Raw genomic sequence first — 71,829 nt, 5'->3', positions numbered from 1 at the left:
ACTTGAGGCTGACTCTTCCGGCTTGGGGAGCTGACCCTGCTGCTGGGGACTGGAAGAACAAAGGGACCCCAGTGCCCACGGGTCCTTGGGGATCTCCTGCAGCCACACAGTGAGGCCTGCTGAGGAGCTCAGGCCTGGCCGGGTTCCCACCAGCGTGAGGAGCCGCGAGCCGCCCGAGGGCCACCATCTGGGCTGGAAGGTCAGCCTCTTCTCCTCACAACACAGCAGGAGCGGGAGGAAGGATTTGTTGGGAGAGCAGAAAGAAAGAGCAGGGACGAGAAAGTAGGTCGCCAGGAAATCGAGGAAATAAACAAAGGGCTTCTGGGAAGGGGAGGCTTGCTTTGATCCTGGGGTGGGAATGGGAAGGACAGGCTCTGGGAAGAGCGACAGAATTTCTGTGACATCCTTGGCCCACCACGGGCTGACACAGTCAGAGTCTTAGAACAGCCCAGATGGACGGGGAAGGGGCCCAGGAGCCACCCCACCGACCTCACTCCCAGCCGCAGGCCCGCAGTGGGGCCTGCTCCACTCCCGCCTACAGCTGGCCGCTCGGGCCGTCATGGGGCCCCACCTGACACCCCACTTCTGCACAGGCTGATCCCTCTGCTACATCTCTTCTCCTTCCTTAAAGAGTCAGTACCGGGGCGCCTGGGGTGGTGCAGGTGGTTGGGCATCCGACTTCAGCTCAGGTGATGATCTCACGGTTCATGAGTTCGAGCCCCACGTCGGGCTCTGTGCTGGCAGTTCAGAGCCTGGAGCCTGCTTCGGATTCTGTGTCTCCCTCTCTCTCCCTGCCCCTCCCCTGCTCACACTCTGTCTCTCTCTCTCTCCAAAATAAAGATTAAAAAAAAAAATTAAAGAAAAAAAAAAGAGTCAGTACAGATCTCCATTACCCAGAGCAGAATTATCCCTATTACCTTCCTTGGTTTCTTATTAATTAAAAAAAAAATGTTTATTTATTTATTTTGAGAGAGACAGAGAGTGCCAGTGGGGGAAGGGCGGAGACAGAGAGAAGGGGGAGAGGGAGAGAGAGAATCCCAAGCAGACTCTGAGCTGCCAGCGCAGAGCCCGACGTGGGGCTTGATCTCTCGAACCACGAGATCATGACCTGAGCCGAGATCAAGAGTCAGACGCTCAACGGACTGAGTCACCCAGGCACCCCTGTTTCTTATTCATTTTTAAAAAACTGTGATGAAATACACACATCGTAAAATTTACCATCGTGACTATTTCTCAGTGAGCAGTCCAGTGGCATTAAGTACATTCACGGGGTTGTGCAACTGTCCCCACCGTCCAGCTCCAAAACTCTCCGTCTCTGCCTCCATTCGACACGAGGCGCCCCGTTCCCTTGTCCCCTCACCCCCTGGCACCCACCCTCGTACTTTCTGTCTCTACGAGTTTGACAGCTCTACGTACCTCACAGAAGGGGAATCACACAGTGTCTTGTTTGTGACTGGCTCATGGCACTCCGCGTAAGGTCCTCAAGTTTCATCCGTGATGTGGCAGGTGTCAGACTGTCCTTTTTTTAAAGGCTGAATGCAATGCCTTTGTTATGCGTATACCGGGTGTGCACCAGCGTAACATTTAACTGCGGCCAAGTCTCACCTGGCAGTTCATTGACATCGGGCATCTCCCATTAGCTTTATTACTGGCTTGATTAATACCCCAAAGCCCAATTTGCTTGTAGTTTGCACACTGGCTGTCTTTCCACGAGAGGCCTCCTGCTCTCTGGCCCAGGGGAGATTCAAGAAAGGCTCACTCTTAGACTTGTGCCTTGCATCAGTCTACAATACACACCACACTGCAGATGTGGTTAAGGATATTGAAGTGGGGGTTATCTTGGATCGTCTGGTAGGCCCTAGATGCGATGTCAGCGTCCTCATCAGGGGGAGGAATGAGGGTCAGAATCAGAGAGGGGGACGTGATGAAGGAAGCGGGGGGCGGAGTGACAAGGCAGGGGCCAAGGAATGCAGGTGGCCTCTAGAGGCTGAGGAAGACAAGAAAATGGATTCTTCTTCTTTGTAAAAAAATTTTTAAAGTTTATTTGTTCATTTTGAGAGAGAAAGAGAGGGCAAAGGGGGGCGGAGGGGAAGGGAGAGAAAGCGAGAATCCCAAGCAGGCTCTGCAACGTCAGCACAGGGCCCAACGCGGAGTTCGGACTCACGAAACACGAGACCGTGACCTGAGCCGAAACCGAGTCGGACACTTAACTGTCGGAGCTCCCCGGGCGCCCTGAAAATGGATTCTTCTGTAGAGCCTCCAGAAAGAACACAGGCCCGCTGACACCTTGACTGTCGGACCTTCGACCTCCAGAATTCCCGAGGATAATAGATTTGTGTTGTTTTAAGAAGTTAAGTCTGTGGTAATTGTTACAGCAGCAGTAGGGAACGGATTGGCACTTCCTGTGTGCCAAACTTGTTCTAAGCGGGCCGTATACGTCTTTTCCTTTAATCGTGTCCCCTCTACTGCAGGTAAGGAAACTGAGGCACAGAGAGGCTAGGTCAACTTGCCCAAGGTCACAGAGCTAAGCTCCAAAGCTCCAAAGGATGGAGCCCAGATTTAATCTATCATCCAAGCTATTTTCACGGCCCCCCACCCCCAGGCTGCAACATTACAAAAAGATGAAGAGTTACACTGTTTTTTTATTTATTAGGATTATTATTTTTAATATTTAGTCAGTTTTGAGAGAGAGAGAGAGAGAGAGAGAGGTGGGGGGAGGGGCAGAGAAAGAAAGGGAGCGAATCTCAAGCGGGCTCCACTCTGTCAGCTCGGAGCCTCACGAACTGTGAGATCAGGACCTGAGCCGAAATCAAGAGTCGGACGCTCAACCGACGGGGCCACCCAGGTGCCCCTAGTTACACTGCTTTGTTTTGTTTTGTTTTCAAAGATCTTCAGCTTACCACGCTAGACGAAGGGAATCGTCAGGCAGGTCATTCAGAGTGTCAGAGAAACTCAGTGACTGAGTGAGGCAGGATCTGAATCCTTGCTTTGTCGTGTTCTGCCTGTACGACGAGCAACCTCCCTTAGCATCCCTGGTCCTGCTGCTTGTTTATAAAACAGTAATAATAATAACGCCGAGTTATTAGAGTTGTTATTGTTTATAAAACAGTAATAGTAATAACGCCGAGTTGATAGAATGGGCCTGAAGATTATCCACTCACTAATTTATTCAACAAATACTGTTGAGCACCTGCTCTGTGACAGGTACCAGACTGCATGGGATGCATCAGTGAACAGAACTGAGAAAAACCCTGCCTGCGTGGGGCCCAGAAGCAAAGACACCTCGGTCGCAGCGAGCAGGCCAGCGCCCAGATCTTGGTTCTCACACCATCCGGCAGCACAAGGAGCCGGAACTCCTCGGAGACGTGGCCGTTTCCAGGGATCGGGCAGGGAATGCACGAGACAAACGTGGAACAGCTTGTAATGCCAGAGAGAAAGTGAAGAAGCGCCCAGAAAACCAAATGATGGGGGCACCTCAGAGCTAAGGAGGAGCCAACCTGAAAGGGCTGCCAATGACCGAAGCTGGAAGGATCTAAGTAACAAGGTGTATTGGATTGTAGTTTAAGGTATAAAATAAATATCCATGAGTCCATGAATCCGTATGGATAGGACAAAATGACTGAACAAATAACTAACCGAGAGAGAAGAAGCAACCCCGCCTCCAGAATAGTTCCATGAAATTTATGTAGGTGCTCGGCTATCCGGAGAGCCGGCCGTCGTATTCATTTTCTAAGGCCGCCATGACAAAACGCCACAGACTCGGTGGCTTCAACAACAGAAATTAATTTTCTCACAGCTCTGGAGGCTGGAAGTCCAAGATCAAGGTGTTGACAGGTTTGGTTTCTTCTGAGGCCTCTGTCCTTGGCTTCAGATGGCTGCCGCCTTCTCCCTGCGTCCTCATACGGCCTCCCCCTGTGTGGGTGCGCGTCATGTCCAAATTCCCTCTTTTTACGAGGACGCCGGTCATGTTGGATTAGAGCCCACCCTAAAGGCCTCGGTTTTACTCAACTGCCTCTGTAAAGATCCTATCTCCAAACACGGTTATATTTTGAAATACTGGGGGTTAGTGGTTCAACATATAAATTTTGGGGATGGGGTACATTTGACCCATAACTGCTCTATTTAGTGACTTGCTTCCAAAGAGTAGACTAAAAGAAAGGAGGGGGGAATGTAAATTTACAGTGGGGAAGCCTGGTGAACACGACCTTGGCCAGGGGACCAAGGTCAAGATCATTAGTGATAAGTCATGTTGACACTGGTCCTCGATATGATGGTGAAAATGGCTTTTTCCTTCCATGGTCTTCTGTCCCAAAAAAACCCCTCAGCCTCACCTAAGTACAAGAAAATCCTCAGATAAACCCATACTGAGGAACATTCTACGAAACACACGACCAGGACGTCTCAAAACCATCAAAGTCATCAAAACCCAGGAAAGTCTGAGAAACCATCACAAACCAGGGGATACTAAGGACACATGGTGTCTGAAAGCAACGTGGGATCCTGGATGAGACCTTGGAACAGAAACGGGACATTTGAGAAAAATTAGTGAAACGTGAATAAAGTCTGAAGTCTTATCAATAGCAGGGTACCTTTAATGTTTCCTTAGTTGTAGCAAATGTACATGGTAATATAGGAAGTTACCCACGAGGAAACTGGGGGTGGGGTGCACAGGGACTCTCTGTACTACTTTTGCGCCCTTGCTGTTAATCTAAAACTATAGTTGACCCTTGGGCAACTCAGGGCTCAGGGGCACTGATGCCCTGCATGGTTGAAAAGCCACGTAGAACTTTCCAGTCCCCCAAAACTTAGGTACTAATGTCCTACTGTTGACCAGAAGACTTACTGATAACATAAACAGCCAATTAACACATATTCTGCATGTTATATGTATAATATACTGTATTCTTACAAAAGAGTAAGTGAGTTCGAGTCCCGCGTGGGGCTCTGCATTGACAGCTTGGAGCCTGCTTGGATTCTCTCTCTCTCCCTCTGTCTCTGTCCCTCCCCTGCTTGCTCTCAAAATAAATAAACTAACTTTTAAAAGAACTTTTAAAAATAAACTAAAAAACTGTATTTGAAAACATATCTTGCCCGCATGGACTTACATTCTGGTTGCAAGGGACAGGGACAACCAACGATAGATAATAGAAAGGAACGCTACTAAGTAGGTTATCTGGTATGTTAAAAGGAATAAATACCCTGAAAAAAAAAGGGCAGGGTAAGGGAAGGAGGAGCGGGGAAGGGAATGTTAACTCCTAAAGTCTATGAAGGGCTGGCATAGGGCTGGTGCCTAGTAGGTGCTCAATAAATCATGGCCATCCTTCTCTTCGATGCAATTATGTATGTGGCCGCCCTACCTTGCAAATATTTTTGTTAGGATGATGTTCAAATGAATCGTGTTCTATAAAATACACATAATGGTGGGCGAAGGGAAACAGCCCTAAAGCTCATTGGGTTGCAAGACGAAGCCAGATTAAAGTACTTGCTGGAGCCAGTCCACAAAATGAGAAAGTAGAATTTAGCAGCACACCTAAGACCTACGGCCGCCTGGCCCTTTAACAACCTCCAGGGAAGGAAGCTTATAAGAAGTCAGTCCGTTTGCTCAGGAGTCCAAGATTTGAGAAGATCTATTTTCAACCTTCCCGCTATCAGTGAAAACTAAAAAGAAAACACGAGAGAGAGAAAGCCATAAAAGAGTAGCAACTGCTTATGGAGCCCCTTTGACGTCAGGTGGGGGCCTCACAGTCCTCCGGATAATCCTGCAAAGGAGGTGATCCTATACCCATTTTACAGACAAAGAAACTGAGGCCCAGAGTCCTTAAGAAGCTTGCCCAAAGTCCCAGGACCTAGCATTAGCGCCCCCTAAATCCTTCCTGCTATCCTTTGACATCGAGGACGAGCACACAGGCAGGTCAGTCGTCCGTTCATCCTTAGTCGCCACGGAGGCTCGGTGCCCCACGCTCCCTTGAAATAGGTTGGCCTGGCGCTCCCACCCCACTCCACCCCAGCACATGCCAAGGAACCAAAAAGGCTCCATTTATGTGGTCCCACAGGAAGCCCGTGTTGAAAGCAAACACACACAGAGCTCATGATGGTGACTCACAACTTCTAACCCTCCTCCTAACCAGTTGCATAAACTTTTCCAGTGTATTGAAGTCTTGTAGAAATAGTGCCTTCATGGGAAGATATCAAGGAAAATGTTCCAGGAGCCGACCAGCAGGCCCTACTCCGAGTCGTCAGCCCCCTTTTTGAGGTTTCTCTCTTTTTTTCCCCTCGGCAATTCCTTTCAAAAAAAAAATTTTTTTTTTCCCTCACCATTGACCTTGTTAGATTTGCTAGTACATTTTCCCCTCACACTGTAGCACTTCTGTAAATGTTTTTGTTCTTTGTTCTACTTCCTGTGCTCTTTGAGCTTGGCTGTGATGTCTGTTCAGTGGGGCCTTTCTGATCCAATTGCCCCTTGCCCGTACATCCTCTCCCCAGGTATCAAAAATGAGGGCAGTGGGGCCTGGAGGGCCCCTCATTAGAGGGAGGCGGCCCCGCTCTCCCACCAGTCACAAGCAGAGAGGGCAGAGCCGACTCCACGAATGACCAGTATTGAAAAGAAAGCTCCAGGGGTGAGAGAGAGACACAGCCTGGCAGAGTCAGAAGCAGAAGGTTAAAAAAGACAAGAGAAGCGAGGAAAAAAAAAAAAAAAAAAAAAAAAAAAGAAAGAAAGAAAGAAAGAGAAACCCACAAAAGCCTTCTTTCTGACTGCCGAAGTGGCTCCCTTTCAGGACCTGAGGCTTTCCAGAAAAACGTCCTGTGAAGAGTAGACCATTTCATGCTGTAAAATCTTCCCTCTGAGGGCAACACCTCGGGTATGTTGGCTATTCGTCCCCAGAGTTGTTGGCCACCCTTGACGCTCTGCTCCGGAGATGAGGGATGTCTTTGATCTGGGCAGACCCCGCCATGCTGATCAGAGTCTAAGTGGTGGCCAGCTCCTGTAGGAGCAGCGTCCAGGAACTTTGCTGGGATCCACATGAGTCAGCCTCCTTGGGGGAAGAGGTGGGGGGAGCGGGGCCCTGGAGAGCCGCCAAGGGTGGGTCAGGGGCGGTGCGGAGCTCTGGGCAGAGAGCGGCAGTGGTCGGTGGGGGCACTGGCTCCCCACAAGCTTGTGGGGGCTGGCGCGCTACAAGGGACGCTGCTTATTCTGGGTGGTGCACGCGGCACTGGATGTGGGCAGCGGAGGACCTGGCTTGCAGCCCGGCTGACCCAGTGTGGCCTCGAGCAAGCCGTCCCAACCTTCTGAGCTTTATTTCCTTTTTGGTAAAGTGGCAACAAGGTCCTCGTCTTCATTCGGCATCGAATGTGTATTTTCTTGAGCACCTACTATGTGCTGGCGGCTGGAGACAGAAAGATATCAAGATGACGAGGTGTCTGCCTACAAAGACCGCTCACTCCACTGGAGGAAGGCAGACGCACGAACTGATCCTTAAAATCCGGTGTGAGGAGTGCAGTGAGAGAGGCGTGTGCAGGGTGAGGGGACAACATGGAGGAAACGGATTACTTCTTTCTAGGGAGGTCATTAAAGCTGACTTTAGGTCTTGATAAATAGCTTAGGACTTTCATAGTCAGATGGGGGAGGGAGAAAATGGCGTTAGAGCCCGTAGTTGCATTTTGTGCCAAAGCATGGAGCCATGCTCAGAGAACTGTGATATTTTTTGTAGAGAAAGAACATAGACTACAAGTGTGTGTGTGTGTGTGTGTGTGTGTGCGCCCGTGTTGCAGTGCGGTGAGTGAGGCACTTGGCTAGGGCCCCAATTTAAGGGGGCACTAAAAGACTCAGTCGTCAAGATTCATAAAATTCTGTTCAGGGTTTGAAAACTCAAAGTTAAGGCAAAAAGTCCACGAGTAAAAAAAAAAAAAAATAGCAACACTTAAAATAAAGGCAGGGTTGGATCGCCACCTGCACGACTCACCTCCATGACCTTGCTCTCATCCTGCCCCTGCCGGATCCTCTTCCCTTTGTATCCAGCCCAAATATGAGGGCTCAATAAACGTGGGTAGTTCTGAGTGACCATTCAGGGTAACACAAGCATGTGCTTCTCCTCTTCAAAGAGCATCTTCTTCTAATACATGGGGGTGGGGGCGGACGGGGGGGAGGTCAGGGCTTGTTAGTTTTTCTGCCGGTTGTCACTTGTAACTCTGGGAATGCTGCCCTCCTCTGATACTGTGCCGCTGCTGTTCTGCTGGCCTCGGAGGGGGAACGATGCTGGGGGAAGACCCTTCTTCCCCGGACCATTCCAGTCCTCCAGCATATATACATCACCAACATAGGGCTGGCTGTTGTTTGTGCAACAGACATCACTGACAGTATAGAGAAAAGTAGGGGAAAAAAAATCAATGTAAAGCAAAGCATCTCAAATTGAAAATAAAATATGAACGCTTCCAGAGCCATAAGGGAGATGGGGGAAGAGAAAGTAGGGTAAACTTTCAAGCTCTACTTCCCTGCCTTGAGGTCTTCCCCTTTCTTAAAACATACAGTCACTTCCTTAATCTCCGTCTCCCTTTAGGGAAAAGGTTCCCTCCTACCAAAAATATTTGTCTCTTCTGGGAGCTATGTCACCTCCCATGGGTGCAACCCATGAGACACAACAATCCCTGAAATAGAGCCCCCAACCATCTGAGTTACTCAATCTGGAATGAAACTCTGAGGGTCTCCAGTGGGACAGTCCAGAGCAAGGGAAGATATACCCCCTCATTCTTTCTACAGTCTTCAAGCTTTGTGAGTAAATTTTTGTACAGAATACATATATCTTCCATGGATATAATTCTCAGAGACAGTAGAGCCTAAATTCATATCCAGAATAATATAAGTTCTCTAAAAACAACATAATTGGACAAAAGATTTCTGGTCTCTTAGAAAGAGATATAGACGGAGCAGCTTCTATTTTCCTTTCTTTGCTTATCCTTCTTCTTCTAGAACATGTCCACTCATCTATCCAGGTATAAGAAAGTGGACTGGTAACATTGCCACCACATACAAAGTCAGGTACTCTTCATGTCTATTTTAGTTACATGAACACTGAGCAGTTTTGAAATTCCACTTTTTTTCTACTTTAGCTAGATAAAACTCTTCAACAGGTGTATCGACACTCCACCCTATCTCTGTCAGGAGAAAGGAGTATCAGTAGCAAGATTTCTTTTCCTCATTCCAGAGCAAACCTTCAAGAAGGTGGGGAAAGAGAGAAATTGTTCTACAAATTATATCAGGTACACTATTCCTCTGCCCATAATTTAAGGCTTATTGTGGGTCTATAAACTGAGTTGTTCCTAAGTAAGACCATAGATCTCAATCCAAATACCTTGGTAATTACACCAAATGTAAATGGACTAAATTTTCTAACTAAAAGGCAAATATTTCAAATAAGTTATTTTTTATGAAATAGAACCATATGATTTTCTCAATAGATGAATATAAAATGTAAGGATACAGAAAGGTTCACAGTAAAAGGATAGAACAAGGTATGCCGTGCAAACATGAAACATAAGGAAACTTGTATAACAATATTAAAACAAAATTGATTTTAAGGGAGAAAAAAGCATTACTAGAGACAAAAACATTTAAAATACTAAGAGTCTAAATTCATTAGCAAATCATATAATAATTCTAAATTTTCATGCAATAAATAAGACAACTTCAAAATGCATCAAGCTACAATTTTCATAACCACAAGAAAAAAATAGATCAGTCCACAACCATTGATATTTTAATATAGCTCTGAAGTTACAGTAAAATGAAGAGAATCAATAAGAACATAATAGATTTGAACAACAAGAAAAATTTGACCTACTCCAAGTGTCCATTCTTTTCAAACATTCATTAAAAAAGTGATTTACAAAATGATTATATGCTGAGGGTGCCTGGTTGGCTCAGTCAGTTAAGCATTGAACTCTTGATTTTGGCTCAGGTCAGGATCTCATGGTCGTGAGATGGAACCCTGAGTCATCTACTTGGGATTCTCTCTCTCCATCTCTCCCTTCCCCTCTCTTGCTCTCTGTCTCTCTCAAAATAAATGAACATTTAAAAAAATGATTATATGCTGGGTCATAACACCAGTCTCAATTATTTTCAAGGTACTGAAATCATACATAATAAATTCTCTGACCACAAGGCGATTAAGCTAGAAATCAATAAAAAAAAAAAACACAAAAAACAGCAGAGAGAAAATCCCCATGTTTATAAATTAAACAAAATGAACTTTTAAATAACCCATAGGTAAAAGAATAAATCATAATGGAAACAAGAAAATATTTTTCACTTAGTGATAATGAAATATAATGCAATACAAAATTTGTGTGATACAGCTGAAGTGATGTTCAGAGGTATTACATAGCCTCAATTTCATACATTAGAAAAAAGAAAATCTGAAAATCAGTGATCTAAGTACCAAACTTCACAAGTTAGAAAAAAATAATAGTAAATTAACCACCCCCCGCCAAAGTAGAAGGTAATAAGAAATAAAATTCAGAGCAGAAATTAATGAAATAGAAAATAAACACAAAATAGAGATGGTCAATAAAACCAAAAGTGGATTCTTCAAAATGACTAATAACATTTATTTAAAAATTCAAAAATAAGAGGGATGCCTGGGTGGCTCAGTTGTTTGGGTGTCCCACTTCTGCTCAGGTCATGATCTCGTGGTTCCTGGGTTCAAGCCCCACGTAGGGCTCTGTGCTAACAGCTCAGAGCCTGGAGCCTGCTTCGGATTCTGTGTCTCCCTCTCTCTCTGTCCTCCCCTGCTCATGCTCTGTCTTTCTCTCTCTTGCTCTCAAAAATAAAGATTAAAAAAATTAAAAATTAAAAATTAAGAAAAGAGAAAGCATAGATAACCAGTGTCAGGAATCAAACTTAATAGAGGATATCAGTACAAATCATAAAGACTTAAAATTATAACAAAAGATAATACAAAGAAGTCTATGCCAAGAAATTTAAATGTAATGAACAAATTTTTGGAAAATGCAACTTACTAAAACTGACACTAGAAGAATTGAGAACTGGGAATAGTCGTAAATCTAGTTTAAAAACTGTTTTTAATCTGTGATTTAAAATTTCCCATAATGCAAGATCCAGGTGTAGATAGCTTCACTAGCGATTTTTTCCCAAACATATAGGCTCAGACGTATAGGAGGAAATAACAACAATTTTACACAAGCTCCTACAGTAAACAGGAAAGCTGAAATGCTTTTCCACTTGATTTATGAGGACGGCACAACCTTGACACTAAAGCCTGACAAGGTCTTTATAAGAAAGGAAAATCAGGGGCGCCTGGGTGGCTCAGTCGGTTAAGCATCTAACCGTTGATTTTGGCTCAGGTCACGAGCTCACAATTGTGAGATTAAGCCCTGAGTCAGTCTCTGCGCTGAGCACAGAGCCTGCTGAAGATTCTCTGTCTCCCTCTCTGTCTCTCTCTCTGCCCCTCTCTTCCTCACTCTCTCTTTCAAAAAATATATATTTTTTTAAAGTCTTCATAAATTAGGGAGAGAAAAGAACTTCCCTAGCCTGATAAAAGTGTTTAAAAAAATCAAATCAAAACAAAAGAAAACCCCCACAATTACTGCAAATATTATATTTCATGGTGAGTGTTAAAATCACCCCTTTGAGGTCAGGAAAGAGACATGGGTGTTCACTATAAACAATTCTACTCGCATTATACTGGGAAGACCTTAACCAGTGAAATAAGGCAAGAAAAAGGAATAGCAGCATAAGGGGTTATTACTCACAGACAACATAGTTTGGTTTGTAGAAAATTCTAAAAATATATTGAGAAATTTAAATGATAAAAGAACTTAGAAAATTATTTGCATATATAAAGTCAGCACATAAAATAAAGTGTATTTCTATATGCAAACATCTAATAATTAGAAAACAAAATTTTTAAACATTTCACTTAAAATAACATACAAAGTCACTCAATACCTAGGTTGGCCTCAAACTGGTGAAACTGTTCACGACCTGTATCAGCAGTTACAAAAAATTCTTGAGGGAAGTTAAAGATTCAATATATGGAGAAATATCCTACACTCATCCATCGAAAGATTCTATATTATAAAGATGTCAATTCTCCCCAAATTCTTTAGATTCAGTGGAATCCCAATCAAAACCTCAACAGACAGTGTGTGTGTGTGTGTGTGTGTGTGTGTGTGTGTGTGTTGGCAGGATGATCCTAAAATGTATATAGAAATGCAAAGAGCCATGAATAGATGAGACAATCTTCAAAAAGAATGACGAAGTAAAAGTACTTGGTCTTTCCGATATGAAGATATTAATTGCTATAATTAAGACATTGTGGTAACAGCGAGCTGTTAGATAAATGAGCAAAATAACAAATTAGCGAGTGCAGAAATAGAAACAGATGCCGATGTATGAAAACCTGACTTATTAGAAAGCTGGCACTACAGAAAAGAGACTTTTCTCAATAAACAGCCCTAGGTCCTTTGGACGTACATATGAAACAAACCTAATCTCGACCCTTTTTCACACCACATACAAAAATCAACTCCACGAAGCTGGGCCCTTCCCTTACACCATACATAAAAATTAACTCAAAACATTAAAAATCTAACTGTAAGACCTAAGACTATAAAATCCCTAGAAGGAAACAGAGGAAAAGCTTCATGACGGTGGACTTGGTAATGATTTGTTGGAGAGGATGCCCAAAGCATAAGCAACAAAAGCAGAAACAGACCAACGAGACCACGTCGAGCTCAAAAACTCTTGGGCATCGAGGGAAACAATCACCAGAGTGAAAAGGCAACTTACAGAATGGGAGAAAAAATTAGCAAATCACCTATCTGAGAAGGCGTTAATATCCAGAATAGGCAAATAATTTCTACACCTCTAGGACAAAAGAACAAATAACTCAATTTTCAAATGGCCAATGGCCTTGAAGGGACATTTCTCCAAAGAAGATAAAATAGCCAGTAAGGATATGATACATTTCACAGATCATTAGAGAAATGTAAACGGAAACCACAGTGACCTGTTGCCTCACACCCACTAAGATGCCTGCTATCAAAAAACTTAAAAATAGGGGCCCCTGGGTGGCTCGGTCAGTTAAGCATCTGACTCTTGGTTTCAGCTCAGGTCATGATCTCGAGGTTCGTGGGTTTGAGCCCCACGTCGGGGTCTGTGCTGACAGCATGGAGTCTGCTTGGGATTCTCTCTCTCCCTCTCTCTCTCTGCTCCTCCCTCGCTTGTGCTGTAAACTTAAAAAAATAATAACATAAAAAAAAAAAAATAAAGCTAGCTAACGTTGGCCAGGAGGCGGAGAAATTGGAACCCTGGGGCACTGTTGGTGGGAATATAAAGTGGTGCAGGAGGCATGGAAAAGAGTGCACAGAATCCTCAAAAAATAAAAAATAGAATTACCGAATGATCCGGCAAGCTCACATCTGGGTATGCATATCCCAAAGAATTCAAAGCGTGGTCTCAGGTATTTGCACACCCATGTTTACGGCAGCATTATTCACGACAGCCAAGAGGTGGAAGCAAGTTCTAGAGATATGATCCAGCAGGTGTGAATACAGTTAACACGGCTGAACTGTACAATCAAAAATGGTTCACGGGGCGCCTGGGTGGCTCAGTCGGTTGGGCGTCCGACTTCGGCTCAGGTCATGATCTCACGGTCCGTGAATTCAAGCCCCGCGTCGGGCTCTGTGCTGATGGCTCAGAGCCTGGCGCCTGCTTCGGATTCTGTGTCTCCCTCTCTCTGCCCCTCCCCCCTCATGCTCTGTCTCTCTCTCTCTCTCTCTGTCAAAAAATAAATAAATAACTAAATAAATAAATAAAAAATAAAAACGGTTCAGGTGGTTCATTTATGTTAAGCATTTTTACCACCACTTAAAAAAAAAATCAATTCCGGATAGATTTTAGATTTAAATATGAAAGAGACACCACAGGGGAATATCTCCATGACCTGCGAGTAGAGAAAGACTTCTCCAGAGAAACAGAACATAAGCAGGAGTTGGTATGGCAGCCAATAGAGCAGAATTTCTTCTTCAAAAACCTCAGTTTTGTTCATAACGCCTTCTGACGGATCGGATGCGGATCGTTCAGATGCCAGAGGACAATCTGCTTTACTTAGAGCCAACTGACGGTGGACATTAAGCACATCTACAAAACACAGTCCATGGCGACACGTAGATTAGTATCTGACTGAATAGCTGGGGACGTCGTAATCCTGGTTCATTGAGCTGCTACTATAAAATACCCAGACCAGGTGGTTTATAAACAACGACGTATATGTCTCACAGCTCTGGAGGCTGGGCAGCCCAAGGTCAGGGTGCCAGCACAGCCAGGATCTGGTGAATACCCCTCTTCCAGGTTGCACACTGCTGACCTCTCGCTGTGTCTTCAGAAGACGGGAAGGGTGAGCAGATTCTCTGGGACCTCATTTATAAGGGCACTAATCCCATTCTTGGGGGCTCTACCCTCATGACCTAATCGCCTTCCCCAAAGGACCCACCTTCTAATACCATCACTTTGGGGGTTTAGGATTTCAACATATGAATTTGTGGGTGTGGGGGGGGGACACAAATATTTAGACTGTAGCAATGTGTTTTAAAAGCATGGGTTCTATTATGACTCAGGGATGGCGAGGCTAATAGATCAGGAGATGACCGCCATAGAAAAGATGGCGGTTATACTCACACATCACAAGAGGGGGGCCCCCCACCGAGAGAAGGGTGCATGGAGGGGGCAGGTGGGGAAGCACCAGGGTTGGTCAGGAGGCAGAGAGACCGAGAGACCGAGGGGAGAGCACGGGCGAGAGTCTCTACTGTGGTTTCCACAGGATGGAATGGGTGAGGTGGGGAGACAGACTTGGGATTGGCGGGTCTGAGTAACTGCAGCGGGCCCCGGGGCACGGGGCTGCCTCTGCTGGCCTGACACCTGGCTCCGTGGTGACTAGGGCAAAGGATGGTGAGGGTCCGAAAGGGGCGCTGAGGGCGTGGGCTCTCGATTGGCTGGCTTGCATTCAGAAGGCCTGAGTGCAGGTGAGTCTTGTGCTCTCGCTAGAAATCGGCCACGCTTGGCCCAGGCAGTCACCCCAGGGCCAGCACGGCCCCGAGACGGTCAAGCGTCGGAATAAAGAAAGGAAAAGGCGTGACTGATGCCCACGGCCCAGCTAGGCATAAAACTAACCGCGACGGTGGGGTAGGAAAATTGGCTGCCCAGTGCACACAGCAATGGTAACGATGGTTCTCTCTCAGAAAAGCGGTGAGACTGCGTGAGGTTTACTTCCTTTCCTTTCTCTTTTCTGTACGTTCTAAATTTTCTCTGTGAGCCTGATTACCTTTCTTATCAACATGGTGAGGGGGTGGGGACCGGGTCAAAAACCGTCTGGGGCGTCCGGCGTGACTAGCTGAGTCCCTAGCCCCGCGGACGCATGCTCCCGTCTGGGCTGGTTCGAGGGGACACAGGCAGCTCCCTGCCGTGCGCCCTCCCTGGGCTCTCTGTCCCCCAGAGCACAGAGGCGCCCTCCTGCCTCCCTTCCCAGGACGCTGAGGGGGCCGGAAGCCCGCATAAGACGGTGGGGGCCTCCCCTCAGAGGGCCTGTGTCAAAAACCTGGGCTTTGGGTGTGTGTGTTTAGAGTGTATGTGTCAAGAAGTGAGTGTCTGTAAACGAGTGTGTAAAGGTGTGGGGCGCGTATATGTGTGTGTGGGCAGGTGAACGTGCATGCATACGTTAGTGTGAGTGTGGAGTGTGCAGTGAATGAGTGCATTTAAGTGTGGGTGCCAGAGAGAGTGTGTGTGCGTGTGCGTCTGTGTGCGTCGGGGGTCTGGGAACCAGAGGAGGAGGGGGCAAGACAGGAGGAAGCACAGTGACCCTGCCTTGGTGCCCTGGGGGGACAGGCCGCCACACGGGAGAGCCACAGGAAGGAGACCAGGCTGCGTCCCAGGATCCCATGTGTGTAGCCCCAGAGGGCGGGTCTCCACGGCTGACTGGGCTGGAGAGGCGTCTCCACCACCACGGAGCCCCTTGGAGGCCAGGGGGCGCTCCGAACTGGGGCGGAGGTGCGCACTTGACTGTCACCCGACCGGGGAGGACATTCCGTGGGCCTCTTTGCCCAGGATGCCCAACGGCCCTGCACAGGGCCAGTTGCCCCGCCCAGCACGCCGGGGGTTGGGGGGACGGGTGACCTGCACCCCCTATGCCCCAAGTGTCCTCACGGCACGCCGGGTCCCCGGCCCGCCTGTGGAGAGTGTAAACGATGTTGGCCCCGAGACACTCCTGCGGCACCAGTCTTCAGAGAACGTGGGCGCCTCTGTTGGTGGTCTCAGGGGGCAAAGGCAAGTAGACCCGGGGTGACCACGCACGGGGGAGTCAGGCCTGTGCCCTACCTCTCCCGGCCTCCACCTCACCTGCATCTTCCTGGAGCCAAGATGACACGAGGGGGGCCAGGAGCGGCCCAGGACGGGTGGGGGAGGGCCGCGGAGGGAGGGCAACAAGGCTGTTCCTGCAAAGGGGGCATCCCTCCCCTCTGTGATGAGGAGGCCCTTCCTGAGGGGAGCCACCCCCAAAGTGATAAGGCCTCTCAGAAGGGGGGCCGGCCCCCCCGGTTACACTCTGCCTTTGAAGCCGACCCTTGAGCACTGAGAGGGCTTCTTCGCGGGACGCCCCAGCCCCTTGGTGGGAAAGCCTTTGAAGTGTCTGGTGAGACTGGGCCTCTAAGGGGCCGACTGTCCTGAGTCAGACACGTGGGGGGGGGGGGCAGGGGAGGAGGGAGAGACTGACAGCTCCTTGTCTGATTGAACAGGAGCCCAAACAAGCAAAGGTCCAGAGAACACTCCGCAGGTCCTTGTCGCCGCCCAGCTCTGAACGCCCCGGCCACTGATCCCCAGGAGCTGAGGAGGCCGAGGCCTTGCAGCTTCTGTGGCAGGAGCCGGACCCCGAGAAGGCGGCCAGGCTGGGCCCGGCACCGAGCATCCTTCTCTCGTAGGAAAGAGAAAACCACCAGAAGGATCTCGACCTGCCGCTTGGAGGGTGGCCGGCAGCATGGGCCCCACCCCAGGCCCACGGAGCCGGGAATAACTAAGCGACGACCCCCTTGTCCCTCTCTGGGAAGAATAAAGGACCCGCCTCTGGAGTCCGATGGGCATGGGACACTTTCTATTTTACAAAATGCCTCCAGCCTCGTAACTGCTGGTGAGAATCAGAATATTACCAGTGTTGCCATGTTGGAGACGAAATCCATCTGGGCTGGTGGAGGGAGAGGTTTACAGAAGAGTGGACCAAAGCACGGGTGGGTGTGAGACTTAATAAAGTAGCATAGACGTGGGACTGAGACTCAGGCCTCCTGAAAGTGCCCCACTCCACTCACCACCTCCATGACCTCACCACCTCCTATGACCGTTTAGCAGTCTGGCCCGGCGGAAGGACGCCGGACGTGACAGAAGGTCGGGAGTCCTGAAGTGAATCCTAGTTCTGCCCATGCTTGGCTGTGTGCCCTTGGCCAGGTAGCTGAACCTCTCTGGGGGCCTCCAACCACACGGTCTCAAAGAACACTTTCTGCTCTGAAATGGGGGTACCTCTTCCCTCCCCAGGATTCACCAGAGAACATTCTCTTCATATATTTGAAAAGGCGATGGGCCTTTCCAGATGTTGCTGACATCCATCCATTACATAAAACAGGGAATTATTTGATGAGGAATGGGGGCCTGACTCAGGTCTGCGTGTCACTGACAGGGAGGTAACCTGCACTAAATGCTCAGAGCGAGGTCAGGAGGAGGCTGGTCGTGGAAAGAGAGGAAGTTTCTCCGGTAACCATGGTTTCAGCGGATGCCCTCTGGCAGCTCATTACAAAATAAACATCACAGGTGCCCAGGGAAGCCTCCCCTAGCTCACCTCTCCCTTCTTCCTATTTCTGTGGCTTCTGCCTCCGTGACCCTTTTTTAAATTTAAATTGATGGACTTTCCTCTTTAGATCAGTTTTAGTTAGGTTTAAGACAAAATTCAGTGGAAACTACAAATTCTCACCATATCCCAACCCTGCCCTGGAAATTTCCCCTGTTATTAACCTCTTTTTTTTTTTTAAGTTTATTTATTTATTTTAAGAGAGAGAGAGAGAGAGCACAAATGGGGGAGAGGGGGAGAGAGAGGGAGAGAGAGAATCCCAAACAGGCTCTGTGCTGACAGTGCAGGGGCGCGATCTCACAAACCTTACGCTCATGACCTGAGCTGAAGTCAAGAGTCAGAAACTTAACTGGACTGAGCCACCCAGGCGCCCCTTGCCTGTTATTAAGCTGTAATTAACCTCTCGCCTTAGTGGCACATTTGTTGCAACTGACGAGCCAGTATGGATACACCACTATTAACTAAAGTCGATCTGAATTCACTCTCGGTGTTGTATTCTATGGGTTTGGACAAACGTAGAATGACATGTATCCATCATTACAGCACCACACAGGAGAGTGTCACTGCCCTAAAAGCCCTCTGTGTACCACCTATCCATCCGTCCCTCCCGCCCAAGCCCTGGCAACCCCCGATCTTTTTATTTCCTCTGTAGTTTTGCCTTTTCCAGATGATTCCAACTATAGGAATCATCCAGTGTGCAGGCTTTTCAGACTGTCACTCAGCAATGTGCAGTTCAGTTTCCTCCATATCTTTTCAGAGTTTGCTGAGCTCCTTTCCTTGCAGGGCTGACCTGGCGGGCTTCTGATGGGGAGCAGAAGATCCTGACGGCGGCACCAGGACCTTCGCAGGAGCCCCACACCCCCAGAGCCCGGCAGCACCGTCTCGGAAGGGCTGTGCAGTCAGAGCCTGTCCATTCACTCAGCGTGCCCAGGAGCTAGGGACAGAGATGTAAGAAACAGGGGCCGGGTTCTTACGAAATCCCACCCAAAATGGGTGGAAGGAGCCACGGGAGAGCTGGGCTCCGGCCTCCTGGGATATGTGGCTTCCCTCCCTGCAGGAAACACGAGCCATCACCTGAAAAGGAGATACTGCGTGGTGACATGGTGACCCATCTGCACCTGACTCCTCGCCCTGCCCAATTCCCCCCCAACCAGGCAAGGAAGGAGAATCTGGGAGGAGAACGTCCAACCCCCAGCCCATTTTAAGCCCGGCCAGGAAAGCCCGAAAGCCGCCTGGCTGTCTCCCGCCCCCATCCCTGGCAGAAGGTTTTCCAGAGGAACCAGACAGCCTCCTGAGCACCCCCAATATGCGCGGAGTCGCTGGATCTCATCTGTCTGCCTCCCTCCTGGGCCAAGACAAAAGCGTCACTCTGTGTCTGACACCAGGCCTGAATCGCTCTCACCCCTGCTGTCAGCCTCCTCCCTGGCTTTCTTCTTTGTTTGGTGTTATTTACCACTGCAAAATGAACAGAGTAACAAGCTTCTCACTCAGGGACGCCAGCCCACCTGAAGAATTTGAGCAAACTTTTGCAAAACTTGGCTGCAATCGAGGTCTTGCCTTCTGGATCTTGGTCAGCTCAGGGAAGGCTGGGGTTCCAAGAATTTCCGCATGACCAACCGGTGGCGGGTGGGAGGGGCGGGGAGGGGCTGGAGAAGAAACACAGGACGCGGACCATCCCCACAGAAGAAGAAGCCCTATAAACACCATCAGATATGCCTTCCGTAAAGGGTTTCATGGAGCTGTATTTAACGTCTACATTTAACAATTCGAAGTACCCGGCGCCTGTGTATTTCAGGCATAATGTCTCAGAAGCAAAAACTTACAAAGGTCTCTGATGTTTCTCTTTCAGACTTTTTTTTTTTTTTCCCATGATACGAACTTTTTTTTTTTTTTTTTTAAGGCCTGTGCTTTCCAGTGAGCTCTCCTCCGTCTCTTTTTCTTGCTGAAACTGCAGATGTACATTATGGTAGTGTGAAAAAAGCTAATTACACTGCAGAGGCTTGGCGGGAGGCAGGGAAGGCCCCGCCGAGAGCGCAGGATGATTGATTTGCACTGTCACACAGCTCTGCTGGGTGTCATAACTTAGTGACAAATCAAGGATTACAGTGACCCAGAGTAACTCTCTCCCTTTGTTGTTGGGCAGACATCAAAGCCGCCAAGCATATTAGTGTTTTTAATAAGCAGTTAAGTCAGGAGTAGCTTACAGTTTAGAATTACTTTGTGTACAACCGGAAGGTGTTGGGGCGGGGGAGAGCGTAGGAGAAAAAACAACCAAAAATCATTAGTCGGATAAAAAACCCGAATGAAATAAAACAAAAGAAAAGAAAATGAAATGGAACGGAGCCCATGTGGCAGGAGCGGGTTCTTTGTAGGGGCGGTTGGAGGTTTTGCATTATTTGTTCAAGCCACACAGAGGCCTGCTGGGGCAAGGCACGCCGTCTGGAAATTCGGTTTTCTGGGGGGAAAAGGGACTATACACGCTACAGTTCTGGGAGGGAGGGGTGGCGCGCTTCTTATAAGCAAATGGCTTTGTTTTAATCCGCGCAGAGGGAGGCTGGGAGGGTCACGTTGATGTGTTTGAGGACAAATATCCTGTTCCCTAACAATTAGTATCATAAAATGGTTGGGGCCACTCACCTTATCTCGAGTGTACACGTATCCCTGAGGACAGCTGCGGTCGATGCTGGTTTTTCTCAGGACCTTTACCTTCAGCAACGGAGCAGAGACCTGAAAATCAGAGCAAGGTGGGAAGCTACTATTCGTTCCTGCTATACGGTCATTATCACCCTGGTGATGCGAATGGTTTCCGAGGACGAGGACTGGCTCCTTGGAGGACACAGCTGGGGCCAGGGCCCCGATGGCGTAGGTTGGCCGTCACGCTCTGTGGGGTGACTTTCCCTGGTGACTTTCAGCAAGTGGAGCCCCCCAGACAGAGAGAATCTCTGCCCGAATCACACTTGAACTCCTGAGAAGCATGTATCGGCATCAGAGAGGGGGTGACCCAGCTTATGTGGTATGGGAGAAGAGCAAAGGCAGGTCTTGGCTGTGTGACCCTGGGCAAATCCATCAACGTCTCTGGGCCTCAGTTTCTTCATCCTGCATACCTGGAAATAATCCTTTCTTGCTTGCTCAGTGGGTTGTACAAATCTAATAAAACGAGGTTGATGAAAATATTTCACAGATTCCCAAGCACTCTGCGACTCGATCGGAAAATGGAAGCATGGAAAGAAGCCATCTTGTCACATGTATGCTTGGTTGACACGGGTGAAGGAAAGCTATGGCATCACCCACGTGGGCACCCCATGACAGATCTGCATCTTGAGACGCGCATCCACGGGGATGCACTTTGGCCTATGTTGTGTATAAAATCCACTGGGGTAAACAATGGCCTTGATTTTCATTTATGTGTATGTACAAGTCTATGTATTCCCATTTGCATCCCAATGAACAGAAACAAGAAAAATCAAACCCACAGGAGTAGCTTTAATTGCTATTATTATGAATAAAATGATGGAATAGGCAGGCTGCAGGTAGGAGGGTGAGAGTAAGAGAGGGAGGCCTCCCCACACAGGGAGGCCCCAGCAGGTGGCTGGCAGAGCAATACCCCTCAATATAGTCCCTATGGCTACGTATTAGCCAGGTGGGTTCCAAAGGGGGATTTTTGTCAGTTTGCTCAGGAGGCGAGATAAAGCCTTGAGAGACTGATGGTCCCTCAAGCAAGTTCATGCGGACTGAGCAGCGAGAGTGTCTCATCCCCTACTCAGAGACTGTTCCATTGGATAACTGGGCCCTCGCCCCTGGCTTTCACTCAGCACTTTGAAAAGTCCCATTGACAGGCTAGGATTCCCTGACTCTGTTTTTACATGTGTTTTTTATTTTTTAATATTTTTTAAAATTTATATCCAACTTAGCATATAGTGCAATAATGATCTCAGGAGTAGAATTCAGTGATTCATCCCCTGCATATAACACCCAGTGCTCAAGCCGGTCCTCTTTAGATTGCAGACCACCTCCCTCTCTTTTTTGCAATTAAGTGGGTCACGGTTTACTCTACTTAGGGCGTTCTATTCCATGGCAGCAGAAGTGCTGTGTATTAACAAATGCATCCTGCAGGGTAAGCTCCTTCTGTAGTTGCCCAACTGCATCACGTTATGTTGCTTCTTACTTATCAGAATTGCAGAATTACTCTTCAAAAACTCACAGCTGCCTTCATAATAACTACAGAAGATACTTCTGAGCCCACCCAGCCCTGTGTTCCTTTTCTCCAACCTTACAGAGAACTTTCTTCAAATGAAATCTCCCATGGGAAAGAGTTCTGTCTTGTCTAACAGGTCAGATCTGCTCATAGCACTGCAAGCCAGCAATTCCGCTCCTTGGTATCTCCCACACGTGCACCAGGAGACAGGGAGAGGAATGTTCTGTACAGCGCTGTTCCCAATAGTAAGAAAAGGAAAACCGCCTCAAAGTGCGGCAGCAGCGGAAGAGACAAACTGTGGTCATTTAATGTAAATAAACACTATTGATTGCCAAACACGAACTACGGCTGTGAGCGTGAACTTGAAAAGAAATCTTGAAACCAAAATGTGATGAAGAAAGGCAAATTCTACGGGGCGCAGCCGGGTAAGCATCCGACTCAATTTTGGCCCAGGTCATGATCTCACGGTTTGTGAGTTCAAGCCCCACTGATGGTGCAAAGCCTGCTTGTGATTCTCTCTCCCTCTCTCTCTGCCCCTTCAGTGCACGGACGCTCTCTCTCTCTCTCTCTCTCTCTCAAAATAAATCAGTAAACTTAAAAAAAGAAAAGAAATGCAAATTCTAGAAGACAACATGCATATGACTTTGTTAATATAAAGTACAAAAAACAGGCAACAGTAAACAGTACGTTGACTGAGCACACATACGTGAGTATTGAAACCGTGAAGGGGAGGAAGGAGACAAGGGAGAAGGAAGGAGAGAGGGCAGGGAAGAAACGGGAATGCTCTCGTTCCTGGAGAGGTGGTTTCTCCCCAGCTCAACGGGGCTCAGGCTTGGTGTGTTGGACACGGGGGTAAAAGGCTGTGAGGGTGATCTAGGATCTTACGAGCTCCTTTATTGTTCAGATATGTGGTTAGTAGGTGCCAAGAGTTTGCTAACCACAGTGCTCCCTGAACTGGCATATTTTCTTTTACGGTCCTCTGGAGAAACCAAGGAAGACGAAGGTGGTTCACGCCAGGGATCTGTTAAAACAAAACAGCATCTAGAAGATGGTCTAGGGCTGGCAGAAGTTAGGGTGGCCTCTTCCACCTTCCAGATGGCCCACACGCTACTCACAGATGCCCCGAGTGGGATGAGGGACTCGGGGCGAAGTGGGGCCGGGGGTGAGGGGTCTCAGTTCTGGTATAAGGAAGCAGGTGGGCGGGAATAATAGGCAACCGACGGTGGACAGTCCAGCCCGGACGGTGGACACTCGAACACTCGAACATCAGTGTGTGAGCGTCCAGCGAGAGGAGAACACGCCAGGCGGCAGGGCGGCCCTCAGCACTGAATACTGTAGACGCCACAAAGTGGACCAAGAGAGAGGAGATGTATTCATTCCTATTATTCACCTTGAAAGTGACCTCCTCAGAGGGAGATAGGGAGTGACCAGTCACTCCCTGGTGCGTCCCTCTATTTTAATTCTCTGCACAGCACCTCTAGGATCTGATGTTTTCCAGTTCTGTTTGTGCATCTGTTGACCGCTGGTCTCCCCCAGCCCGGTGCCTCATGGCCGTCCCTGCCGCCGGGACATAAATTTAGCTGCCTTCGCGTTGGAGGTAATCAGAGAAGCATCCTTCCCTCCTTGGAGATAACGTTCACATAGATATCAGACACTATAGCCTCATATGGATCTGTAAGAAATAACTTCTAAAAACCATCCAGTAAGGAACCCTAGGATGTCAGCAAGAGTGGTTGCCTCTTGGAAGGAGCGCTAAGAAACCGAGGGACAGGGAGAAAAAGGTAAACGTCTCACTGCGTATTTTTTGTCCTATTGGACCATTTAATCAAGCCCATGTACGTCTTGTGTTAAAAGTTTGCTTTAGGGGCGCCCGGGTGGCTCAGTCAGTTAAGCGTCCAACTCTTGGTTTCGGCTCAGGTCGTGATCTCATGGGCTGTGAGTTTGAGCCCTGAGTCAGGCTCTGCACTGGCAGCCTGGAGCTTCCTTGGGATTCCTTCTCTCTCTCCCTCTCCTGCCCTTCCCCTGCTTGTGCACTGCCCCCCCCCCCAACCCAAATAAATAAATAAACTTAAAAAAATTAAATTTTTTTTCTCTCCCTGCACTTCCCTCTAAAATAAATAAATAAATAAATAAATGTTTATTTTATTTTTGTTTATTTTTATTAAAAAAAAATTTTTTTTTGACATTTATTTATTTTTGAGACAGAGAGAGACAGAGCATGAACGAGGGAGGGTCAGAGAGAGGGAGACACAGAATCTGAAACAGGCTCCAGGCTCTGAGCTGTCAGCACAGAGCCCGACGCGGGGCTCGAACTCACGGACCGCGAGATCGTGACCTGAGCCGAAGTCGGCCGCTTAACCGACTGAGCCACCCAGGCGCCCCTATAAATGCTTATTTTAATTAAAATCTCAACACCTCTCCCTCTGGCTCTCCCCATCTTAATTTCCCAGATTAGGCATTTCCGACTGCCTCATTTAAAACCCCTTGAGCCTGACTAATGACGTTTCAAGGTTCACCTCCAAATCTCTCCTGTACATTTGGAATTTAGACCCATTATGTGGCTGTTTTCTTGGCTTTCCTTTTAGCTTCCTTCACCTTCCTTTTCCCTGGGGAAGTCAGGAGACATTTCCAGAAGAACTTTGAGAAATGATCTACTAGTCCATACAGCACCAAAAGTGTTGGCCAGATTTCTTTTTCTGAGCATGCGTTTGCTGGAATGTGGGGCTGGGCACAGAAGGGCGAGCAAAGCTTTCTTCTCTTACCTGCTACTGTCCTCCTGGGTTGGACCTCTGTCCCCAGGCAACCCAGCACAAGCCTCCCCTGAGGGTGCCAGCACCCTCCCATCTGAACCGGGAAGAGTGTCCCTCTCACAGAAGGCACCAGGTAGAGGGGATTGTCCATCGACCATGCCAGTTGGCCAAGTTCCTCTCTCAGCTAAATCAGGAAGCTCATAAAAAGACTTTATCTCTGGGTCGCCCGTGCCTCCCCAGTTTCCACCCGCCTGGCGCCTGGGAAAGGACAACAAAGGGGTGTGGAGAACAATGACCTTCTGTGAGGCCGAGCCTGCACCAACAGAGTCATGGGAACCCTGGAGTCTCGGTCCCTCTCCTCCCTTGGCCTGGAGCCCAGGTGGCCAGGTGTCCTTCCTGGTAGACCAGGAGGCCCTGGTGGCCACGTGTGCTCCCCGGGTGGTGGCCTTGCCCATGTCCCTTCTTGAGTGTTACAGCTCTTCAAAAAGAGCCTGACAGGTGGCCTAGTTTTCTGCTGTGATTTCTTAGAATACTCCTGGTGTCACCAACTCTAGGATACACCATTTTGTTTCTTACCACCCTTCTCTAGACTGGGCCGAAGACCAATGTCACATCCTGCCCCTCACGTTTGCCATTCTTCCCAGAGCCCCCCACCGGGGTTGCACACTGACCGCAGAGGCCGCTTCCCTACGGTTAGGAGGTGGCTCTGTCCCCCCCACCCTGCCTGGGCCTCACAGCTGCCTGTAAAACACCAGGACATCCGGGCATCTGGTTCATAACAGCCTGTGCTCCCGGGCCCTTGGGGCAGGTACAGTGACCTGAAGGCACTCCCTGCCCCCTGCCCCCACCCCAACCTGCAGACTCAGCGCCGCTGAATACCTTCACATTCTTTGCTTTTAAATTTTACATTTTCCCATCTGCCGTCTCATGACGTTTGCCACTAACCCGAGAAGAACGTAGATGCGTATTTTTATTTCTCCTTTAGGGACAAATGAAGTGAGGTGCAGGCTTGTCCAAGGTCATTACCAGTCACTGGCTGACAGAGCACGTGGAACTCCTGACTCCTCTCTCCAGGGTTTCTCCATCCTGTTGCTTGTTCAGAAACACTTCCGGTGCTTGGGCCTATTGTACTTCCCACTTCCGGTCACGGACTGTGAGAGCCGAAAGGGGCTTCCGGTGTGGTCGTGTCCCACCCCCCACAAGGAAAGTAAGCCCAGGAGGGGGGCGGGGGGGAGGTCATACGGGGAGGGAGCAGCAAAGCTGTCTGGTCCCAGGCCCGCTGGTGCTGGGGATCCAAAACCCTTTCTCCCCATTTCTCTCCTTCCCTCCGCCCTGCCAGGGTGACCAGGCGATCCTTGGTGTCTGTGTGGCCTTTGCAGCCGCAGCCGTGTTCTGAGGAGGGATAGGGGGGTCCTCATGGACCGGAGGGGCGGGTCTGGGAAAGAGGGTGAGCTGGGACAGGAGGTAAAGGAGAAGGGCGAACATACCAGGCTCCGATGACTGACGTGGGACCTCGGGAACACCCCTGGTCATTTGTGCGGGTTGTGGGGCCGGCTCGGGAGACCTAATCCAATGAGAGAAGTCAAAAGGTGTTGGTGCTGCAGCACCACCACGATTAAGAGAAGCAGAACGCTGTCACCTGGGCCTGATGGCCACACGGTTCCGCGACAGCTCCTCCCGTCATCAGGAGTGACTGGTGGACCTTGTGGTACATCGTGCTTGATCTGTGTCCTCTCTGCTCAGTCTAGGCAGAGTGGCCAGAGCTTCGGGGTTAGAAGGGGCTTGAAAAAACCCCTATTCAGAAAGAAACCAGTATGTTGTGTCCTGGAGCTCTACCTGTGGCTCCTTCCTTTTCCGGCTTCTGATGTTAGGTCACACCAAGTAGCCACAAGGGCCGTATGCTCATCGGCCCTGGCGCAGGTAAGCTCTGCAGAGGCTGCAGCGAAGAATGAACTGCTCACTGATCTTCTCTGGTTCTAGAGCAAGATCTGGGAGGCACCCCACACCGGGGGCAGCGAGCCAGGAGCACCGCTCGGCCGGGACGGCTGGGCTGCGGGGCTGAGAGAACCGGGGGCAGAGCGAGCTGCCAGCCGCTGGTCGGCAGATTGTGGCAGTGTGGGCCTGGCATTTCCGGAGCCCCTTTGATGGTGAGTGTGAAGTTGACATCCCCCCAATTTCCAGTGGCTGTTCCCCAAAGCCACCCCAGTTAGCACAGTGCCGAGTTGACACAAATATTGTTTTGCCAAGAGGCTTCTTTCCTACCCTGCAGCCTTTCCTTCCACCAGAGTGATGCCCTCAAGTTCCTTCCATATGGACAATTGGGAAGGGGATAATAAGCAGTGAAGTCTTTTTCCCTGCAGAGGGGGGAAAGCCAACAACCGATGCGTTAAGCAGACAAAAAAAAAACCCCGAAGAATGGAATGGAATGCCTATCTACTAACAATGCCCATCTTTGGTCGGTGGGACCAAGTCTGATTTTTTTCTCATCTGGTCTTCATTTCCAAATGTACTATAATATATATATATATATATATATATATATATATATATATAGTCACTGTATGCTAAAAATAAATACGTACTAAAAATTTTAGAGCCACTACGCTCTCAGAAGCAGCGGGCTTCGTGCAGGGAGTCCCTGGAGGGGATCCTTCCCCGACAGAGGGCGGGTTCCTACACTGTCCCCAGGGCAAGCCACCCCCGCTCTGGGGCTCCTCCATGGCTTCCTTAAAGAGCTTCCCATTCGCTCCCGTCCCTGTAGAGTCAGGCTCTTATGGGAAAAGCCAAATCCCATTATCTCCCAACTCAGCTAAATGGTGAGAAAACAGACTGGTCCAGGCACCCTGCTCTCGTTTGAAGCCTGAGCAAGCGCGTCAGCATGTCTCTGGCTCCCGGTCTCCCCCTCCCCTTGCTGCTCGCCGGGTGTAAAATACCCGCAGCCTAAAAATAAATCTCTCTTGAGACGGCTCAGGTGCAGCTCGGGGCTTTCACCTCCAGTGCCTTGCTCCAGCTCTGATCTGGGTGTCTTTAACGCATTAAAAAGCTTCAGCTACTTTAAACACAGAGCCACCGTATGACCCAGCAATTCCACTCCTAGGGATAGACCTAAGAGAATTGAAAACATACGTTCGCATAAAACCTCGTACATAAATGTTTACAGCATCTTTATTCATAAGAGCCAAAAGGTGGAAACAACCTCAGCATCCACCGACTGGTGAGTGAATGGACAAGGCCTGACTCATCGACCACGGTGGAATATTATTCGGCAATAAAAAGGAGCAGAGCGCTAGCAGGAGCCACTGGCCTGCGTGAACTTGGAAACCGTGATGCTAAGTGAAAAGACCGTATCCTATGCGAGTCCATTCACACGAAATGTTGAGAACAGGGAAATCTGTGGAGACGGAAAATAGATTCGTGGTTGCCAGGGGCTGAGCGCCGGAGCGGGGCTCAGGGGGCCGATAGCTCAAGGGCACGAGGTTGCTTTTGGGGGTGATGAAAATGCTCTCAGGTTGTGGTGACGGTCATGCAACTCGGTGGGGCACACAGAAAATACCGAATCGCACCCTTTACACGAGCGCATTGTATGGTGTGGGAACTTTGTCTCAGTAAAGCGGCTCTTGAAAGGCTTTGGCTGGGTTACCATCCGTCAGTCACACGCACGCACGCACCCGCTCATGTTCACACTCACGTGCAGATCGTGTAGCAGCTCCGAGCTGGGGGCAAGGCAGGAATTTCAAGGGTGAACAAGGCGCGAGGCAGCCAGGCCCGCAGCCCACACGGAGGGCAAACATCCGGCTCGGGAGGCCAGGAGGCCAGAGAGGTGTGCCAGGAAGGGGGGAGTGGCGCCCGAGCGCTCCGTCCACCTCTAGTAATGACCTCTAAGTCAGGTGCAGGGGGAATGGGGTGGGGGAGGAGCACACACTCAAAGGAAACCAGACTTTGCCATACGGAGCTGGATTCTCTCTTCTTTTAAGAAAACCACTCTGTTCCCTCAAGCTGCCTGGCCCTGCTCTTGCCCACCTTCCCTCGACCGGCTCCACCCCTTGGCGGCCGGCTCTGAGGGCACGCGCCATGCCCTGGTTCTCTTGGGTGCCTTTCTGCCCGGATTGCTGGCCACAGAAAGGGGGTGAAACCCTCTGACCACCTGAAGAGAGTTCTGTCAGCGAGGGTTTGCTTCATGGATTTTGAGCCCCGTGCTTTGAGACACTTGAATCTTTGAACGAACCTGTAAACCAGGGACGGGAAGTCCTTAGCAGCAGCCAGAGGCTGGTCTTGAGACTCCCAATTTTCCATCAGAGAAAAAGCGGGGCAAGGAGGGCTGAATGTGTCACTCCCGCACACGAAGCCACCTTTGCATGAAGGTAGCTGCAACGGGGCAGAAAAGGCCAAGGGTTAGAATGAAGGCGAAACCGCTCGCCATGTTCATTTTTTTTTTTTTTAATTTGTTGAATGTTTATTTAAATTTGAGGAGAGAGACAGAGCAGGGGTGGGGGAGGGGCAGAGAAAGAGAGGGAGACACAGAATCCGAAGCAGGCTCCAGGCTCCGGGCTGTCAGCACAGAGCCTGATGCGGGGCTCGAACTCACGAGCCATGAGATCATGACCTGAGCTGAAGTCGGATGCTTAACCGACTGAGCCATCCAGGCGCCCCTGCTTACCATATTCTTTATTGATATTAACTCATTTGAGCCTCCTGATATCCCACGAGCCTCAGTTTGTTCATCTGTATAATAGAAGCTGGACCCCAACTTAAAAGCTCTCTGAACAAGTGTAAGTTTCCAGAAACTTACTACATCATAAATATTGGTTCCTATCATCCCTCCATTCTTTCGTATGATATTTTAGACACTGTGAGCACCCTCTTATTTGACCCTGGCTGAAAAGTATTGTTATTCCCGTTTTATTTTTTTTGTTTGTTTGTTTATTTTTTTTTTAACTGGAGATTTAATCTCTGCAGTCTTTTTTTTTTTTTTTTTTTTTTTACGTTTATTTATTTTTGAGACAGAGAGAGACAGAGCATGAATGGGGGAGGGTCAGAGAGAGAGAGGGAGACACAGAATTCGAAACAGGCTCCAGGCTCTGAGAGATCGGGACAGACCCCGATGCGGGGCTCGAACTCACGGACTGCGAGATCATGACCTGAGCTGAAGTCAGACGCTGAACCGACTGAGCCACCCAGGCGCCCCAGTTATTCCCCTTTTAAAGGGATACTGAAAGGCACCTGGGTGACTCAGTCGATTAAGCGTCCAACTCAGGTCATGATCTCACAGTTTTTGAGTTTGAGCCCCGTGTCGGGCTCTGTGCTGACAGCTCAGAGCCTGGAGCCTGCTTCGGATTCTGTGTCTTTCTCTCTGTCTGCCCCTCTCCCACTCATGCTCTGTCTCTTTCTCTCTCTCGAAAATAAATACACATTAAAAAAAAATAAAGGGATACTGAAGAAACTGAGGTCAGGTCACCTGCCCACAACTGTTTGGTAAATCGAAGAATCATGGGACGAGAACCTCTTCACCTGCATCTCTCCCAGGACCAGGGGTCTCAACGTCTAGTTACATCGGAACAATGTGGGCACTTGTCAAAATCAAAGAGGTGTAGGATCTGGGGTACCAGACCCATGGAATCAAATTTTCCAGGGTGGGGCCCAGCCATATGCACTTGTAAGTTTCCTCCGGGTGATTCCGGTCCACACCAGAGTCTTTGAGTCTCTCTACTAAATCAAGCAGATCTTGGAAAGAGAAAACCTAGAAGAAAAGAAAAACGTAGCCAGAAAAAAATCTAGAGAATAAAGGAACTTTAAAAATGGGATCTGCCTGTATCTTACAATGATAGCTAACTTCATGGAGTGTTTACTTGGTGCGGGGAGATTGCTGTACATGTACACGATCATACTCTACATGAATGTATTTGAACCCTTGAGCCACCCTCTGAGGTAGCTACTTTTACTATCCCCATTTGACAGAGGAGAGAGTTTAAATTATTGACCCAAAGTCACCCAGCTAAGAAAGAGAGCCAGGAGAGGATCTTCACTGCCTTATAGACCTGTAGAGAGGCAGGTGTTTTCCTGTAGAGAGGAAGATAGGCCGGGAGAGTGAGAGCAGAGGTGCCACAGAAAGCTAATATGGAACAAGGCTAGGTTGAGGTCCCCAATCTACGTCCTCCCAGGGCGTGCTGGCATCATCCCGGAAACCTGACTGGGGGCTTGGCAAGTTTAGGCTGAGCTTTGGACACCTGTCGGAAATGGTGTGTGGGTGGCGAAGCGGCCATCCCTGCCACCTTGAGAGGGCACCTCCCACTGGGCGTAATGGGTTGAAAGGCCACCCCCCTACCCCCAAAAGACATGTCCATGTCTCAATCCCTGGAACCTGTGAGTGTGACCTTATTTGGAAAAAGGGTCTTTGTAGATGCAGTTAAGTTAAGGATCTTGATCTGGATTATCCAGGCGGGCCCTAAATCCAGCCACAAGTGTCCTCGTAGGAAGAGGAGACCCAGACACGAGGGCAGGTCACGTAAAGACGTAGGCAGAGTTGGGAGCAAGCAGCCACAAGTCAAGAGACGCTGATAGTTACCAGAAGCTGGAAGGCACAAGATAAGGAATCTCCCCCTAGAGCTTTGGAAGGGAGCTGGGCCCTGCCAACACCTTGATTTTGGATTTTCAGCCTCCAGAACTATGAGAGAATGAATTTCTCTGGGTTTAAGCCTCTTGGTTTGTGGTAACTTGCTATGGCCACACTAGGAAATTATACGTTAGGGAAAGGACAATCAATTTAATGGACATTGCCCTCATGTCTCCTCAGCATTCCTTTTTCTTTGATCCCGGTTCCAAATCGTCCCTTCCTTGAGAGACGTGCTCACCAACCTCCTGCCGCGTGCTTCTGGTGGCCCATCCTGGCCCCAGACAGAGGGAGGGGCCTGTCATCTAGGACTGGCCAATCAGAGAGCCCCAACTCCTGGGTGGCAGTGATTGGTCCGGGGGTGACTCATGACTCAAGCCTGCCCAATCAGAGCCCTTCCCTGATTTTTGTATTACTAAGCAGGCAAAGGTCATACCTCCTTTTCTGTTGGGGTTGTGAAATTGGTGCGCGAACAAGCCAAGCCACCGGGGGTACCTGTACCTGCCGTGTGGAGAAAGCCCAGGCACGGTAGGTAGGTAGGAATGAGGCTAAAATGTAAAAGGAAATAGAAGCAAGAAGCCAAGTTCAAGAGTGAGAGAACACCGGTAGTGTGCAAATTTCTGGATGCTGTCGAACCTAGAGCCAGTTCCACCATTCCTATGGTTTGTGACACGAAACTTAATGATTCTGCCCAGGCTGGCTGGAGCTGGGTTCTGGCCTTGCTACCGACAGAGCTCACACTAATACAACAAGTTGAGAGCGACTGCCATTTCCCCCAGGCAGAGCAGAGGCATCTGGGAACAAACTTGACTGCACTGCCTACATCTCGTCCTTTTTGAGGGAGGTTTGAGGAAAAGATCAAGGGCTGGCAGTGTTACGTGTTGAAGAAAAGAGAAAGAAACATGCTTGAGAAAATAGGTCTCCTCGATTTCCATGGCATCGGTCAGAATGTCCAAGAGACTCAGTGGAAACCATTTCCCAAGCAGAAGAATGTTCGTTCCTGTTTGGCAGATCCCGGAGAAGAAAAGAAAAACAAAAGATGCAGACAGGGAGCCAAGCTGGGGTGGGCACGGAGGCCCCGACCCCCTTTCATAGCCACACGAAGCCACCTATCCATCCAAACACTGGCCCCGGGGATCACAATGACATCTGAAACTTCTTTCAGGCATTTCCTTCCCTTTCAGGTCTCTTTGGGTTCCTCAGCCCAGATGTTGCTAATTTTCCATCTTTTCAAAGCTCTCCGTCGCATTTAAAGTCAGAATGCTTCCTATTCATCGCTTCTGAATTTGAGGGGGAGGAAATCACAGAGGTCAGCAGGCCTTTTAATATAGAAAGTAAATGAGCAAAGCTGTGCGCGAACGTGTGAGTGCGTGCGGGCACACACATAGCTTGTTATTTCCTGCCTTAATCCACTTTTCAGCTCCACTGTGCAAGATCACAGGACAGACTCGGGCAGTACCTCTAAGAAAGGTTCCTCACATCTCCTCCAGGAAAGAAGCTTCTTCCCAAAAGTTGCCTTTTGAAGTTCACTGGGTCTGCGCTGCAGCCCTCAACCAAGCTAATTACTGGTCAGCGAGTGGCCACTTTGAACTGGTCACACACCAGAGGCCCTCTGAGGATCTTGTTTGCTGGGTGACTGTTTTCACATGATGCCTCTTCTGTTTACATGTGGCAAACGGCTCCTTCTCTCTCACTTGAGGCAGAGTAGAAAGGAGGCCGTTCCAATGAAAGCGGCCTCACGAAGAAGTGGAGGAAAGCTGGGGCCTACGCTCTTCTGACAAACTTGAACTTCTGACAAACTTGAGAGGGCTCGTGGAGAAACTAAATTTGGTTGCTGCTATCCATTTAAAGGAAACACTGATTTAGAGAAGGGAGAGCACGAGGAATGAGGGTGAGCCATTGATTTCCTTTCAGCTTAACCACTGAATTTCCAGTGTATTCTTGGTCACCTGCAGAGTTCCCAGTAGAGTCTACATACGGACCCCGCTCCAAACAGGTAGCTTCGAGCGGGTGCTAGAACACAAAGGTAGGAGGGGTCCTCCATTTTCCTTTTTTTTTTTTAAGTAATAGAGAAAAAGAGGAAACAATAAAGACCAAAACAGGTGATGGGCTCATCCCCGAGGTAACAAATTCCCCATACACGTGACTTGAATTTCTGAACCAAAAATGGAGGTAAGTGGTCTTATGACAAGGAGTATAGATGGACACAATGGGGGAGAATGGCTTCAATTTGTCCCAGAAATTATAGGGTGGTGGTTCTCAGTGGAGGGAAATTTTTAAAATTTTTTTAATGTTTATTTATTTTTGAGAGAGAGAGAGAGAGAACGCGTGCATGAGAGGGTAAGGGGCAGAGAGAGTGAGGAACAGAGGATCGGAAGCGGGCTCTGCAATGACAGCACAGAGCCCTGTGTGGGCCTCAAATTCACGAATCATGAGATCATGACCTGAGCCGAAGTCGGACCCTCAACCGATTGAGCCACCCTGGCGCCCTGGCAATTTTGAATTTTATCTATTGGCTAAAGGCCAGGTATACTGCTAAATATCCTACGATACACAGACCAGGCCCCCCCCCCCCCACAAAGAATTATTCAGTAGGGGCATCAGCAGTATCCCTGTTGAGAAACCTTGGCAATGACCAGTCGCCCGGCCCTACCTGACTGCCATGGCGTAGGGATTTGCAGTCGTCCCAAGAGCCCAGAAGAGGAGAACCAAAGGCGTGCGTGCACTAGAAGTCCCACAGCAAGTTAGCTGTGAGAAGCTGGGCTGCACGGCCATGAGGCATCAGGGCTCGAGTGGGCACTAGAAGGAGCCAGAACTGAAATTTTGGAAGAGCAGATCTCAGGAGATAATGAAGGAGGCCGGTCCAACAAGACAAAGTGTGGCGGGCGTGCAGAAGGAGGCAGAGATCGGGGGGCCTCGAGAGCCACAGAAAGAAGGTGTCTCGGTCCTGGGCAGCTTCCTGCTCCCCAAGGGGCCCCGCTGTGCTGGGTTTTCATGAGAAGCCCGGGTCAGCGCGCCAAAGCCCTGCTCTGAGCCGGCGTGAATGGATTCCTGTTTCTCAATACCAGAAGAACTTTGACTCATGCCTGCCAGTTGTATTTCTTGAATACGTAATTCCCCGTCAAGGTTGTGGAAGGAAGCTGTGCTCTCAAACGTGGAGCCGCCCCAAAGATGACAGGTCTGGAGCAAGCTTTGCAGAAGAGCCCAACTTTCCACCAGCCCTGGCCTAACACAGCCCGTGACGCAGGGGCCATTCACGTATCTTAAAGGCTCAGAAAGACCCACTGCGCGTGCGCACGTCACCCAGGGATGCTGCCACGAGGGTGCTGAGCTGCTTTGGTGTCACGGGCCCTTCTCAGAATACGGCCTTCAAGTGATTTAAATGCTTCTAAACGAAGAAGGCAAAAATACAAAGGATTACAACAACAAGCAATCGCAATGGAACACGGTTCTCAGAATATTTTACCATTGAGACATAGCGCTCTGTGTCCTTGTTAATTAGCACATCAAGAAACTCCAGGGGCGCCTGGGTGGCTCAGGCGGTTAAGCGTCTGACTTGGCCTCAGGTCATGACCTCGCGGTTCGTGAGTTCGAGCCCCACATGGGGCTCTGTGCTGACAGCTCCGAGCCTGGAGCCTGCTTCGGATGCTGTGTCTCCCTCTCTGTCTCTGCCCCTCCCCTGCTCGTGCTCTCTCTCTCTCTCTCTTAAATATAAACGTTAAAAAAAAAAAAACAAAAACAAAACTCCCGTGCCTGGTTGATTACTTACCTGCCATGCTCATTGGACCCTTTGCGTTTTACGCCTTCTTGGTGGTCCACGGGCCACAGATTGAGAATCTCTGACCACAAGGTCCCAAACAGAAGCCAAACGGGTTTTCGGAGCAGGAAAACAGCTCGTGAAGAGGAAGCAGAAATATTTTCTTATTCTAAGGCTAAGCCATGAACAATGATATATCCCCAAGGCAAATTAGCTCATCAGTTTAGTTCTTCTCACCCTGTGGCACTCGGAAAAAAAGGTAAGACGAGGTAAGCTTTGAGGGAGAACTCGAAGTCTAGAGGAAACTGAAGCAGGAAAACAAGCCTTGGCCCATTGGAGGGCAACAGCATTGCCAGACGGAGGAGGGAGCTGTCCTTGGGAGCAGGGATGCATCAGAAATGCTGCGGGACCAATGCCGGGAGAGGTGTCCACTTGAGGGAAAGGCCTGAAATGGTCACCAGGGATCAAGCTGAGGACTCGAGAAGAGAAGAAATGGGGGTCAAGGTGGATGGAATTCAATTCATGGAACAAAACTTGTGGGGGGGGGGCAGAAGTCCATAGGCAAATAACTCTGTTACTGAAATCCAAGTCCTGTTCTTTCGGTAGCTGAAGGTGGCTGAGAAAGGTTGTATGTGTTTGGAGAAGAAACAAAATTGTCTGAACACGCCGCAGCAGACAAAGCAACAGATGAGGAATTAGAAAGCCTGAGCTCTAGTTTCTAATTTGCCTCCCTAATCAGAGAGGGCCACCCAAGCCAAGTTATTCTATTCTTCGGGGTCTCAGTGCTCCGATCTACAAAATGAGAGTGTTGAGCAAAATCTCATCGGCAAACGTTTCACAGTATCGAGACCAGCCAGAGATACTCACGTCATCGCGGTGATGCTCAATTTTGGCTGCCCACTGAAATCTCCTGCGTCCTATCCCCAGCGTTCTGATTTAATTGGTCTGATATGGTCCGAGCATTCAGATTTTGTAAAAAGCTCCCCAAATGATTCTAACAGCCAGCCAGGGTGGAGAACCACTGTTCTAGCATAGTTTCTCAGATGGAGAGGTGGGGTAGAGGACCAAGATCAGACACCTGGATAGGGAAAGGACGATCAAGTTCAGTAGGACCCAGGAACTGGGCACATCAAGGCATGAGAGGGCTCAGGGAAGGCAGTGGACATGGGGTAAGGTGGGGGGGCAGAGAATGAGGTAGTCTGGCCTGGAGTGTGAGGACAATTGTGTCTTACTAGCGGGGTAAACCTGGGCCAGTCACTTCCCCTTTCTGAACCTCGGTTTTCTCATCTGTAAAATGGGTGTATGCATAAAGGAAAGCAAACCCAAACCAACATGTATTGAACAATACTCTTTATGTGTCAGGCCCTATACCAGATTCTATACATTTCGTATCCAATTTCCTTCTCACATCTTACTTGAGAGATGAGGAAACCTGTTTGAAAAGCTACCTGACCCCCTCTTCCATACCTCACTGATTTACTGCAGGGCCACAGTGAACTCATGTGTCTGAAACAAGGTTGCCTGCTTTAGCAAAAAAACACAGGATGCCCAATGAACTTTGCATTTCAGAAAAACAACAGACGCTTTTGTTAGTGTAAGCATGTCCCAAATATCGTTTTGACCGACACTCTGAATTTGAAACGATTTTATCAACCGTGAAGCCTGATACACAGGTAGTGTTGTCTTGGGTCGTTTGGTTCGCTATTGATAATAGGTTTTTCTGGATTAGGGATATTAACCCTCTGACATGTGTCCTAAATATTTTTCCTATTTGTGCTTTATTTTTTACTTTGTTTATGGGGTTTGTTGTGCAGAAGTTTTTAATTTTTATGTTGTCACATGTTCCAATCTTTTTCTTTATTGTTTATAGCATTTTTGCCATGCCTAGAAGTTTCCGTCCAAAAATTATACACATTTTCACCCTTGCTTTCTCCTAGTACTTTTATGGTTTTAGTTTTTACATTTAAAGCATCTGGAATTTGTTTGGCAGAATGATGGCATTTTTTTTTTTCCAAATGGCTAGCCAGTTGTCCCCATAGCATTCAATAAATTATCTTTTCCCCATTTTCTTGAAAATGCCCTTTATCATATACTGAATTCTGAGATTTACATGTGTATATTTCTGGGACCTCCAATTTGTTCTTTTCATTGTACGACAGCATTTAAATCACTATAATTTCAGAACATGATTTATTACTTGAAAGACTATTTACCTTCTTGTTTTCCCTTTTACAGAATTTCCTGGTTATTTTTACCTTTCTGTTTTCCTGATGAATTTTAGAATTATTCTACCCAAAACTCTAGTTGAGCTTTTAATTAGGGTTGGGTTAAGTTTTTAAAATAATTTAGGGAGCAAAGTTCGCTTATCACTATTGTATCTGTTTATCCAAGACCAAAGGATGCCTCTCCATTTGTCATTCTCTAAATTTATGATTATCAGTAAAGCTAAGTACTTTCTTCATGTAAGTGCTGAACAGTTCTTATTAAATTTGTTCCTGGCGTTTAAAAAAATGTTTTTATTCATTTATTTTTAACGTTTATTTTTGAGAGGGGAGAGAGAGAGAGCATGAGCAGGGGAGGGGCAGAGAGAGAGGGAGACACAGAATTCAAAGCGGGCTCCAGGCTCTGAGCTGTTAGCACAGAGCCCGATATGGGGCTCAAACTCAGGAGCTGTGAGATCATGACCTGAGCGAAAGTTGGCTGCTTAACTGACTCAGCCACCCAAGCGCACCCCACCCCCAAATGTTTTTAAATGTTTATTTATTTTTGAGTAAAAGAGACAGAGTGTGCACAGGGGAAGGGCAGAGAGAGAGAGAGAGAGAGAGAGAGAGACAGAATCTGAAGCAGGCTCCAGGCTCTGAGCTGTCAGCACAGAGCCTGACGTGGGGCTCTAACTGAAGAACCAACCATGAGATCATGACCTGAGCTGAAGTTGGACGCTTAACCTACTGAGCCACCCAGGCGCCCCCTCTCCCCCAACCCCATTCCATTCATTTTCACTGTATTTTCTATTTGGTTATTGTTTGGACATGTATGAGGTATTTTATTAAAAGGGGCCCCTGGCTGGCTCAGTTCCTAAAGCATGGGACTCATGATCTCAGGGTTGTGAGTTCAAGCCCCATGTTGGGTGTGAAGATCACTTAAAAAGTAAAATCTTAAAAAAAAGAAAAGAAAAGAAAAGAAAGAAAAAGAAAAAAAAAGGAAGAAGGCAGGAGTAGAAGAGACAAAGACAAATTGGTCAGTGTCATAGTTTTCCCTGAGTCTCTTCCAGAGAAGGTTCAGTTCATCGTGGTGATGTCCCTAAAGGAAAACTCATAGGTTCAGCGACTAGAGTTCCCAGACTGCGAGGACAGAAGACCCAGATGCAATTCTCCCCCACCCTTCTAATCAACCGTTTGTCAGGTAATGTGAGACGGGGAGCAAAAGGACCTCATCCCTCTCTTCGGGAACATCCTTCATCTTGGCCCGGGAGAACCCAGGCATCCCATTGGCTCTCGGGGCAAGCCCCGCCCCTTCCGGCAAGGCCTTCTCTTCCGGTGAAGGGCCTCCACTGCCTGCCCGGCAAGACGCTCCTTGCCTTCTCCTCCCTGGGAGTCCCTCACGAGACTCTGCTCCTCTGAAGGGAGTCTGGCGTCTCCCTGACGCACGCGTTTGCTTCAAGATTTACATTTTCGATTTCCTTGCCCGTTTTTCGACCGCATACATGAAAGAGAATCGCAAATGCCCAGAAAACTCAAAGGCCTCCTTAGACACCTGCAGCTCCACCGAGCGAACGGGCTCCAATGCGCGCCCAGAAGAGGATGAAGACACGAGGTGGGATAACCTGCAACTTTTCTGGCCGAAGTATTCCGGACTTTATTTCCTCTCCGTGCTGGAGTAGCGTCCAGCTCACAGGGCCATCAGGAAGGCTGTCAGGCACAGCCTCCTGCCTTCCTCGCGCTGAGCGGCGCGGGGAGCCCACTCGGGTCTCACCCACGCGGAGAGAAGGTTGGGGAAGGAGGGGCAGGGGCAGGAGCCGGTGCCCAGAGTCTGGCCGGTGTCGGGCACTAGATGGTCCATGCCCCACCCACCACCCACCCCTCCCACCCCCACCCCCACCCCCCACCCCCACCCCCGGGCCCGGGCCCTCTTGTCTGACCCTTCCTCTGTTCCACCGGCCTTCGCCGCCTGTTCCCTTTCGCTAGAACCTATGGGGTGTCCCACCCGACCCCTTCTCTGCATTCGGACTAGCTGCCAGCTTTCGAAAAATAACGCACATTTAAGTGTTAATTTCCAAAGAAAAGCAAACCCTGTGCTGTCATTTCCTTTTTTTTCTTTTTTCTTTTTTCCCCAGATTTGAGAACGCATGTGCAAGGAATCTCCAGGGCCAGCCCTAAAATAAGATGTGGAAGGTGAGGGCACTTAATGATCACAAGTAGGCCAGGGCTTCAGGGCCCACTAGAAGGCAACTTGCGGGGGGGATAGGTGAAGTCCGGGGCTTCCGGGCTGGATGATGTTTGTCTGTGGACCACTGGGGACTAAAAGGCATAGGCTCATGTCAGCTGACTGCACACTGCTCTACGGTTTCTTCTTTAGCCACTGATTTTTTTTTTTTTTAACGTTTATTTATTTTTGAGACAGAGACAGAGCATGAACGGGGGAGGGTCAGAGAGAGGGAGACACGGAATCCGAAACAGGCTCCAGGCTCTGAGCAGTCAGCACAGAGCCCGACGCGGGGCTCGAACTCACGGACCGCGGGATCGTGACCTGAGCCGAAGTCGGCCGCTTAACCGACTGAGCCACCCAGGCGCCCCAAGCCCCTCATTTTCAAACCACCCCAACCCAGAATAATAGGAGAGTGGCACTGTGAGCTTTCAAGTTCACATCGCTTTGCCTAACAAGACCCACAGCTGTTCCCACCGCCACTCCTACCCCTTGTAGCTGGAGGTGGAAAACCCCATCCCTTAGAACAGTTTCCTCCCGGGGCACCTGGGTGGCTCGGTCGGTTAGGTGTTCACCTTCGGTCAGGTCATGATCCCATAGTTCACGAGTTTGAGGCCCCAGGGTCAGGTTCTCTGCTGACAGTTCAGAGCCTGGAGCCTGCCTTGGATTCTGTCTCTCTCCCTCTCCCCTACTCACGATCTTTCTCTCTTTTTCTCTCCAAAATAAATAAACGTTTAAAAAAAATAACAACTTTCTCCTCTCAGATGCCCCACCTTCTTTTATTCAGAGAAGTCTGAACTACAGTAAATCAAATTTTTTCCGTGTCTTCCAACTTTCGAGTACGAGAGAGTGGGCCACGTTATGATTCCCCCAGAGCTTAAATGACACACTTCTATTTTTTGCTTTTTATTTCAAGGGAGGACCCTATTTGGCCATCTTCATCCTCTGGGCAAGGACAGAAGAAAAGATCCTCCTCTCCAATTCTTTTCCCTGTTGGATACAGTCTTCCTGAACGTGCCGCAGGATGTATATGACAGAAATATCTTCCCAAGAATGGAATTCAAGCTCTGACTCCCATACTCTTAGAGGCTACTGGCTTGGCTGTAATCCTCCTTGAACAGGGCTTCAGGAGACAGTTAGCAAGGGCCTGGGTCTGTCTGATTGTGTGAGAGTTGGGGTGCGTGGTTTGCGCTATAACAAGATCTCACCAGTACAGTAAGTTTGGAAACAGGAAGGTTAAAGAGAAGGGAATTCTGGACAAGGACTCCGCTCTCCTCCCTAAGACAATTCACAGTGATCTTTCATTTTGGCCCACTTACACACCGTTCATGGATCCCAATTTAGCTCAAACTTCTTACCCTTCAACCCAGCCTCTAAAAATAAGAACATCTGGGAATACCAAGGCAGGGTGGTAGGGAGAACAATTTCATGGGCTCTCTCCCTCTCCCGACCTCGTAACTTTTATTGCTTTACAGTTCATTGTCTCACTCTTTCCCCCACCGCCCACCACCATCCTTTTGTTCACACAGGAACTGTTGGAAACTCCACCGGGGGCGGGGGGGGGGGGTGATTCACGATCTTTTGGAACGACTGCTGAGCAATGAGAGTCTCAATGAAATACCCGGCTGGGAATATCAGCTCCCCCTTTAATATTCTCTTCTTCTGGTTCAATATGGAGTAATTTCAAGGCTCACCACAGCTAGGGCTTGAAGTCTTTCTTTGATTGCTGCTGCCTGTCTATTGTGCATTCCCTGGAACAATCTGGAGATGAGAGCCAGGTAGCAACAATGCAGCATGTCTCTGGGACCAAATGATAATTGGAAAATCCCAGTAAGTCCATTCCCTCTGGCCCTTAGTTCACATATGGCCAGCACATTAGAGACCTTGTCCAAAAGACCAGTTTGGGACATAGAGTGGGGGTGATTTCTGTCATTAACTCAGACTATCTTCCCTCAAATAATCGAGCAATCAGGGCTCGGTGTGCCTTGGCTCCATTGCAGGTTTGGCCATGTCACTGGTTTTAACCCAACCTGATGTCCCTTCTAGAATGGTCCATACTCAAGGAGATAAAGTAGCTGTCTTTATGAGTGATTGCTTCCAGACTCAACGAAGAGAAACTCGTGTGTTTGAAATGCCCGCCATCCTTCTCCATTTCACCATAAAGTAGCCAATTTAATTTTGCACAATACTGTTTGATAACAACCATGTGTGTGTCTTCTGTATTTATATGCTCAGGAAAGGACCTACTTGGTCAGTGTGAGATAATTTCACAAGAAAAATGGAACCAGATGTGACTCCTTTTTATTTGGCTCTTCAAACCCGAGCAACCTAATTCCCAGGGTCAGTCGTTACTCGGGTTTTCAGTTACCTTGCAGAAGGGGATCCTTTTTCCCTACGGTGTTTTCTTTTCCAAGGCACCTGACACGCAGGAGTGGGCAAAAGATTTCAGAGAGCTGGTCCTCAGCCTAGAACTTTGCAACATTTGCAGGTTAGTGATTCAGTGGGAGAGAAGTTTCCTCTTTTGGAATAGAACATGTCTGTCCGGTAGTAGGCTTATCCATTTCAATTAAACTATTCTTCTAACGACTCAGTATATACAAGCAGTGTGGGCCTGAAATCCAAGGTCACATAGTGCTAGGATGACTCATTCAAAACTCCAAAGCACAGGAGTTGGGCAGAACTGACATCAGAGAAGGGCAGACTTTTCTCTTTTTTCATCTTCTTTCCTTTTCCTTTTATTCCCATCTCGGTACTGGTCAGCCTATCACGTACACTGGTACAATTTGTACACGAGGCAAAGGTGCTCAGCCAGAGGAGTGCATGGGGGCTGAAATCCAGCCCATGCTATGCTTGCTAAGCTATGTATCCCAGCATGGGGCATAGCTACCTGGAAGAAGAGACGCCTCTCTCCCCCATCCCCCAAGAGGGCTTATTGGTCACCAAGTTGGCACCCTTGGGGCTGCGTCTGTCCGGAAGGAGTGCATTTTTCTAAGAGACTGTATGCGCTATGGTGCCCTTGTGTGCTAGCGATAGCCTGAAAGATGAATACGCAAACACCAGAATGTGTCATCTACTCCTACCTGCCTCACACGAGTGCTTTTCAATAGGCCACATTCCTGCATCCTGCCCCGTCCGTGGGAAACAGTGTAAGTCACCAGGAGAGGCTTTAGACCCGAGACGGTAGACATGTGACACGTGAGCCACTGCTACTCCTATGGCAGACATCACTAATCAATTCCAGAATTCTTTCACTCTGAGCCCAAACTGGTCTCACAACCCTCCACTCAGCGGAGCCTCCTTCTCAGTCTCTACCAACTGAACAGAGTTGACAGGCAAGAGTAAACCTATCTGCCGTCCGTCTCAGCTAGCAATCACTACAATAATGCTGCATAACAAACCACCCCCCCCCCCAAAGCCAGCAGCTTAAAGCTAGAATCATTTATTCTTGCTCGTTCACCTTGGAGGCACCTAGGATTTGGCAGGTCTATGGAATATCGGGCAGGCTGGGCGTGCTCTGCTTCAACCTGCAGTCTAGCTTGGTTCTTGCTATGGTTTGGGCTCAGGGCTGCTCAGTGTGTTTCTTTTCTGGGGACCCTGCTAAAGCGTCAGCAGTGCAGCCAGAGAATACTCTTCTCATGTTGAGATTAGGGGCGTACAAGGGAAAGACCAGCCCCACGAGCAAGTCTTCAGTCTCTGCTTATGTCAGATCCACTAACATTTCACTGGTGAAAACGAGCGACGCGACTGAGCCCAAAATTAAGGAGCAGGGATTATGCCCCTCCTACTATAGGACCAAGGCAAGGGTGAAGGGTTATGACCAAGCGTTTGGGGGCCACCACACCATCTCTGTCCTAGGCGAGGGGGCAGGCGTCGTGCCGAACCACCTTTAATGTGATGTCCCTACTTGGCTGGTGCTCCCTTCATATCATTGTTAAACTCATTTTCCCTAGCCAGACAATCAACTTCTTGGCTCAGGTGGGTGGATAACAGGGAAGGCTGAACCTCAGAGCCCGAGATGCAGAGATAGAGTGGTTCTTTATGTAGCCTGGCCAGCGAACCCAGTGATTAGCGGTAATTAAGTTGGATCCGAGACAGGTCCTTGCTCTAGGAAATGGTACATAAAACCAAGTGAGAGGGCCAGGTGGATTCAGGGAGTCTGGGCTTCTGGGTATGTGATTTGGAAGAAATAAGAGTAGAGGAGAAAGGGCAGAAGTGAGGGTGGCCTAGAGGTGCCCCGGTTAGAAGTAAGCACGGGCATGGAAACCACTGCTGATTGGACAGGGCTTTTCATTTTCCCTCATCAAAAGTAAAACATCCCTCTAGGCCACACCATCTTATCCCCATCAGCAAAGGTTAACCCAGGGAATTACAGAGCCCAGGCCGTTCCCTCCAGGAGTTCGTGATCCGAGACACACAGGCAACAGCTCTAGGGAGGAGACTAGACGGAGAACCAAGACGGTGTGAAGCAGACAAGTGGGAAAGGGAGTTACAACTGTGGATAAGAGAAAGCAGGGGTCAATCCAGGCAGGCTCCCTGGAGGAATGGGCGCTCGGGAGCTCCTCGTGGAAGGGAGTACTGTCATCCCAGAAGGATGGCATGATTCGACAGAGGCGATGGGAGTAGAAACGGGGTGTGGGGAGAGTATCTACTGCTGAGCAAGCTGAGGGGAGGGGACAGGCAAGGAGGGTGGACTGCACAGGAAGGTGTGTGAGCGGTCGTTCACCTAGCTCAGTTGGAGGTCAAGAGCTTTGCACCAGCTGCTTTTTTTTTTTTAATACAATAGTCGATGTACAAAGGAAAAGGGTGGTGACAAGAGGTGTGGCCTCCCAATCGGCATCTTCATAAAAGGAATTAGGAAGAGGAGTGATCACCAAGTCTGTGAGGTATCACTTGCTTTCGAGACAACGCAGACACTGCGTTGCTTTGTCGGCCCAGCAGCAACTCCTGGGTGCGATGGCCAATCGGGCTGTGAAGGTTTGGGCCATCCAGAAAGCCGATGTGACCTCATTTTCCACATTGTGCCAGAGAGTGTGTTTCCTAAAGCAGCCAAGGCCCTGGGGGATGTGCTTTTAGCAGACGGGTCCCGGGTTTTTCCCTGTGCGCTGCAAAGTCCTGGCATGTTTTCCTTTGGAGAGAAGTAAAGTGTTAGTGGCAGCCAAGGGGAGGCTGAGAGAAATTGGCTCTTCCCTTTCAAGCCAGGTTAACCGAGTGTGGTGTGTAGGCAGGTCGCTCATTGATTTTTTCCCTCTCTTCTCCAGAGAGCACTGCCATAGTTACATGGATAAAAGCCGGGGAATAAAGACAGAATTGAATGGTCCAGGTTGAAAGAAAACGTTTGAAACAGGCTAGAAGCCCCCAGTCGGGGGTTGGTGTGTGAGGTGGAATGCGTGCTACCTGAGGAAGATGCCCAGCGCTGTGTAGACGCCGTTGAGAGGGAGGGGGAGGTGGTGTAATTCCCATTCCTTCCAAAAGCCGAAAGGAAACCACTTGCTTTTGTCTTCCTTTTGTGTTTCTTGCAGCCCGTACCCGCTGTCGCGCAAGCTCGAGCTTAGAATTTCTTAAGAGCGTTGAGGGTTTCGCCCCTATCAGGTCAAGCTCAACACCACCCACGCTCAAATCTCATCGTTTTGCAGACAGCTGGCTCAAAATCACCACGGAGGGCCTATCAACGCCAGGACGGGTTGGTGGAAAGAAAGCCATGTTACCTGAACGTGTGGCACGGCCTGCTCTGGGCCCCTGGGGACCATTTGGGAAGACTCACCTCCCAGTCCAGAGGTTCAGGGAAGCCAATTCATCTTTGGCAAAAAAAAAAAAAAAAAAAAAAAAAAGAAAAAAAAAAAAAGAAAAGAAAAGAAAAGAAAAGAAAAAGAAAGCAGAGGAGGGTTGCAAAATAAGAAACATCCATTCACAGCCACAAATACTCTCGGGAATGCCTATCCCGTGCCAAAGAGTATGGTCCATAATGCAAAGAACCAAATCCATTTTAGCCACTTTTCAGGAGAACCTCAAGAGAGAAGATTAACAAAAGGAGACAAAATGAATGGGTGAACTAAGTTTTCTTTCCAGGTCAAAGGACTAAGGGCTTTGAGTGGGATCCATGAGGAGAAAGAGAATTCTGTATATAAGATTTTGTGACCCCTGTAGCCCTGTGTCACTTCTGGAACAGACCCTCTGGTTAGCCGGAGTAGTGGAGACAGAGATAGTTCTCCGGACCCACTGTCAACAGAGCACAGACTAGGTGATTTTCCAACGTGCAGATGGTTTGAGTTGAGCCGCCCGTGCTTCTCCATCCGGATTGTCTTGTGATCAACAGCAGTTATTTGAGAGGCTAAAAACTCAGTCTGAGCAAAACAATTCATCTGGACCAAGGGAACCCCTCGGTCTTGGCCTCACTGATGCTGTTCTCGCTTGTTAACCACCTCAGGATCTGGTTGATCCGCCGCTTTTTCTTTTTCTTCCAGGCGTCTTATGACGCAAAAGGATTTTCACCTCCAGCTCTTTCTTGCTATGCTCTCTTTTGATTCCCTTTCAGAAACAACAGCTCCTTTTCAGCCCTTCCTTCGCTGGAGAGACTCGGACATCTGTAATAAGCCACAAAGGTCTCTTGAGCTCAGCTGTCGTGACCATCTCACGGCTCAAGCCAAGTTTTGGGAAAGAGTGGAAACTGAAGCAGCACGTGTGGCCAGATGTGTGGGCGTTAGGGCCTTAGGACACACAGCGTCCTCACACCCATCCGTGCTCTGCAGACGGCAGGCCAGCATCTCGAGAGCAAGAATACTGTTGTGGCACTTTTCGCTTGTAACGCACGCTGCCGATAGACTTTCTCACCCACTTTCTCAGGAGTAGGATCTTCTCCCCACCCTGTCTTTTCACCTGGACACGTGGGGGCGCCTGGGTGGCTCAGTAGTTAAGCATCTGATTCTTGATTTCGGCTCAGGTCATGAGCTCACGGTTCAGGAGTTTAAGCTGCGCATCAGGGTCTGGGCTGACGGCACACAGCCTGCTTGGGATTCTTCTGTCTCTCTCTGCCCCTGCCCTGCTCGCGCTCCGTCTCTATCTCAAAATGAATGTTAAAAAAGAAAAGGAGGGGCGCCTGGGTGGCGCAGTCGGTTAAGTGTCCGACTTCAGCCAGGTCACGATCTCGCGGTCCGTGAGTTCGAGCCCCGCGTCAGGCTCTGGGCTGATGGCTCGGAGCCTGGAGCCTGCTTCCGATTCTGTGTCTCCCTCTCTCTCTGCCCCTCCCCCGTTCATGCTATGTCTCTCTCTGTCCCAAAAATAAATAAAAAACGTTGAAAAAAAATTTAAAAAAGAAAAGGAAAAAGAGAGAAAGAAACTGGGGATGTGGCCTAATGATTACTTTGACCTTCCTCCTTTTCTTTTTTTTTTTAACTTTTTTTTAATGTTTATTGATTTTTTGAGAGAGAGAGAGAGACAGAGCACGAGTGGGGGAGGAACAGAGAAAGAGGGAGACACAGGATCGGAAGCAGGCTCCAGGTTCTGAGCTGTCAGCACAGAGCCTGACGTGAGGCTCGAACTCACGCACTGCGAGATCATGACCTGAGCCGAAGCCGGACGCTCAACCGACTGAGCCACTCAGGGGCCCCAACCTTCCTCCTTTTCAAGTTGGCCAAGCACTAGTCAAGGAGGTACAGGAAGTGGTCTGTGCTAACGCTGGGAGCATTTTTAAAGGAAAGGAGTGTGCGCTTATTTTCTCCCCTTTTCTCCTTCCTGCTGCTGGAATGCAGACGTGATGACCAGAACCAAGGCGACACTTTTGGTCCCTGAGGACAAAGGTCACCCCATAGGACAGTGGTCCTTAAACTTTTTGGTCTCAGAACCCCTTTTACACTCTTAAACATTTTTAAAGATTAACCAAAAGCTTTTACTTGTGTAGCTTATACTTATTAATATTTATAGTATTAGAAACGAAAGCAGAAACATTAAAAACTCAAGTGTGCATGAGCACATACTCCGTTTCCTTTCAGAGCAACATCAGCACACATCATGGGGCCTCTAGAACATGCCACAGTTGAGGCAATGAGAGTGAAGAGGCAAAAGACATCTTAGTGTCACATAAAAAACAGTTGTGATCTCACAGGACTCTTGGAGACCTCAAGTTCCCTGAGGAGGTCAACGCAGGGAAGTAGAAGGTGTCTAAGCATCGGAGGAATTTGCGGACCTAGTAAACACTGTTTCGGACATAGACAATCAACCTCCAGACTCTTCATGGGAGAAAAATTAAATTAATCTTCGTTGTTGAAAATGCCGCTCTTTGAGGCCTTTTGTCCCTTGTGAGCAACCAAGTCCTACATAGCACACTCTCTTTGGAGGTTTAGTGGGACGCACCCTGTGAATGCGGCCCTATTCCTCCGACTTTCCTCCCCAGGGGCTAAAAATAACAACGTACATTCGCATGCAATTTGAACAATTGCATTTGGAGAAAGACAAAAATTTTCCGGGAAGGCCTTCCTTTTTCTCCTTCGTCAGTGTTTAGGCAAGAATGTCCTAACTTTAACCTCCACAATGAGGGGAGACATAAATGAAAAGTCTCAGCCACGGGATTCACCTTGCGGTGGAATTGCACTGCCTGGTAAAAAATGCTCCTGAATATGAAAGCACGAAGAAGGTCAGGGCTCGCGTTAATTTCCCCGACACCGCGGTGAGATATGTGCTATTATCCCCATTCTGCAGATGCAGAGGCTGAAACAGGAAGGAGCTTGCCAATCGTTACCGTATAGTGTTTTCCTTTCTGCGAGCGTCCACTCAGTCGGCCTCTGAGGGCTCCGGTCTAAGCATCCCTAAGCCTTCCATGGACCCTAAACACGTCAATATCCTTCCAGCTTCCCCTGAAGCTGGCTGTGCATGTGCAAGAGAGGGGCAGGTCTGTGGAGGAGAGAAACAACTTCTCCAAATCAGAATGTCCAGCTGGGACCCTCTTGCCCTACTCCCACCATGAACCTCCTGTCGCAGAGTCTGACACCAGTTATACTCGGGGCAGAACCTACTGCAGCTCTCTCCTCCGCGATGCGAGGTATGTAAAGATTCATGAAACACCTGCCAGGTCTAGGTCTGGCCGGCTTCCAGCTGGTCCTGTACCCCTGTGGAAGAAGTATTAAGACCCATTCAATGGTCCCTCCAGCCTCTCTGAAGGTATTTTCAGGAGGTCTAAAATAGACGAAGAGAAGGAAGGACCACCAAGCTATTTATACTCCTCTAAAGGCTCTAGGTGGTTGGGAAAATGAGTGCCCCCCAAATCCAGTGTGACATATTCTGCTGCAAAACATAACGTGACGTTTATAGCTTGCAACAAACTGCCATGGGAAACGCTCGAGTGTTATCATCCACCCCTGATTGCAATTGAGTTTCTTTTTTTTTTTTTTTTTAATTTTTTTTTTCAACGTTTTTTATTTATTTTTGGGACAGAGAGAGACAGAGCATGAACGGGGGAGGGGCAGAGAGAGAGGGAGACACAGAATCGGAAACAGGCTCCAGGCTCCGAGCCATCAGCCCAGAGCCTGACGCGGGGCTCGAACTCACGGACCGCGAGATCGTGACCTGGCTGAAGTCGGACGCTTAACCGACTGCGCCACCCAGGCGCCCCATCAATTGAGTTTCTTTTTAATTTTTTAAGTTTCTTTCTTTATTCTGAGAGAGGGAGAAGAGAGAGGGAATCCCAAGCAGGTTCCTCACGGTCAGCACAGAGCCCCATGTGGGGCTTGAACTCACAAACTGTGAGATCATGACTTGAGCCAAAACCAAGAGTCAGACGCTCACCCATCTGAGCCACCCAGGTGCCCCCACAATGGAGTCATTTAAGTGCTGGAGTTGGGGGGAAAGAAATAGAAATAGGGCAGTCTTTTGGGGGGGTGGGTGTGGTACTCACAAAAACATTTTATAAGTAACAAAATAGTCAAGTTAAAGATAGAAATATTGGTCATATTACAAGGGAAAACTTATAAAGTAGGTTTGCATAATTTTTCAGAATAATTAACTTTTCAAAAAATGAGTGTTGAGTTTTTCTTCATATCACTGCCCCACAGATACTTTCAGCAAGGTAAGAATGTGTTTTATTGAAGAATGGGCAAGGATAAATCTGGAGTTTCAGCTTAAAATAATACATAGAACTTACAAATGTCCAATGTGATATTAATACAAACAACACCAAAATCTATAAAGAACTTATCAAACTCAATACCCAAAATACAAACAACCCAGTGAAGAAATGGGCAAAAGACATGAACAGACACTTCTCCAAAGAAGACATCCAGATGGCTAATAGACACATGAAAAGATGCCCAGCATCACTCATCATCAGGGAAATACAAATCAAAACCACAAGATACCACCTCATGCCTGTCAGAATGGCTAACATCAACAGCTCAGGCAACAACAGATGTTGGTGAGGATGCGGAGAAAGGGGAACACTTTTGCACTGTTGGTGGAGAAGTAAACTGGTGTAGCCACTCTGGAAAACAGTATGGAGGTTCCACAAAAAATTAGAAATAGAATTACCCTATGACCCAGCAATTGCACTTCTAGGTATTTATCCAAAGGGTACAAAAATGCTGAATCTAAGGGGTACATACACCCCAATGTTTATCAACATTACCAACAATAGCCAAATTATGGAGAGAGCCCAAATGTCTGTCAACTGACGAATGGATAAAGAAGGTGTAGTGTGTACACACACACACACACACACACACAGTTGACTATTCCTCAGGCATCAAAAAGTGAAATCCTGCCATTTTCAATGAGTGGATGAGCTAGAAGCTATTATATGTGAAGCGAGATAAATCAGAGAAAGATAAATACCATTTGACTTCTCTCATGTGTGGAATTTAAGACAACAAAACACATGAACCTATGGGAAGAGTGGGGGTAAGAGAGAGCGGGAAACAAACCACAAGAGACTGCTAAGGTTAGAGAACAAATTGAGGGTTGATAGAGGGAGGTGGGTGGGGGATGGGCATTAAGGAGGGCACTTGTGATGAGCACTGGGTGTTGTATGTAAGTGATGAATCGCTGAGTTCTACTGAAACCAATATTGCGCCGGATGTTTACTCGCTAGAATTTAAATTAAAAAATAATAATTTATAAGTAAAAAGTACAAATAACATTACTCTTGCTTGCACTTTTTTTTGTCTTTCCTTTTCTTCTCCCTAATTAAAAGAATCATTTATAGACAAAAAAACGAAAACAACAACAAAAAAACCCAACAAAAACCCAGCTATGTCTTTCACAATTACAAACCCCAAGTAGCATAATGATTCACCATTGCCGCAACTCTCCATGATGTATCTGTATTTGGAGTTCATGGCCAACTTGACACCTTTACAGAGATGACTGGAATCCTCACCAATCTGTTGATTGCAATGGAGACCAAGATGGATGCCTGGTTAAATGTCTGACTCTTGACTTCGGCTCAGGTCATGACCTCACAGTTCGGGGGATGGAGCCCCACGTTGGGCTCTGCACTTGATGGTGCGGAGCCTGCTTGGGATTCTTTCTCTCTCCCTCTCTCTCTGCCCCTCTCCCGGTTGCTCGCTTTCTCATAAATAAATAAATAAACACTTTTTAAAAATGGAGACCAAGATCATAAGCTCTTGCGTTCTCTACCGTGACAACTGCATCTACCATCAACGACATTGAGCATCCATTTTATTATAAGTAACAGTGTAACTGGTGACCCTTAAAGTAATAATTACACCTTCTATTGAGAATGCTTGTTCTAAACCAAGGCCAAGCATGGTCCTTGAACTGATATCGGCCCACGAACTGTTGTTACTCTTCCTGATTGCATAAGTACAGAAACTGAGAATGAACATTTAGAAGCTTTTATAGCAATTTGACTTTGTCATGGTATTCAAGTATTCAAGCACACGATCAATGGACTTGTCTCACCGAACAGCATATAGAATTTCTGACCTGTCCTACTCCCATGGTGGGTCGCACTGGGGATAGTTGCCTACTATTCTTATGCAGTAGGACCATGTATTGGTCTGTGATGGACTTAAGATGAAAACAAAACGAAATTTGAAAAAGCTATTTTTTTGAAAAATAGCTAAATTTGAAAAAAAGCTAAATTTGAAAAGGCTATTTTAAAAATAGCCACAGAAAGTTTGAGAAGCACTGCAGTAGCCCATTTTAATTGTGGGACCAGTGGGAGCCATTTATCCTCTGTAGAGGTATCTTGCTGATGAAAAGAGCTGAGTGTAGAGGTTTGAATTCTTAATAAGAGAGGCCCCTCAGGCAAACCTGTCCTTCCAACCTGGGGAGCAGGCATTTGGGAGAGAACTGAAGTTGGTTTGGAAGAGAGGAATCTGAGCCTTGCCCTGGGGATTGCCAGGCCAGTAAATAGAACATGAATGGAATCCATCATCTAGACTCAATCCTAAGGCCAACCAGTTTAGTTCCCTGACTGCTTCCAGATCCCCAATTTCCCACTGCTGGAAGTCTTCACCCAAGGCAAAAGCTCTTCCCTTACAGAACTCTTTTTAGGAACAACACTCCATCAGAGAGAAGATTGAGTCCGGCTTTTTTTTTTTTTGTCATTGAGTGGCTAAAGAATGCCCATAACCAGCTTGCTCATCTAGAACAAGTTTCACATTGCCTGATACTGATGTGATGGTGGTGGTGAGCACAGAAAGAGCTCTTCCTGATCCCTCAGTCAGCGGATTTTTTTTCGATTATTTCCTAGGTTTATATTTTTAAGAGTGAGTTTGTGTTGATATACTCATTTAGAGGACATGCTGCTGAAGGGTGTCCAGAAACCTTTGATGGCTGGAGGTATGGTACCCAGTGCCATTCTCCACACCCTCCTCTTAGCCCCCTATTTTGCCCCTGGATCTTCCAAAAGCCAAGTTGGAACCAAATTTCCCAGAGAAAAATGTTCTAAACCACAGTTTAAGAATAGTAAGTCCGTAATTAAGAAAATATTTTTGATCTGTAAATGGAAAGCCCAACACATATTAAATGCATGGAGAAACAGACAAAGGAATGTGAACATTTAACACATTTCATTTTTAAAAGTACACGGACTTCTAAGAAAATGTTCCTGCTATAGGTATCTTAAATATTTGCTTTTAAGATTAATCAGCAGTCACATCCAAGAGAGGAGAATGGTCTGAGGAACATTTCTTCAGCTGGATAGCTACCCGCTGCTTTGTCCTTCAGTACTTTCAGTGATTGTGAGAGAAGAGTTAAGTATCTCTCAGTGTTGGATCATCATGGAAAGAATAAAAATTCAAGAATTCTCTTGCAGGCATAGTTTTGGATATAGTGCTGCCTAGAAATGGGAGGACTCAGAAGGTGGTAGGTAGCTAGGCTTCCTTCAAATTTTAAAGCTCCAGAATAACTAACTTTAAATTAAGGTTAAATTTGTTGACTGATTGAGATAAGCTTAATTAAAAATGCTTCTCTTAAATGTCCTTTGAACCCAAGTGAAGTTTGCCATGACCCTTCCCTTGAATAATTTATCAACATGCAGACCACAGAACTTTCCTTTCCCCTCTCATTCCCTCTTGTCTGTCCTCCTCCTTTCTGTCTCTTTTCTTCCCTTGTAACTTTTCTTTCTTCCACTCTTTTCTTTTTCTTTCTTTGCCTCCTCCCTTCTTTCCTTTCCTCCTCCCTTCCTTCCTTCCTTCCTTCCTTCCTTCCTTCCTTCCTTCCCCCTTTCTTATTTTCCTTCCTTCCTTCCTTCCTTCTTTCCTCTCTTTCCTCCTTCCTTCCCTCCTTCTCTCTCTTTTTCTTCTCTTTGCTTTCCTTCTTCCTTTTTTTCTTCTTTTATTTCTCTCCATCTTGTCTTCACTTTCTTAAAAATCTTTTTTTGTCTTGGCTTCTTTCTATTCTTTCTCTTTCTTCTTTCCTAATTGTCTTTCTTTCATCCTCTCTTTCCTTATTTCAGCAAAATAAATAAGTAAATAAATAAATCTGGCTATGTGTGCAAAAGTCTTTTCCCAGATTGGCTCCGTGCAGTACTTATTCATTAACTCTAAGCTCTGAAACTAAAGGAAAACAAAAAGCTTACAATCGTTTCTTATTTCCAAGGCAATAAAATGTCTTGATAGAACATAACTTAGTAAAATTAGTAAAAATGTTAAACTTGCCCCCTACTAGCGCTTTCCTTTGCTAAGTTGCTCTGTGCAAGTTTCTTTAAAATCTCAGTAGCATTAAATCTTCATTAATATAAGCCCAGTGTATTTATGGTGTCAAAATATGTTTCAGAAAAGCCAAAAGCAACCGTTACACAAGTTGCCTCATTATCAATAATCTAACATCATGCCTTTTATGTGTCATTTCTTTACACAATATACTATCATTGATGACTTTTAGCAAATACATCATGGCAAAGCATTACTCTCATCAGAGGCAGCCTTTGAAAAGGATATGCTAATTTCTAGGGAGCAAGAAAACATCAAAACAGTGCCAGCAAATAGCCAAGGGACTTTTATATCTTAATATCCTTCAGAAGTGCTTTATCTCCTAGTGCAACGTGTATCATAGTATAAACAGGAAATGAAACAGCCCCAGCATCAAAGAAGCATGGGCCATGGTTGTAATTTCAGATCAGGTTTAATAAAGGTTATCTACAGTAGGCTAATCAAACAAAAGGGTGCATGTTTTAAAGAGCCATTTGATAATTTCCATTTAAGTTGCCCTATCAAAGAGATCCCTGACAATGTCTTAGGACTCCTGCTGAATCCCTGCACCTTCTTTCCAACGTGACTTCCTCCATTGGTTGCAAGGCTGTTTTGATGTCCTAATTTTTAGGTGATTCTCATTTCGAAGTGATCAGCTTATCCGAAGTTGGCCTACTTTCATGCAGGCCTTGTTTACGAGCACAAGAATCAAAAATGGAAAAGAGTCTGGCAAGGCACCCAGCCATTATGTACAGGTCCACAGCCAAGCAAAGGCGAGTTTACCTGTCCGTGAAAATACTTGGTGCCTCCAATAGCTTAAGCCCAATCAAAGCCCAGGAAGGCGTGGATCCATGGCTTCTCACCAGAGCGTGACCTTGGGGGCAACCGCAAGAAACAGTCCTTCCTGTACGAACTGTTAAGTAGTACAGCCCTTGAGATTCTGCTTTAGGTGCCAAAAACAGCTCTTGGTATTCCCACGTCGGCAAATGACCAAGAAAAGGAATCCAATCTTCTCCCTGCTCCGAGCTGGACTCAACTGTTTTTGACAGTCATGAGCCTGGAGATCCACAGACAGAGACCAGAGGCAAATTTTTCAATGGCAGACGCAGGCTGGTGCTGAAAGTCTTTCTGTTGACTTGGGTGACACAGCACTGCACCCCACCCCACTCCCGCGCCTGACCACCCCCATCCCCACCCTGGACCCAACCCCCCCCCCCTATCCTGCCCTGACTCCTCCCCACTCCCCTCACCTCCCAGCTGGGAGGGACCACTCCCCACATTTGCAAATCAAATATACCCATTGCTTCCTCCCAGAGGATAACCTTGGAGCTTGCCGGAGGAGATGGGCCACCTAATGAGCTGTCTATGCCCCTCCTTCTCACCAGGGAGGATGAGTCAGGGAGGAGCTTGGGCCTGGCTTAGCTGGAGCCCCAGTGGGTCGGTTTAATAATTACTCCCTTCAAAGCATTTCCAACAGATTTCAGTATCCCATGGTCAGTCTCTCAGTTCAGCCTGCTCCCTGAAGGATGGGGGTGAGGTGAGTAGAGGACTTCCTGGCTGAGGAGGCCCACAGTTTTGACTGGCTTCCCCACCACTCCTGTATCTCAGCTCTCAGCACCACCCCCCACCCACCCAGTGAGGAATTCTTGCTTTTCCCCAGGCCTTGACCCCAGCTCCTCTGCAAACCTTAGAAAGAGGTGGGGAGGGGGTCTTCTGGCACATTGCCGGCAACCCATCTATCTCAGCGCATCAGCAAGGGCCAGGCAGTGTCTTTCCCCAACCCCCAGCGGTTGCCATGACAGGCCTCTGTGCCGGGGACTGGGGGGGGGGGGGGGATCCAGGCAAACCAGACACTGGTGGCCAGGGCACAGGGGATCAGCGCCATGGCTGGGGCGGTGCCATATGTGAAGGCTGAATCAGCCAACGGTCGCCCATCAAGACCCCTCCAGCTCATTGTGGAAGCAGCTGGGGGGCGGAGGGCATTTCGTGCTTTGTTGAGAGATATTCTGTCTTTTTCATCTCTTCCCTAGTCCTCTGGCCCCCAACAGAGGCCTAACTATGCCCGGCCCAAGTGCACCACATGGCTACGAGCCGGGACTACGTGAGAGCAATGTTGATGGTCTGGAGTCAGAGTTGAGTCTCCCGTCCCCAGGATGGTCCACACAGCCCTCCTCCCCCCTCCCAGGCCCAGAGTCTAGCCCCCACCAGCAAAACTCAAACTTGACAAATTCCCACAATGCGAGCAACCCAGCCCATCCGAATTCCAAACCTGCCCTGTAATCTCTCCGCCCTTATATTCTGTGTGTAGGAATCTGATAAAACAAAAACTCAATCACTCCCACAAACAATGCAGCCTGCACCATCCATTCAGGATAACAGATCAAAGGCACCACGGACAGACCGAGTCATAAACATCAATCTCAAACCCCCAAGACCTTTATCCCTCGATCTTAACCCCACCCATTACAAGCAAGTATGTACAAATGGAGTGTGGGGACCCGGGGACGACTCGCAGGACAAGTGTAATTCCCATCTGTGGAAGCCAGCCATGGGAAAAGTTCAAGGGAAAACAGGCTTGTCAAAGTCAATTTTTAAAGGCTTGCGTGTAACTGTAGCTCTGTAGTTTAGCTTTTAGTTTTTTCCTTCCTTGTAACTTAACTTTTAGCAAGAGGGAGGTGGCAATGGGCAAATTTGTGAGGGTTGAAGCCAGAAGCGGCTGTCTGGTACCGTTATTTTTAATTTCCTTTACTCAACGAGTATTTTGAAGAAGTTTCACAAGAGCACAGAGGGGCATCGAATAGAGTTCAGAACACACCCTGTTTTGCATGAGTGTAATATTCTACCCCTCAAAGAATCGTAAATGCAAAGGATCATTCTCTACGCTACGCTGCCGTGTCAGTTACTTTGGGGAATCAACGTGACCCATGAAAACGTGGACAGGCCAAGATTTCAGTCTAAGTCTGTCGTTCATCAGCAGAGAGGACCTTAATTTCCTCTTTTATAAACCTCGTAGGATTGCTGCAGGGGTGAAGTTCCCAGTCATTATAATGGCAAATTTACTGAGTACTTACTATGGAACAGGCATAGGACTGTCAGTTTTCTCATTTAGTCCCGTCGACTACACTATAGGGTAGGTACTGTTATTATTTATATTTAAAAATGAAGGAACTAAGGCACAGAGAGGTTAAGTCAGGTGCTCAAGGTCACACAGCTACCCAAACCTCAGTTGAGATTTGAACCCAGACAAACACGCATACGTTTCAAATTATAAGGTGGAAGGACAAGTAAAAAAAAAAGATCTAAACCTGTGCTGTCCAATACAGTAGTCACGAACCAATGCATTGCCATTGTCGCAGAAAATTCTATTGGTGCTAAGTGCTGATTAAACAGTAGCTATCAAACATTCTTAGCAGTGGAATTATTTTTTTCTAATAAAAATTTACATGAAACCTCAAAGTATCAAATAAACAAAAGTGTCATTTAAATTAAATTATTATTGGGGCGCCTGGGTGGCTCGGTTGGTTGAGGTTCCGACTCTTGATTTCAGCTCAGGTCATGATCCCGGGGTTGTGGGATCGAGCCCTGTGTTGGGCTCCGCACTGAGCGTGGAGTCCGCTTAAGATTCTCTTGTTCCTTCTGCCCCTCTCCCCTGCTCACGCTCTCTCTCTCTCTCTCTCTTTCAAACTAAAAAAATAAAAATAAATAGAATAAATTAAATTATTAATGCATTTTATAAAGTCAAGTTAACATTTGCTAATTACACAGTCAGTGAGAATCATGTTTTATACATGTTTATTTATGTAATTTACTTGCAAACGTTTTCATTGTGAAATATTACCTTTGCGTGCACGCACAAAGCATAGGACATAAATGTTCGGTTTAATGAATAATTATAAGGTAAACATCTATGTAAATGATGCAGGCTGGCTGGGTCCTGTGGGTCCGGCAGGTAGAAATCATACGTGAGCCAAGAAGAAGTGACGACAGAGTTTATTGAAGGTATAGGGAGTGCAGATACAGAGTGTCTGGGAGACGAGGAAGGAAAGGACGCTGAGTCTCGTCTTTGCTTGGAGTCTGGGGCTTTTACTGAGGATTGTGTTCCAGGATACGTGTCTTCTCAGGCATCCGGGAACCAAGACGAGTGTTTAGGTGTTCCGCATAAGCCACTTATGCCCCGGAGCCAGGGGGCTTGGTGAGTCAATGGTCTTGGAATAGGTTCGTGATGAACTCACTTGGTCCCTCCTTAGATGTTATCTCCTTTGCTGGAAGAGTCCAGAGAAATCATTAACTCCTTGACCTTTACAAGGAGGACACCTTACCTGTTCTATAAAGCATGTGTAAGGCGGGGGTGCAGGTCCCAGCAAGAATAGAAACAGGAAAAGTTTCAAAAAGAGTAGTTGTTTATGGGGTTCCTTTAGTTCTCCTATCTCAATGCCAGCACCCGGGTGTTAAGAAATTGAACTCGTCAGGATTTGAGACACTCCCTCCTCTGATCCCCTCCCCTTCCCTGCTGTCCTTTTCCAATCACATTTGCGACCATCTCCCAGAGGTTACCACCACCACGGGGCTGTTTCAATGGATGAAAACAATGTGAAATTGAGAGGTATGGATACTCTCTTGAGTGAAGAATAGTTTCTATATTTTTTAAGTGGTTGGGAAAAAAATCAGAAAAATAATATTTCGTGACATGTGAGAATATATGAAATTCTAATTTCAGGGTCCACAAAAAATTATTAGAATAAAGCTGTATTTTGCTTTACATATTATCTGTGGCTGCTTTTGTGCTACCATGCAGAGTTGAGTAATTGTGACAGAGATCATACGTCCCACAAGACTGCTGAGATTTACTATCTGGCCCTTTACAGAAAATGTTTGCCTGCCTCTATTCGAAAAAAATTTTTATTGTTTTTATTTATTTTTGACAGAGAAAGAGACAGAGCATGAATGGGGTAAGGGTAGAACAAGAGAGGGAGACACAGAATCTGAAACAGGCTCCGGGCTCCAAGCTGTCAGCACAGAGCCCGACATGGGACTTGAACCTGGGAACCAGGAACGGTGAGATCATGACCTGAGGTGAAGTCAGACACTTAACCAACTGAACCACCCAGGACCCCCTGCCTGCCCCTATTTTAGATGACAATTCACTCTTTCTTTCTTTCTTTTTTTTAGAGAGAGAGAGAGAGAGAGAGAGAGAGAGAGCAGGGTGGGGCAGAGAGAGAGAGGGAGAGAATCTCAAGCAGGCTCCATGCTGTCAGCACAAGCCTGACTTGGGGCTCGATCCCACAACCCTGGGATCACGACCTGAGCCGAAATCAAGAGTTCATCACTCAACCGACTGAGCCACCCAGGAGCCCCAGATGACAACCCATCCTTAAACCAGCCTCAGCATCCAATGCTGAGTTCTCAGCATCAGTTATTCCTATATTTTCACTTTGGTTAAACAGTAACGTGAAACTTCTGACACACACAGGTAAGAGGTTGACAGAGGTTTGGTTTTTATACAACGCGCCTTGCAATTTCGGAATACTCTTTAATTAAACGGACCTAAAGGCTCAAAAAAGAAGTCGCCTGACGTTTTATTCCCAAGTTGAGACACACACACTTTCTAGCCTTGGCTTGAATTCTTGACCATCGATAAAGAAGCGGGAGAAGAAGCACACCTCACTTAGAGCAAAACCCCCAAAACATCAATAATAAAATATTAGCAGGACGACATGTTGTAAGTTTACTTGTTGTTGTGTAACCGAAGATAAGGCTCTGCCAAGAACATGCGCTGAGCAGATGTGCTTGAATTCTGCCGACTTTTGCTGCGGCAGTGCATAATTTTATGTGAGCAACAAGCCAAGCCTGAATTAAAAAAAGACCAGCTCATCCTTTCTAATCAATGACACATTGCCAGAAAGTTCGAATCCATGCCCAGAGACAGTAATAAGTGAAGACATGAATGGTTTCTGATACGTTACAATTTGGTACCCAGCGCCCACCAGTAGACCTGTCGGTTTTAACTAGAGTTTTTAAAGCAGTCTTAATTAATTAATTAATTAATTTATTTTTTATTGAAATGGAGTTAAACGGTTGGAGCACTCCCAACCACTCACACAGACTCCACGAGAGTGTTCCTATGATGAGGGAAAGAGTTGGAATTTGTTGTCAAGGATTCTTGGGCGGTCATGCTCAAAAAGCGCGGTCCACATTCTTGTGTACCGGAATTCAGGAGGGAGACGTGATTTCCATAACACAGACCGCACGAAGTCAAGCCCAACGGGGCCTCGGCTGCGGAGTTGCGCATTGACGAAGGTTGAGAAACACCGCGCTGGGGTTGAGCCGCTTGTCATTAGCGAGCTTGGGGAAGGGAGGGAGAAATTCACACTAGCAGGCGATGGTTTCCCCCTCATAGCGCCTCTGCCGTCCTGAGCCTCTCCTAACGCCCCCTGGGATTTCCTTTTCTCCAGTCAGCGTCCACCAATTCCCTCCCTTATGGACCACATCTTTCCTCCGGCCGCTCTGCCCCCAGCCCCTCCCGGGGCCCGGCCCAGCCACGCCGCCTCCCCAGACCGATTCTGGAGGGCCCTACTTGTAGCAGGTAAACACTAACGACCCAAGCTGGCCTGGGATCATGAGCTCTCGGATTGCCCCGTTCCAGAACTGCTATTGGCATGGGCTCTTCAGTGGGCAACGAAGGCTGATTCTATATGCATCGTGGTGCTGCCTCCATGATTTCTGCTATGTGCAAGACTCAAGAAATTTCACCCAAAGATGTACTGTCAGTATTCTATTATCACTGCTAAAATTATGGAAGTATGTAATTTTACAAGGAAACTGTGTATCGTCGCCTTAAGTGGAAAACAAGCCGGACTGCCAGGCAGTGAAGGCAACTTGTAAAAATAAAAGCGATGTGGGGGTGGAGGGGCACCTGGGTGGTTCAGTCGGTTAAGCATTTGACTTCGGCTCAGGTCATGATCATGCGGTCCGTGGGTTCGAGCCCCGCATCGGACTCTGTGCTGACGGCTCGGAGCCTGGAGCCTGCTTCCGATTCTGCGTCTCCCTCTCTCTCTGCCCCTTCCCTGCGTACGCTCTGCCTCTCTCTTTCAAAAATAAATAAACGTTAAAAAATTAAAAATAAATTTTAAAAATGGGAACAAAGCGCTGTGAAAGTAGATCCTCTCTGGGTGCTGAGGGTGCTGAGCCCGAGTTCTGTTCTCCCTGCTGTTTGAGGAGGGAGAGTGGCAGCTTAGAGAGGTGTACAAGTCACTGCCACCAGAGGCGGAGCCTTTCTCCTTGCCTGGGACCGCTGGGGTTGAAACCAAGTTGCAAAGACATAGGTCTGCCCTGTGTGATTCCTCACTACTGGGGCTGTATTTACAATCTGAACTCACCTCCCTTCCTGGGACCACGCAGCTCCCATCCATCAGGACACGATGTAGATACACACACAGAGTCCAAGGATCAGGTATGCTGTGGCCACCGATCAGCTCCTCGACCCTGGAGAGTTCTTAGCTCTCTGCTCTACCTTCCTGGCCCCTTCCTGTACAGTAACGGCCCTGACCTGGGAGGAAATGTTGCCAGGATTAAATGAGATACGACATACGAAGTTCCCAACACAGTTTGCGTCACACGGGGAGAGCCCAACAAATACATTCGTTTATTCACACCTAAAATGGGCCGGGCCCTGCTCTGGGCATTGAGGATCCCACTGTTAACAAATACAGAACGAATTCCCTGTCCTTGGGGAGTTACATGCTGGTGTTGGCCGTGACCCCTGCAAACGTTCCAGTGGGGAGCCCTCAGATTACTCCTGGTCCTCGGAAGACGTCATTTGGGTCGGAGAGAAATGCGAGGCGTGCCCGGGGTCTTACAGCAGCTTTCCGTGCATCGTGCCCTCTCCCTGACACGCTTGTCACCGAGCTGACGTGTTCTGTGGCGAGCCCAGGCTCAGGTGGTATGAGGAGGCAGAGCCTTTTTGGGGGGCAATTAGGTCATGAGGGTGGAGCTCTTGTGAATGGGATTAGTGCCCTTACGAAGAGACCCCAGAGAACTCTCTAGCCCTCCTTTCCACCATGTGAGGGCGAGACAAGAAGTCAGCAGCCTTCGACCCCAAAGAAGACTCTCGCCAGAACTTGACCGTGCTGGCACCCTCAGGGGAGGCCTCCAGCCTCCAAAAGCACGAAAAAATGAATGTCCGTTGTCCGTAAGCCACCCAAGCTGTGGCCATTTGTTATGGCCGCCCCAAACGGGCTAAGAAGGGAATCCCTGGTGGGGGGGTAGTTCCAACAGTAACAAAAGCTGCAAATCGAGTCAGAGACCTCTCCCACACCATCCTCCCGACCCAGAGAAGTGTCCCAGTGTTCCTCGCCATGCCCGAGAGTCCCCCTGATGCCCTGGTGGAGGCACACGCCCAGCCCTGAACCAGCTGTGAGGCCAGGGGACAGAATGCGCCCATTTGGCTAGCCCAAGGGACGGCTGTCTCCCCAACACCACATGGGTTCCAAACAGACCATGGGCTTTGGGGGAGGGGAAGGGCAAACTGGAGAATGCAAGCATCTGCTGCACGGTGGTGACATCATGATTTGGACTAATCAGCAAATGCTTGACTGTTAAACTCAAAAGCACCAAAGGTCTCCTGCCGGGGCCACGAAACCAAGATGCTCGGTGTCCGGTAATCACATCGATGGCCGGAGCAGGCCAGTGGGAGGCTGCTGTGTTCCGAGGGTACGTGCGGCCCCCAGAGCCACCAAACCCTGCTCTCAGCCTTGGGCAAGGCCTGCCACGAGAGAATGTGGGCCCGGGAGTGCCAGATTCTCTGCTATTTCAAGGGTAGCCAGAAATCTGGATTTCTGTATGAAATCTCCCCATCTGAAACGCTGGAAACGAATTCAAAATGTTTTGGATGCTACATGGGCCAAATCGCACACATCTGGGGGCCAGATGCAAACGTGGAGCACCGGTTTGCCACCTCCGATACAGATCCACCCCAAAATTCTACTCAAGGGGGGACAGAACTTGTCCAGATATATGGCGGGGGACTCCCCTGAAGCCCCGCGGCTGCTCAACAGCGGAGCTGGGGCTGGGACTAAAACCACATCTCGATACCCCAGTCCATTATATTTTCTCATCCACTTCATTCAGGAAAGGTCCCCTGGGCGCCCAAACCAAGGAGGGCAAACTCTACAGGCAACGGGTCCAAACTGGCAGGTCAGGTTTTTTTGTAAATAAAGTTTTATTGGAACTCAGCCACGTGAGTTTGTTTACACACGGTCTGTGGCTGCTTTCGCCATATGACGGCAGAACTGAGTGGTGGGGACAGAGACCATATGGCCCACAAAGCTGAAAAGATTTACTATCTGATCCTGTGCAGCAAAAGCTATTCAATTCCTGCTCTAGACCCTTGACATTTGCAGATGGCATATTTCTTGTTTCAACTATTCATGAGACGCCCCAATGGTCCAGATACTATTATTTAGGAACACATCCGAATCCCACTTTGCAAGGCCAGGGGGGTATAGGTCGCAGGGTGGAGTAGTGAGTGAGCCCAGCAGCTGAAGCTCATCTCGTCTTATGTGAGTTACTCCTATGAGAAAATGAAAAGGAAGCTCATCACGGCCTCACCACCACCAATTTCTCGGTGGGACATAGCCCTGAAAGAAAAAAAGAACTAAGTGGAAATGTGAAAGTTCTTACAGGTAAATAGAAACTTTATTTTATTTTATTTTATTTTTAATTTTTTTCTCAACGTTTTTTATTTATTTTTGGGACAGAGAGAGACAGAGCATGAACGGGGGAGGGTCAGAGAGAGGGAGACACAGAATCGGAAACAGGCTCCAGGCTCCGAGCCATCAGCCCAGAGCCTGACGCGGGGCTCGAACTCACGGACCGCGAGACTGTGACCTGGCTGAAGTCGGATGCTTAACCGACTGCGCCACCCAGGCGCTCCGAAACTTTATTTTTTAAAGTTTATTTATTTTGAGAGAGAGAGAGAGAGAGAGAGCACGAATTGGGGAGGGAGAGAGAGAGGAAGAGACAGAATCCCAAGATTTGTCCGGCAATTTCAGAGAAGGCCCAAGAGGCATAAAAATTGCACATGCGACAAATGAGACCGTGTTGATGTGGGTGGAAAGGTGGCTGGCCTGTGAGACACTCGGCCAAGACTTGACTTTTGCAGGAAACATGATGTCAGGAATACCTAAGGGCCTCCGTCAGAGGAACCTGCCTTCCCCTGGCTTTGTGCTCCTACCAGAGTGATGCCTGGCCTCTCCTCCCACCGCCTCTCCTCCCTGCTCCCCCAGAGCAGACTGACTGCTCTAATCAGTGAGCTTGGCAGGACGAACTAGGCCTGCTCCACTCAGCCTCCTGCGCTCACCTCGGCCACAGAGTGGCAGTACATTCGCATCCCTTCCCTGCCACATGGATGGCTCTCTGCCGTGGCAGGAGGGGTCCACGGCTCCACCAGAGTGGGAGCGGGTAGGGGTGTCCAACTCAGGGTGAGCTATTGGAAAAGCCCGTTGTGGCCACTCCTTTTAATCCAGATTGTATCACTGATTATCTCCAGCTATCTCCTCTTTCTCCTTCCCTCCACCCCCTTTGGAACTTGGAAAAGAGAAAGAGGCATTGTGTATTTGAAGCAAGTGGTGGTGAGGCAGCTGTTTTTACAATGCACGGTACGGGGGGAATTGCCAGTTATGGCTGAAGCCACGTATTTGGGGATTTTGCCATTCCCCCCTCAGAAGTCAGGCAATTCCCCTTTTCACGTGGGCACTAGCACCCGTCAGGAACCATCAGCTATCAAAGCAAGAGGAGCCCAGCCCACGAGATGTTTATCACCTGCCCAAGAGTCAGTAGACGGATAATATGTGTTCATTGAATGTATGCATTAAATAAGTTATTGGACAAAACACCACAAGATTGCTTCATGCTCTGTAGAGCTCAGGCCAATATACAGAAGCTCTTAAATTAAGCGGATTGTATATCAGGCACTTGTATGCGGGTTGAACCCCGACGTGGCTACTACTCCGCGTCTTTTTGTTAAATATGTATGCAAATAAGAGTTCCTTGGGAGCAAAGTCTCCCAGGGCCCACCAGCCAAAAAGTAAGATCATACTGCCTTAAAAGATAGGCGTGAAAGTGAACCGCTAGAAAAGACAAGATACCTTGAAAAACCTATGCGTCCCTGGCACATCGCAGTCTTTCCTGTTACCGAAGGGCCATTCTTCACGAATCGCTAAAGCTCCAAGAATCCACCAGAATGCACCGGAACTCTGGTAAAGACCATGCACAGAGGGATTTCTTCTGGTCTTTCATTCCGAGATCGACTCCAACCAGTCAGACGGCCAGTGTGTATGGTACGTATCTATGGGTGTGTACGTGCACACGTGTGCTTTTGTGTTTCTGTTTGTATAATGAATATACATATAAAACACACCTAAACACACAAATAGATGGATTGGTAGATAGCGTTTCACTTTTAATTTTCCTGAACACAAATCAACTGATGGAGAAAAGATGACGACCAAGACTTTTCTGGAAGGCCTAAAAGAAGTGGGAACTGTTCATGGAGAAATGTAAATGAGGGACTAATTATTGCAGGTGTATGAGCTGGTTGGATCGATCAGGAGAACAAATTAGTAACACCCATCAAGAACTGTTAACGCCTTGGAAGGCTTGGATCTAGTGGTGTGCATTCTAGGATCTTCTTCCCCAAGTTAAAAATCAGGATACTAGAAAAAATGTATATGCACCAGTGTTCACTGTTGCTTTATTTATCATCGAAAATATAAATTGGGGGGGCGGGGAAGGTCACCAGCCTGAATGCCCAATAACAGAAAGACAGAGAAGTAAAGCCAATCAATCACAATTTGTTCATGGGAACAGTGATGATAGCTGACTAGAAAGGCAATATGGCGGAGCGGTTCAGCATGCGACCTTTTGATTAGATTGTGGGGGTTCGAATCCTGGCTTTACCACTTACTCATGGTGTAAGCTGAAGAAGTTTCCTTTTCTGTAAAATGGGGATAATGTCAGTAACTTACCCTATAGGCTTTTGTGAGGATTAATTCAGTTAGTACAGGAGGTCTTGGGGGCAGTCCCTGGTATATGCAAATGTTAAATGTTTTTAAGAAGATGGAGCATTTGCAGCCATTACAGGGTGTGTTTGGGGAAAATACCTAGTGATAAATGGGAATGTATTTGAGTTCATTTTTATTTTAAATTGAGGCATAACTTATAGAAGGTAACATTATATAAATCTTAAATGTACAGCTCATGAGTTTTTGCATATATATAGTACCATGTAATTCCCCCACCGATAAAGATATTGAACATTTCCAGAAGCTTCCTTTCCCACTCAACACACACCCAGGAGGTAACTACTATTCTATCACCATGCATTTATTTTTCTTCTTCTTTAACTTCATATAAATGGTACCAAACAGTATGGAGTCTTGGGTTTGGCTTCGTCCTCTCTATTAGATTCATTCATATTGTTGCGTGTAGCTGTAGCTTTTAAAAAAAAAATTTTTTTAATGTCTATTTATTTTTGAGAGAGAGAGAGGGAGAGACAGACTCCAAAGCAGGCTCCAGGCTCTGAGCTGTCAGCACAGAGCCCGACACGGGGCTTGGACCCATGAGATGTGAGATCATGACCTGAGCCGAAGTCAGCAGCTCAACCGACTGAGCCACCCAGGTGCCCTGAGCTGTAGTTTTTGTTTGTTTGTTTGTTTGTTTGTTTTTGAGTTTTATTTATTTAAGTAATTTCTGCACCCAATGTGGGGCTCAAGCTCACAATCCCAAGATCACGAGTCACATGTTTTTCTAAGCCAGCCAGGTACCCTTAGCTGTAGTTTTTAAAAATATTATTATTATGGCAGTTAGTATCCCATGGCACAAACAGAGCACTTTTTTTTTTTAATCCTTACTACTATTATTGGACATCTGGTTTATTTTCAATTTGTGGTTATTATGAGTAAAGGTGCCATGAACATTCTTACACATATATTCACATAAGCACTTGGATATTGTTATGGGCTGAATTGTGGCCCCCACTAAATTCATGTGTTAAAGTCCTAACTCCTCGTATCTCAGAATGTGACTGTATTTGGAGACAGGCTCTCTGTAGAGGTAATTAATTTAAAAAGATGTCATTAGGGTCAACCTTAATCCAATATGCCTGGTGCCCTTACAAGAAGAGGAAGTCTGGGGGCACCTGGGTGGCTCAGTCGGTTGAACGTCCGACCTCGGCTCAGGTTATGATCTCACGGGTTGTGAATTCGAGCTTTGCGTCGGGCTCTGTGCTAACAGCTCCGAGCCTGGAACCTGCTTCAGACTGTGTGTCTCCCTCTCTCTCAGCTCCTCCCCTGCTCACACTCTCACTCTCAAAATAAATAAACATAAAAAATAAAAATAAAAGAAGAGGAAATCTGGACACAGACATTAACAGAAGGAAGGTGATTCGAAGATATGGGGGGAGACAGCCATCTCTAAACCCAGGAAGAAACACCTGGAGCAGAGCCTTCCCTCCCAGCCTCAGAAGGAATAAAGCCGGTAGACTTTGACCTTGGACTTCTAGCTTCCAGAACCGTGAGAAAATAAATTTCTGTTGTTTAACCCACCTAACCTGTGGTACTTTGTTACAGCGGCCCTAGCAAACGAATACAGGCATAGATACACCTAAGAATGGAATTGTCAGGTCACAGATCTTCCTCCGCTTACGATGAAATTAAGGTCTCACTAAGCCCACCCTACGTTGAAAATATTACAAGTCGAAAATGCATTGGATACGCCTAACCTACGGAACATCGTAGCTGATAGCCTCTCCTACCTTAAATGTGCTCAGAGCACTTATATCAGCCTCCACTTGAGCAAAATCGTGTGATATAAAGTCTATTGTGCAATTAAGTGTTGAATGTCTCACGTGATTTATTGAATAGTGCGCTGAAAGTGAAAGACAGAACGGTCGTGTGGGTAGAGAATGATTGTCGGTGTGTTTGTTGACCTTCATGGCTGTGTGGCTGCTGGGGGCCGTGGCTCACCGCCCCCGGCCAACATCACAAGAGAGGATCGGATCGCACATCGGTAGCCTGGGAAAAGATCCAAATTCGAAACTGGAAATATAGATTCTACCGTATACCTACCGCTTTTGCACCAAGGTAAAGTTGAAAAACCATCGTAAGTTGGGGACTGTCGGTATGTATTCATTCTGGTAAATACTAGTTCTGAACGGCATGTGAGTTCAATTGAAAACTCGAGAAAAACTATACACACGTCACGTCTATAAACACACGTTTTGTGTGTTTATAGATATAAACATAGATACCAATATTTCCAGATAGAAATAAAGGCAAATATAAATCATTGGTAGAAGGAAACTCCTCAGAAAGCTTGATGCAGATTTTTCTTCTTTTTGTCTGTTTTCTGTAATTAACACGACTTATGCAATATAGAAATAGAATACTTACTACAAATTTAATAGTGGCCACTCTGAGCAATAGGATTAATGGCGACCTGTATTTTATATTACGCTGGGCTTTATATTTTCTGATTTTCTACAATAGACATAACTTACTTTTTATAACCAGAGGAGAGAAATGTTCCCAATAATAAAAAGAGAAAACAGGAAGGAAATACAGTAATATGCTGCTGCCATTGATCTCTGGGTATTCGCATCAAGGAAATCGGCAAACATTCCAGACCACGGCTTGATTTATTGTTCTCTTGACTCTCTCGATTGAAGGAAGTGACCGAAAAAAGGTTAATAATTTATTCAGGTCAAGGTTAAAAGTGTGTCATTTCTGTCACCATGACATTACAACAGCAGAAATTTGAGATTTAGGATTTTTGCTGCCTTTTCTTTACCTGAATTATCTCGTTTTCCACCTCATATAGTGACCATATGTTACTTATGATAAGGGTCTGGGGAAAAGAGTTTCTTCTAAAAATGAGCGGGAAATAAACCACAAAGCTGTGAGTTCTAGAACGTGTAACAGTATCGTATGTCGACAATTGCTGATGACAGCTGTTATGACCACACCCCTGTCTATTATTTTCTGTGTTTATTGCATGTACTTCCGACCAAACTGTGATCCTTCGTCAACTGGAAGGTGCCTACAGATTTCAGGGATGTTCAAACGTGAGAGAGGAAAAATGCATCCTAGAATGGACAACGTTTGATGAGTAGCATCACACGCATCACGGAAGAAGCAAAGGGCTGTCCAGATCTCGGGGCTTGGACAGGCCTCACCACCACACCGCTGTAGAGAGGATGGGGGCTGGGTGGGAGGAAGCAGAGCCCAAGGGGCAGACCGCAGCTGGAAGACCTGAGATCCTCACCCTGACCCCCAGTCCCTGGTGGCCAAGGGTGAAAGAGTCACCCACTCACCACGTGGTTCCCTCTCTAGAGGACACCCACTCACGGGGGCAGGGAACGGTGACGTTTAATTGGCTATAACGTCTGGAGAACACTTTGAAGATGAAAAGTGCCAGGTGGCTATCATCACCCTACACTTCTTAAGATGATACATGGAATAATAATAAAGTTCTCCCCCACTGGGCCTTTCATCCGTGGATTTCAAAGCACTTAGCGAACCTTAATTAACTCCCAACACCTCTATGAAGTAGGCATTAATAGCCTCTTGGCTGAGATGGAGAGACAAAGGAGGGTGAGTGACTGGCCCAGGCCCTCAGAGAGTCAGAGACAAGTCATTGTGAAAGCATTCATTCCCGAGACCCGCATCTGTCCATGCCTCTCGCGAAGCGCTAGAGACACCCCGGCTGGGGCTGGCGAGGCTCACAAGTGCCTGTGGTGAAACTGTAGGGAATTTTGTAAACCAGCTGTGAAACAAAGCCGTTATTTAAAATTCAATGGTATTGGTGTAACATTAAATAAACTACGCTGAAAACAGAAGCGGTGAAAATTCAAAACGTCGCTATGTTTTACTGTTATCCGTGCTCGTTGGGTTAATTACACCTGTAGTGTCCGTAAGGTGGAAATGGCATCGTGTGGTGTGCTCTTGGGTGTCACTCCCCGATTTCCTGTTCAGTGATGTTCACGTTGGTCACCTGAAATCAGTCCCGGTCAGAGCAGGTACACCGCGGAAACTGACAAGCACTACGGACCAAGGCTTGATTTGTTGCCCTCTGGACCATCCGCACTTAAGGAAGAGAGAGGGAAAGCGTTGATGATGCAGGTTCAGGCTAATAGTGTGTCATTTACGTCACTTTTTCCATGGTGAATACCGTACGCCTGGGTGGCTCAGTTGGTTCAGCGTTGGCCTTTGGCTCAGGTCATGATCTCACCGTTCATGAGTTCGAGCCCCAAACTGGGCTCACTGCTGTCAGCGTGGAGCCCACTTTGAAAACCATTATCCAATTCAGGAAAGGCGTCCCTCCCATCGCTGACTAACGAGGAAATTCTACATGCATCTACGTCACTTCCCTCTCACCTTCCTTGTCACATCAGTAAGTGAAAATATCAGTCAACGTGCGCGTCAGGACTATCTTTCTTCACCCGCAGTCATGGGTTGGCTGCAGACGTTAAGAGTGTGACAGAAATCTATGAAAGCATCAGCTGGCTGTATGGAATGTACAATTCAAAAAATTTGTATTTTATTTAATTGTGCGTGACGCGTTCTTTATGTTGGTACCCTTGATTATTACGTATGCCTTTTTTTTTTTTTTTCTTTTGAAAGCCTGATTTACTAACACACCATCGGTAGACCTACGCACGGGCAAGGCTCAGGCCCTGTCCCCATCAAACTGCCAGACGACCGGTACTTCCGGTGTGAAGAGCTATGGTGGGCTTCTGGGCCCATCAACCCACCTGGGAGGGGCCCTAGTTCTGTGTTCACGGGATCAAACATTTTGGAAAATTCACAAAGATGTCTGACTGGTAATTGTCAGGCCACGGCCTCTTTCCAGTCTGACTCGCCCTCTGTTTCACCGTGCCCCATGTCCACTAGCATTGGAGTGGCCTAGGCATTCTGGGGGACCCAGCCAAGAACCTGAATGGGGGATGCCTTTAGTTTGGGTTCCATGAGATGTATTTATGTCACTCACAGTCACGTCCACAGGTAAGGAAGTCAACAGTAGGCATTAGAGTGGAGCAGTGGCCTCCAGGAAGAAGCCTACAGTCCATGTGCTAATCCACTCAGCCTGATGAGCCCCAGAAATTGTGGAGAGTGGACGACAAACGAGATTTGAAATGTGCGGAGCCAGAAGCCAGCCTAGGGGAAGTCCATCCAGCCATGGGCCACGTACAGTTGAAGCAGAAACTCTGATCCTCATTAATGTCTGGTCAAAACAAAAGTCCTCTTACCTCCTGATGGGAATAACCTGATGACGTAGCCTACACAATTATAAACGCACATTCTTTTCTTTTATGTATTAACTTACACACATTTTTAGTGTTAAGCATTACAAAAAATTTAAATTCCAGTATAGTTATCATTTGTTTTATTTATGTATGTATGTATTTATTTATGTTTAATTTTTTTTCTTATGTTTATTTATTTTTGAGAGAGACAGAGATAGAGGGTGAGCAGGGGAGGGGCAGAGAGAGAGGGAGACACAGAATCGGAAGCAGGCTCCAGGCTCCGAGCTCTCAGCACAGAGCCCGACACGGGGCTCGAACCCACACACTGTGAGATTGTGACCTGAGCCGAAGTTGGACGCTCAACTGACTGAGCCCCCCAGGCGCCCCCATTTGTCTTATTTTTTGATGGGAATTGCATAAAGCAGGATGTATCAGAATCCTGAGTCTGGATGGCACAAACCTGTAGCAGGACCACAAACCTCAAGTATGTGAGGTCGCATACTTGAAGTGTCCCAACATTAAATGATAAACACATCTCAACCTGCTAATGGGAAGGATTTCATTATCTTTCTAATTTCCTATGGAAAATAACATTGCAAGATCATCGTCCTATGAAGAGGCAATTCAAGAATATGGGATCACGGGCCACCTGGGTGGCTCATTCCGTTAAGTGTCCGACTCTTGGTTTCGGCTCGAGTCATGATCTCGTGGTTCGTGAGTTCGAGCCCTGCATCCATCTCTGTCCTGACAACGTGGAC

At 47.7% G+C, this 71,829-nt stretch overlaps 1 long non-coding RNA gene across 2 annotated transcripts; it reads left to right on the top strand.

Annotated features, from left to right (window-relative positions):
- Positions 1 to 25,847: 25,847 nt before the first annotated feature.
- LOC122233531 lies at positions 25,848 to 41,920 on the top strand. 2 transcript variants are annotated; one of them, XR_006211121.1, is made up of 4 exons: positions 25,848 to 26,052; positions 26,826 to 26,992; positions 39,543 to 39,600; positions 40,548 to 41,920. It is a non-coding gene; the product is annotated as an uncharacterized LOC122233531 (long non-coding RNA). The 2 variants fall into 2 exon arrangements; XR_006211122.1 differs by lacking the exon at positions 39,543 to 39,600.
- Positions 41,921 to 71,829: the final 29,909 nt, after the last annotated feature.

The sequence above is a fragment of the Panthera tigris genome, chromosome E1 (genome assembly GCF_018350195.1).
Source record: "Panthera tigris isolate Pti1 chromosome E1, P.tigris_Pti1_mat1.1, whole genome shotgun sequence".
Classification (NCBI taxonomy): Eukaryota; Metazoa; Chordata; class Mammalia; order Carnivora; family Felidae; genus Panthera; species Panthera tigris.
Note: the sequence above shows the minus strand (reverse complement) of the source record. Positions and strands in the feature narration are given on the sequence as shown.